Genomic DNA, 60,948 nt, shown 5'->3' with positions numbered 1-60,948 from the left:
CCTCCGGTTGCTCTGTTAGAATTCTTGAGAGTCATAGAAAAAGGAATAAAACATGTTTTGTAAAACTGCTCTAGGGTTAAAAGTTCTTTTATATAGTGAGAGTTCTAATGACCTAATTCTTATTCTTATTTTACTTTTTTTTTTTTTAAAAAAAATCAGGAAACAAGCTCTTACATGTGCTTGCGTGTGTGGTTTGGTATCTTGAGCGAGCCTAAATAAATAACTTATTACACAACCTCGTAGTCAGACTGTTACCCCCCTTTCCCTTATTATGTGAAAATGATTATTGAATTGTTATGTTTGGCCGTTGAAAATCCTATTGCAGATGCAATGTTCCGTTTGCTTATGGGATTTCCATAATCCTAACTGCCTTGCATGACAATGTGTAACTCTTAATTGGGAGCACTTGTGAACAACAATTGTTAATGGAAAGAGAGAAGCTTGCATGCTCATGAACACAATTCTGATATTAATTGGAGGCTAATACCATAGGTATAAAATTTTTATATATTTTTTATTAAAGACCGGGTCATGCAGACCAACTAGTGATCCACCAGTTTGACTATTGACCAATGACCCAATTCCATGAAATTGTCACTTTCATTTGACGTGACATCGTACCACAAACAACAATTTAAAATTGTTGGTTTCTTTTAGAAGTTATCGGGCATCTATTATTATTCTTTGCATGAAATAACTATTTCAAATAGATGTTTCATATGTGAAACTGACCTAGAATGTCACGTTTTTAAATTTTTAGTTTCACCCCGTCTTTGATCAAAATAGATAGATGTCATAATATGTTTTAAAATAAATCCATTTTAAAAATAATTTTATAAAAGAGAGCTAAAAGGATCAATACTTTATAAAGTTAACAACTATTAACATTACCAAAAATGCTATTTACACTAACCATGTGGGTGGATTTTTAAGTAATTCCAAATTTACTCTTCCCATGTAAACATAATTATGTTGTACATAGTTGGAGTGAAAAAAAAAATATACAATAAAATCATCACAAGTGTACAACGAAATTGTGTTTCCTTTGTATATATTTTTTCACCCCAAAATATACCCCTAAAACATAATTCCTTTGACTATATTGGAACAACCATACTTTATAACATTCGACTAAGAATGTGTTTGGCAAGCATTCCAACTAGTTTTTAACTTTTTCTACTAGTTGAAAAACTTATTTGATTATTTGGTAAATGAGTTTTTTAGTAGCTTATAGTGTTTTTTGAAACGCTACTTGAAGTAACATTTTTTTTTAAACAATAGCTTTTAACTTATAGTTTTTTTATATTTATTTTCTTTTTGTCCTTAAATATTTATTAAATTTTCTTTTTGTCATTAAATATTTATTAAATTTTCTTTTTAATCTTTTTTATTTAAGTTAAAATTTCATGTCCATTTATGCAATTTTATATTTCTTAGTTATTTCAATGAATAATCTTAACTACTAACTAACTATTCAACTGTCTGTAACTTTTGAGCTAACTTTACCAAAAATAACCTAAATAGGTTTTAAAATGTTACGAACTTCTTGAAAATTGAATACACCAAAATGGGGCAAAATGACATAAGCGGGTTCCTTTTACAAACAATTTATCGTAGGGGGTTTGTTTTGAAAGAATTTCCGGTGAAGGTCTGTTTTATAAAGGTGTTCTGCCACTTGGACTGGCGGAACCCTTGTTTGCGTAATTTCCCATGCATGCATGGTTCCGCCAGTGGTGCTAGTGTAAAGCAACCCAAAGGGTTCTGCCAATCGCACTGGCGAGATACCCCCATGCCATCCAGCCCATCCATCCATCATCGCCAGCCCATCCATGCATGCTTGGTTTCGCCAGTCAAACTGGTGAGATCACTTTAAGTTGGTTCCGCCAGTCGAGGTTGCAGGATGGCCTTGGTCCATTGGTTCTGCCAGTGATACTGACGAGATACAACCCGTGCAGTGCAACAGTAACATGCATGAGGGTAGGTTCAGTATAGGGGTTCATGCATGGCTTTGTACTTTTTGCTAGGGCTCAAGTATAGGGTTTGCAAAAATAATGAAGAAAAAATTGACCATGGTTGATATTTTCAGGGTTTCAGAACATGCTTTAATTTTTTTTGAACGTAATAAGGGAAGCCATCCTCTTCCCTTTGCGTTTAAATACGGCAGTTTGCACCTAGAATATCCACCAAATAAGCATTCTCTTCTTCTCTTCTGTTTGAGTTTTGTGAGTTAAAGTTAGAGTTTGTGGTGCTTGAAAATTTTTTTGCTAGTGGTGTTATTGAAAGCTTCAATCAGGTATGACTTAAATTTTCACATTATTATTATTAAAGTTTAGCTAGTAATTCTTTTAGTTAGTAATGATTTTAGTTAATAATGATTTAAGTTAGTAATTGTATTACTTAAATTTTCAATCAGGTAATATAATTAGAATTTATATTTAATTTTTTAAAATTATTTTAGTTAGTAATTATATTTAAAATAAAATATAAGTGAATTCAACAAAATATTAGATAGTATTAGGTAGATGTATTTAATTTTTCAAAGTATTTTATAGTGTAAAAATAATCTAATGTTATTTGTTATAGATAGTAGTAGGTAGATGTGTTAAAAAAAAGTAGATAATATTAGGTAGGTGTGTTTAATTTATCGTAGTTATGGCTAGTGTAAAAATAAATTAATTTTATTTGTTATAAAAAATTGTAGATATTATTATATAAGTGTGTTTATAAAATACTATATGTGTTTAATTTTTTATGCATATATCTAGTGTTAAAAAAATATTTGTGTTTAAATTTTCGTAATGTTATTTGTTATAAAAAAATTATAGATAGTATTAGGTAGGTGCGTTAAAAAAATATTTGTGTTTAAATTTTCGTAATTATTTCTAGTGTAAAAATAAATTAATTTTATTTGTTATAAAAAAATTATAGATAATATTAGGTTACATCCGTTTAAAAAATACTATCTATTTTTAATTTTTTGTACTTATTTCTAGTGTAAAAATAAATTGATGTCATTTATTGTAAAAAACAATTATAGATAGTATTAGGTAGGTGAGTTTAAAAAATATATGTGTATAATTTTTGGTAGTTATTTCTAATATAAAAATAATTCAATCTTATTTGTCATAAAAAAATTATAGATAGTATTAGGTTATGTGCATTTAAAAAATACTATGTGTTTTTAATTTTTTGTACTTATTTGAAGTGTGTAAAAATAAATTAATGTCATTTGTTATAAAAAAATTATCGATAGTATTAGGTAGGTGCGTTTAAAAAATATTATCTATGTTTAATCTTTCGTAATTATTTTTAGTGTAAAATTTGAATGAAATTTTTTGTCATGTTATAATTTTTTAGATTTTTTAATATTAATACTAATTTTAATTGAGATGTTGAAATTGCAATCTTAAGTGTATTTTGACAAGCCTTAGGACCAGGATTTGATATTAATCTTATCTTTATTTAAATATATTTGAATATGAATAAGTAGGAAGACTTTTTTCTTTAGAGGACAAGATTAATTTTTTAAACTAAACACATAATTTTTGTGGTGCAGTATTAATGGCTTCTTCTTCGTCATGTTCGTCAAATATTTCAATTAATTTTGGTCCCGTTGATGGTGACGTGATGTGGATACAAGATAAACATATTCCACAACATATTTAAAATGAGGAAGAAGATAGAAAACTACATATTAGAAGAGTTGTCCCCACATATCAAGGTCAAGAAGAAATACCAGAAGAGATTATTCCTGTATTTCGTCAATCTGGTTTTTACTGAATTATGAAGATGAGATATTTTAAAAATAAATGCAGCATTAATCACTGCCTTGATAGAAAGTTGGAGGCCGGAAACACATACTTTTTACATGAGATGCAGAGAGTGTATGATTACTCTTCAAGATGTCTCTGTTTTATTAGGTCTTCGTGTGGATGGGTTACCATTAATTGGTCCAACAAACCTTAGTTGGACTGATTTATGTGAAGAATTTCTAGGAGTCAGACCAGAAGAAGGTGAACTACGAGGCAGTATGATTAAATTAAGTTGGTTGGCTCACCATTTTCTAAATTTAAATAACCATGGCGGTAATTTAGAAGAAAGGTTTACTCGTGCATGGATCCTTCGATTCATTGGAGGTGTCTTATTTCTTGACAAGAGTAGTAACAAAGTTTTGGTAAGATACCTGCAATTTTTACGGGACTTTAGAGAGTGCAGCACGTATTTATAGGGATATGCTGTATTTGATTATTTATATAGAAAGATGTGCAACGCCACCAATTATAAAACTAAATCAATTGGAGGTATGTGCATCTTAATACAAATGTGGACATGGGAACGATGTACAACTCTGACTCCAAGAAGGACTCCTCCCATAATAGAAAACAAATCACTTGGACACAGGTTAGTTGTTTAAAAAATTAGATTTGATTTTAAAATAATTAATAATGTAAGTTATGTTAATTTATGATTTTTTTAGATGGCTGTGACAGGAAAATCAACATATTGGTAATGATGATTTGATACTTTTTCGTCGCAAACTAGATATTATGAAACGACATGAGGTAAGAACATTTAAATTTATTGGTTAAATAACAATTTGGCATTTCATATTTCATTGAAATTAATCAAAATTGGAATTATCTACAGTTTGTCTAGGAGCCTTACTCAACAAATCTTATGTCAGTGTTGCCTCCAATTTGTTTAGTTGGAAGTGTTTTGTGGTGCGCGGTGGTGCCACTAATTTGTTTCCAAGTCATTGAGTGGCACCAACTCGATAAAGTTTTGAGACAATTTGGCATGCAACAACCAATTCCAAGTTCTCCTCCGCAACCATTTAATATTCAAGGCATAACTTTGAAAGGAAAACATGATAAAAATTGGGGGCAACTGTTAGGCCCAATGATCAATCAATGGAACAATCAGGCTGATTTTAGGGTCGACGCTTATCCTCGACAAGAAGGTCTACTGATCTTTAACTCTGACTATATGGTGTGGTATAGGCGTAAAATAAAGATGTTTGTTGACCCTAAAAATACAAACATGGCGACACTGATATTTTTTATTTTTTCTGTCATATTTAACTTCAAATAATTTATAAAATTTGAGTTCATGAATTTGAACATGTAATAATTGCAGGTTGAAGTTGCAGAGACGTTACAGTACATGGTGTCGCCACAAGAGAGAAATACATGGACAGTTGATGATCTAGTGCCATATGTGGAAAAAAATAACAATTTTATCTGAAGAACAAGAGAGAATAATTAAACCTCTGTCACATGGTCCAGCAACAGAACATGAATTTCCAGCCCAACAGTTAAATATTCTCCAATCAAGTGTTGAAACTAAAGGCATAGCCAGACGAAGGGAGACTGTTGAAGCTGAACCATATTTGTACCCACAGATGGCAGAGCGTGGCCATGGAATGTATTACACATCACCAACATTTTCTTAGTATCCGACGCAGATGTATCAGTATCCATTCGAAGCTCATTAAAGTGATACTTCTGCAAGCGAACATTCATTAGGTGGTGTTACAGAGACATATGCGAATTTTTCATGGCCTACTACGACCCCTTCACAACAACATGATGTTCCAATTGAAACACCTAATGCCTCATTAGGTACTCAATGGAATGTACCCAGAGCAATACCTAATATGGATGAATTATTAGGTGTTGATTTGCGTCACCAATTTTCTCTTGAGGCTAACTAGCATGAAGAGGGGGGCCATCATGACAGAAGAAATCCTGATAGACAGGCACGAGGATGGGATCATCCATGCGGCACATCCTTATGTCATCACCGACATCAAGACAATTGATTTTCTTTTTAGTATTTAAATTTTTTTTGTATATTTTTAATTTAAATTTTAGACTTGTACTATCATTTATGTTATGAATATTAACCAATTGATCAAGCTTATGGCGTGCACAAAAATATAATAATAACTAATTTTAAAAAAATTGATCATTGATAGGTTCCATTTCATTCAAGTAGACACACAAAATACATAAATCAATTAATTTAACAACTTCCACATTCAGATTGCATTGGAAATCGACGTCTGTTGTGTCCTTCTCTTCCACATCAACTACATTTTTGTTGGTGCTCAGATGGTTCCAGCCAATCCATCTCATTCCTTATCCTTGTTGATTTTGGTCGACCTTTCGCACGAATTGTACTTGGATCAGGGATAAGTGTCCATGGCTCATCAGAAGGAGGAATAGCCGCTTCATTCCCAAGAGGCCACCATTGTGCGGAATAAGCTTTTAAGATGTGCTCATTTGTGTAAACAACATCTATATATTGGAAGTAATTCAAGCTCACGTAACCACAAGCAGCAATAATGTGTGAACATGGATAGTGAAGAGCAGAATACTTTCCGCATTGGCAATAATGGTTATTCAAGTTAACTGCCCACTTTTGTCCGCCACATTGCGTTCTAGGATTGAAGGTCTCCTCTACTTCAAACCTTGTCGAGTGGATATCATAGACGCGGACGATGTGCGAACAAGCTTGTTCTTGATTTTTTTGAAGTTCTTTAACAACCTTAGAACAATATACTTGTCCTTCATTTAATTATCTTTGGGCTTGGCGACCACGATCAACAAAGTATTTTCGACACCTACTATATGTTGATTTTACCAAAGCTGTTATCGGTAGGTTGCGGCAATCCTTCAATACCTTATTTACACATTCTGAGAGGTTGATTATCATGTGACCATATCTACGTCCTTCTTTATCATAAGTCATGCTCCATTTTTCCTTTGAAATGCGATCAATCCATGTAGATATGGTTGGACTCAACTGACGAAACTTTTCTAAATTTTGATCAAATGTATGTTTGCAAGGAGTGTAGGCTGCATCCGAAGGTTTTGTTAGCAACAACAATTTGAAGTATATATGATACATCAATTAACATCATATTATAACTTAAATCTTACCCAATTTTTTTAACATTTCTTTTTGTTTGGCATTGTTGAATTTGCGATTGAAATTGCTTGCTATGTGTCGGATGCAGTAAACATGATAAGTGTGGGGAGGTTGCCAACCAAGTTGTTCGTTAGCAACAACATACTTTATACTCGCGTGATGATCAGATATGAGACAAATACCATTTTTATTTGTTACATGTTCACGCAAATGTGCCAAAAACCATGACCACAATGTTAACGTTTCATTTTCGACTATGGCGAATGCTAGAGGAAGAACACTACCATTTTCATCTTGTGATGTGGCCATCAATAGGGTTCCACGGTATTTCCCGTATAAATGTGTGTCGTCAACTTGTATGATTGACTTACAATAATTAAAAACCTCTTTACATTGACCGAAAGTACAAAATACTCTATCAAACTGACGATGTTCACAACTCACCCTGTTGCCAACAATAAAATCGTCATGCAGTATTTGAAAATAGGATCTAGGAGAGTGATTTTGCATGTGTTTTAGCCACGGTGAAAGTTTCACATGACTCTTCTCAATCGCCATATTCAATTGCAATTGCTTTTTGTTTCGCCATCCATGCTTTTTTGTACGAAACCTCATAGGAAAATGCACTGTTTATCCTTTCTTGAATCAAAGAAACTTTTATTGATGAATCTTCTCTAATCATGCCTATTAATAAAATAAGAAAATTTAAATAACCAAAAAACGCAAAAGTAGGATAATATGTACATAAAACACATACCTACTACACAAGTGGCAATGAAATCTGAATCAAGCTTCTCATGATCTTGTGTCATACTCATATTCATACATGTGTGTGGTCCACCCCCATTGTGTCACTTTCCATGAATAAGTTTTTTTAGATAAAATTGCCCTTATATCAAATGGGCAAGGACACTTTGCGCTTTTATTTGGGTAAAAAAATGATATATTTGTGCGATTTGGTTTCAAGAACTTTAAAACTTTGATGCACCTTCATAACATATTGTTTGAGTGCATTTTTTAAAGCATCTTTACTATCAAAATCCATACCAACATATAATTCTTGCCTAACATTAAAAGTAGATGGCATCTTCAAACCACAAATGTCCTCCTCATCAGAATAACTCCAATTGATATTGTTATAATGGAAAGCATCATTCCAAAATGGATTTTGAATTCCATCTACACCAAATATGTAACAAAATAAAATTCATGTCAATTTCAGCAAAAAAATTATTTATCATTAAATACAAATGTTATAAAATGATTAATGTATTCAACTCTTTTTAAAATTTAATTAAATATATCTTCTCTTGGTTGAACAATTGTAACTGGTTGAACCATGTCGGCGACTTCATCATCTGTATCAGATATACCATCAACACTATCATCTTCATCTAAAGAGTCTTCAACGTATGAATTAAACACAAGATAATCATCATCATCATCTTTATCTTCATCCTCATGTAAATTGCTTACATTTCTTAGCGGTTCCGACTCATTATTAGATAAATTATTTCCACATGATCTAACAGAATTTGTAGAATGAAACGCAGAACCACCAACAATATCCTTTTCTATGTATAATTCTAAAACTGACATTTGTTCTTGTTGCCGAAAACTTGTTGGATCAAGTGGCCTCGGAATAATTAAGAAGAGGGGGGTTAAATTAATTATTAATGAGCCTTGACTAATTAAAAACTTATCCTTCCTAATGTTACTAGATTCAATTAGGCTTTTACTACAAAGTTAAGAAACTAAAGAACAGAAACAGAAACTTAACCAAAAGTAAAAGCGGCAATTAAAAGTACACAGCAGAAATTAAAGAGTGTAGGGAAGAAGAAGACAAACACAAGATTTATACTGGTTCGGCCACAAACCGTGCCTACATCCAGTCCCCAAGTGACCTACGATTTTTGAGATTTCTTTCAACTTTGTAAAATCCTTTACAAGCCAAAGATCCACAAGGGAAGTACCCTGTGACATCCTGGAATTTCTACCCGGAATTTTGTAAGTATTACATTTAAATAATTATCTATCTATATATATATATATATATATATATATATATATATATATATATATATATATATATATATATATATATATATTCTTGGTAGAAGTATGTACATTGGGGGAGAAATACGCGGGTTAGACTAATTAACGAAGAGTAACCCATAACTGGACGGTTATAGATTAATTCACAATTAATTAGTCTAAAAATTATCGCTTTGCGTGCAACTTATAATTAAACAAAACCAACCTCTGAAACGCGCTCAGGGTCTCATTCTGAGCGTTTTGATATATATATTACCTACCTTTGAAAATGGGCCCCGACGGGTGTAGAGAAATGCAAAGAACTGGAACCGGAGAGGCGACACGCAAACCGAGGCAAGATTTTAGCATCCAAAAAGGTACAATTTTTTCTTCTTTTATGGCTAAGTATGTGGTCAAATCAAAGGTAAAGGTGGGCCCTTTTTGCTCCAATTAAAAAAGGACATGTGGAATTGCTTTTGAAAAGAAAATGAAAAAAGAAAAGAAAAACCATTTTTTTTAAAAGCCAAATCTTCTCTCTCTTTCTCCTGAAACTTCCAGCAGCCCTCTCTTTCTTCCTCCACATTTCTTCTTTCATTTTCTTCACCACCATTGTTGTCTCTCTTCAAGCTCCAAATCCCCCTTCATTTCCACTCCAATTTGCAAGGTAAAGCTGTTTTTGGAGTCTAGGAGCCTACTTCTACCTCGTGGGACCTTCAATTTAAGGTAAGGGTGGACTTCTCCTCACTTGAAATTTGTGGCTGTTGGGTTCTTGGGAGCTATAATGGGTAGCTCTACTAGGTTATTGCTTTAGGGTGGTTGTTTGTGAAGGAAATTGTTGTAACTATGCTAAACTTGACATGTTTAATGTAAGCAAAACTGCCCATGTTGATTTAGGGTTCAATAATGATGTTTTGAGATATATGCTTAAAATGTAGATAGAAAACTGGTAGAGAGGATGGGGAGAGTTAGCTTAGAGTTAAATGTGAGAATGGTAGTGTTGTAGGTGGAAAAGTGTAAGATTTTGAGGTTTTAGAAAGTCAAATTTGGGGTTAGTGGAAATTTGAGTTTAAAGTGAGTTGATTCTAGTTTAGAATGTGAATTAGGACTTGAAGGAAAGCTTGGTCAGAGAAAATGAGGAAAATGAGTGGCAAATGTGAAAGAAAAGAGCCATTTATAGTGTAAATTGAGTGTTGAGAGGTCAAATTTTGAATAGGTGGAAATTTTACCTTAAAATTAGTTTGAGCAAGTCTAATTCAATGTTATAGACTTGATGAAGATGAGAGTTTACCCCAAAATAACCCAATTTTCATTTTCACCTTTCAAACCTTGAAAATTCACTAAATTTGGTGGGTTTTGGATACCTATGTTTTGCTTTACCTTGGTTTGAAGTTTGTTTTTGGCTTGAACATGACTTATACATGGTTTAGGATTTGTAGGATCCAATTTGAGTGGAATTAGATGCATTTAAGCTAGATTTTGAAAATTTGCAAAATTATGCAGAAAAGCTGTCCAATTATGCAGCAAATCTGCCAATTATGCAGAAAAAAACTGGTTGCGCAGTGCTAGTTTCTGCTGTCACGGGAAAGGTAGTACATCTCGTGTTCTAGACATTCTTTAGCAGATCCCAACGGTCAAAAACTTATATTTATGTATTAGGAACCCCCAGTTAAATTTTCAAGGCGATCCAATGGTTACCGAATCGGGGATAAGGACTTTACTAAGGTATATTGGTAGGAAAAACTCTGTGGAATTCGAATGAATCTTGTGTAAAGATTTCTGCCTCCACTCTGTTTTTTTAAGGTAGTTTCATGACAAATGGAATTGAATTGATTTGACATTATGAAAGCTTGGAGGGGTTGATGGGGACCCGGTGATGAGAGGAACGAGGAGAAGGGCTACGTACGTGTGCGTGAGCTAAATTTAAAGGTGGGCAACTGGGGATGGTGTACTTATGTCTGGGCTTGTAGAAATGGGATATTTGTTTTGCGCCATCGCCCGATCGCCACCTAGTACCACATATGACGGGTGCCCCATAACCCAATAAGCCATGTGTGAGAAAGCGTGGGAGAGTCAGTCTTCCAACTTTTATTCGTTGACCACAGAGTGGTACCTGAAGATATGTCGCGGGGGTCAAGAGACCTTGGGGACGTCAGGTGGGGTGCTATTGCCCAAAACCAAGCTAGGCCAATCCCGACCCAACTCGGGCATAGTCAGCTAGTGAGAACCTGTGACGTACCTAAGCAGGCGAGCTCTTGGCAGTCAACCAATAAAGGGACAAAAGTCCACGAAGTAGGGAGGCTTGTGTGGCAGCTGGCCAGCTATCTATCTTGTGTTTTATCTGAAAAATTCCCTCTGGTAATCGATTACCATTTGTGTGTAATCAATTACAGGGTTTAAAAATTGAAACTGAACGTTCAGTAGCTATTGGTAATCGATTACCATTTGTGTGTAATCGATTACACAATGTTATATGCTACTGGTAATCGATTACCATGTGTGTGTAATCGATTACACAATGTTATATGCTACAGGTAATCGATTACCATTTATGTGTAATCGATTACATAGTGTAACTTTTAAGTTCCAATGTGCAATGGCTATTGTAATTCGTTTTTGGACATTGGTAATCGATTACATACTTTGGTAATCAATTACCAGAGAGGAAATCTCTTGAAAAAGACATTTTGACTGTGCGTAGCCGTTATGAGACACATTGTATCGCTACCTGTGTAGTTAGATTTCTTGTGAAAGAGTCTACCCCCTTTTCTTTTATCTCTTGTAGATCACGATGGCAGCGCAGTTGATCCATGATCGTGTTGTGATGGAGTGCCTAGAGGGTGTTTGGGAGACCCTCGAAGGCAATGAGAGGTGCCGATTCTGTGGCACAGTTCGACTCACTGCTACTTCGCTAGTACATCCGGAGCAACCCGCACGCACACTTCATTAACCTGTGGAGTGGATACTACCTACGCCTACTCCATATCGACTAGTTGAGCCTGTTCAATTGATAGAGGTGTCATCCTCTGAAGAGGATCTTGAAGAGGACCCAGAGGAGTTACCTCCTGAACCTGCTATGGATGCCCCTGACTTATCAGAGGATGATGAGGACCCGCTCCCTGATGTTGATTCTCCAGAGGATATTATGTCAACATTTGAGGCAGACTCTACAGAGGAGAGTGGCCCTGGAGGGACAACGAATAGTGACGACCCTTCATCATAATAGACGGCTCCTTAGATTAAGCGTACATACTTTTTGTGGGTGGGTGTATCTAGTTCAGACTGCTAGGTTTACTCTTTTGATTTTTGGGTGGGTAGACCTCTTGTATAGAAATTTTGATGATTGTATATATTTTGTGGCTGTAGCCACCACAGTTATTACCTTTGCTCTGGATGTCACTGTGCTATTTTGCAAACTCCCATGTTTTGAACAGTTTTTGATGATGAAAACAATTATGTTTTATCTTGTTATTTGAAAAATAAATGTTAACGAACTTTATTTGAAAAAAGTTTACCGACTGCATCTTATTATTTCTCACTTGATGACCCTAAATGATGGCTGGTATTTTTTTTTCCTGAAAAAGAAAAAAAATGGTTTGGAGGTTATAAGTGATTAGAAAGAAATGAATCCGAATAGAGTTGTGAACTGGCCACTCAGGACTCTATAACGATAATTTTCCTTCTGAAATTAATTACCGTGAAATAAATAACAGTGCGAAAAAAAAGAGAAGAAAAAAAAATTCCATGGTTTCTGCTATTTAACCTATTACTATTAAACCAGTCATTATTTAGGGACACCACATACCCTCCCTTGTTCTCTTTGAATAACCAAGTGGATGTACCCTCCACTTGAACTGATCCACAAGAGATGTACCCTTTCTTGTTCTCAGTATAACAATCCCCAAGTAGATGTACCCTCTACTTGTACCACAAAGGATGTACCCTCCAATGTGTTGGGACAAAGAATTCTCAGGCGGTTAGTCCTTTGAATCTTTGTAAGGGGAAATAAAAGATATTTCAGGCGGTTAGTCCTTTGAAATCTTTTGCTTAAGGGAAAGGGAAGAATCAAAAGAATTCTCAGGCGGTTAGTCCTTCGTTTTTTTGGCAAAGGAAGAAGAGAATGAAAAAGATGAATAGCACAAGTTTTTTTTATCAAAGAACTTTTCTTGAAAGAGAAAGTATTGAACAAAAAATTTTAGAAAGATGAAGAGAAATGAATTAGAAAATTATGTTGAAAGTGTTGAAAGAGATGGAAGAAGATATTCAAAGATTGAATGAAGGATGTTGAAAGAAGATGTTATCAAGATAGATTATTCAAAGATGATTGATGATTAATTGAAACTCATGTCATGGTCACATATTTATAATCTCTTGATGACTCAAGTCAAAGCTTGTGACTCTTGGCAATTTCTTTAAAACTAGTCACTTAAAAAGTTGTGACATTTGAAAAAAAATCTTCAGAAACAAGTCACTTGAAGAATTATGACTTTTGGAAATGTATTTTTCGAAATCAGTCACTGGTAATCGATTACCATTAAGGTGTACTCGATTACACATCAACAAATGTAACTCTTCATTTTGAATTTTGAAAATTAAAACGTTTAAAAGCTCCGGTAATCGATTACAAGTATTGTGTAATCGATTACACAAGTTTAAAATGATTTAAAACTATTTAAACATAAGTTGTAACTCTTGAAATTTGAAATCTTAATGTTTTAAAACACTGGTAATCAATTACTATCTTTTGGTAATTGATTACTAGAGGAAAAACTCTTTGGTAATGATTTTGCGAAAACTTCTTGTGCTACTCAATGTTTTGAAAAACTTTTTTAGTACTTATCTTGATTGAGTCTTCTATTGATTCTTGAATCTTGATTCTTGAAACTTGATTCTTGAATCTTGAATCTTAATTCTTGAAACTTGATTCTTGAATCTTTGGAATTTGTTTAACTCTTGATTCTTTGGCATCATCAAAATAACCTTGGAAGACATTGCTTCCACAAAACTTTCGATCATAGTTTCAACATCTTCGTCATCACAAATTTGTAATGCAATATATTTTCCTGAAACTAAAAATCTGCAGCTTATACAAGAAATAATTTCATTATTTGCTAACCTTACCTTTTGTCCTATTTTTTTTCAAAGCATTATAACTCATTCCACGATTAATTTGAATTGTTTTTTTTTACCGCCTTCAAATATTATACCGTCATTTTCTTCATATACCCTTTCACTGAAATATAAGACTGCTATAACAGAATTCATCTTATACCAAAATATACCTACAAATTTTTTTTATAAATAATTAATCATACTAACAAAAATTCAACTCCGAAGCAATTTTAATAACTTCAAAATTAAATACTCTAAATCTAAAAAATAATACACTACAAATTATAAGTTAATTCTAAAAAAAATATAAATGATGTGAGGATTTAAAAAAAAATTACCACCTATATTAAAATGGGAGACATACCAAAATATAACAAATCTTCAATTAAATAATCTAAATCTAATAAATACTACATATTAAAAGTTCATTCTAAAAAAAATTATAAATAATGTCATCATTTTAAAATGAAAGATACCACCAATATTAAAATAAGAGACATATAAAATAATAATAATACTTCATCTTGGAGCAATTTTAATAACTTAAAAATTAAATATTCTAAATCTACAAAATACTACAATAGAAAACAATAATTTGTAAATCATATGAGGATTTAAAACTAACATATACAACCAATATTAAAATGTGAGACATACCGAAAATTAACAAAAGATTAATTGGTATCAATTTTAATCCCTTAAAAATTAAATAATCTAAATCTAAAAAAATACTTAATATTAAATCTTAATTCTAAAAAAATTTATAAATGATTCTTAGAAATTTAAAAATAAAGATAACACAAAACATACTTAAAAATAACAAAAGTGGAAGGTAGATAAGTCTTCAGAGAATATTTTACCCAACTCAAATATAGAAACACACAACTAAGTTGTATTTTCCTCTCTAACTTTCTCATATAAATATAATGGGTATTTCGCCACAGGGATTGGCGAAACCACATGAATCATGACTGCTCCGCCAGAGGGACTGGCGTAACCACATGCATGGGTATTCCGTCATCCATATTGGCGTAACCCATGTTGTGGCGTGGCATGCATGCTGGTGGCCATGTGTACATGGGGTGGAGTGCATGGGTTAATGATACATGCATGGGTATTTCTTGCCAGTGTTGTTGGCGTAACCCACATACATTTATTTCGCAAGTCATGTTGACGTAACCCTTTGGGGTATCTCACCAACAGTGATGGCAAAATAAGGATTACGCCAATAGAAATGGCGAAACCCTACAAAAAAACATATCCCTCTAAACATTCTTTCAAAACAAGCTCTCTAGAATAAATAATTTGTAAAAGAAACTCGTTTACGTCATTTTGTCCCAAAATGGGCCTAACATATTGCACTTCTGCGTTATGAAATAGACTGACCCATGTGGTTTACTTTCAACAGATCTGATTGCTCTTCAGAGTTCAAACCCTCTTTAATTGCATTTACACCTATGACCTACCCACCAAAAACACTGAAACGAGCAAACCAGAATGGGAACTGCCCTACCCTCTTTACTTTAATTCAGTCACAACAAGGGCAAAAAAAAAAAGAAAGAAAAAAAAGAATGAGCAAGTCTTCTGGTGCTGTTTTTCTCGCGCGCGCTCAGCGTGCGATGTTTTCGTTTCCTAGTTAGTAGCAGCGAGATTTTGAGGTTGTCGTGACCAAGTCCATGGAACTGAAATTCGTTCTCTTTCTACTCCCTTTGCTAGTTGTTGCTGCTCATGGACTCGCTTCCAATGCGGTGAGTGTAACAGTAACCATAATTTACTTTTTTTTATTTGTTAAAAAGTCAAATTGAAAAATAAGTTAATGTTTTCTTGCAATAAGCAAATGAAAGAATTTTTTTTTTTTCGCTGTGAACCTATTTGTCGGAAGCTTTGTCTTGCTTGCAGACACTGAACGAGACTTGTGGATACTTCGATGGTTCTCTCAATAGGGACCCTAAAGGTACGATTTTTATTTCTATGTTACTTAAGTAAATCTGCATAATCGATGTTTTAGAAATTATTATTGTTGTTCTTCTTACAGTCCCTCCGATCCAAAACCATTGATACTTGAGGTTTTGTAGAATGATTGTGAAAAATCATTGAATGCCTTTGATTTTTAGAAGAATATCACTACGTTTCACTAAGTTATCTCTTTCAGTTTCACTATTAATATTTTTTTTTCGTGTTACTTTTAGGGAAGATACCAAGAGACAAGTTAAAATTGAAAAAATAATTAGAAATGCTTTCTTCACTTTGAGAAGTTATAAACAATTTGAAACAAAGTAAAACTAGTGAATGGACAATTATTTTGAAATGAAGTGAGTGTTTCTGTTAATCAAGGTTTTAAAAAATGGTCCATGACCGCAATTTTGGTTGCGTCAAGGTTTTTGGTTGTGGCTGCATTTGTCCAGATTGCACTTTAAAACCTTGAAGTTAATTATGTGATAATGTGTCGATTGTTTTGATGAAAGGTAAAAAAGTTAAATGCAGTTACATTTTACTATAATTGGGACTATTTAAAAGTGTTGTTAGTCCTTTCGTTTCCTAATTACCTTAAATGATACAATTACTATTCATAGAAGTGTAGGAGTTTTAAGGTTGGCTTGGTGGTAAGAGGAGAAGTAAGAGAAGGGAGGGAGGGGAAAGTCGTGGGTTTTATTCGCCCTGCTAACAAAATACTAACAATTAACAACTAAAATTTGCTGATAAAAAAACCTCTTCATAGAAATCTGGTCAAATATGAAAGTTGATCTGCATTAGAGAGGATACATGAGCAATTTATGTAGTTGCTGGCCAGTATAAACCATAGGTTTAAATTGTGCACTATCATCTGCAATAGCGGCTTCCTGTCACGTCACACCCCCCAAGCTATGTCAACCATCGCATAGCAGATCGGAGTTGCTGTGGCCATGGCCATTTTTGAGGACAGTAGCAGTTGGAGCGGCCCCTTTTTTGAGAAGATGTTGGTTTTTGGTTTCCTGTGAGGCAGCGACGTTCCAGCGGGGTAGAGATGTTAAACAAATAAATATACAGTTGTCTGATGTTTTGTTCCACTCATAGTTACTAACTGAATAACAGACTGTAAATAATCTGTTATTAACAACCAAGTAAAACTCAGAAGCTAACTAATACACAAGCTAATTACTGTAGAAGCAACTAGTTATAACTAATTGGCAGGTTCTTTCTCCCGAGTGAGTTTGCATCTAGATGCATGTTGACACTGACATCGTATTATCCAAATGAATGATTTAAGAACTATTGTGCCATGATTCATAATGCATCTTAATATTTACGATTACATGTATGATGTATTCTATCTAAATTCTAGCACAAATCTGAATGTCTGATGATGCTTGAAGTCACATTTTGATAATGATTTCTATACTTTGTCTGAATAGACTTTGAATACTAATGCTTTATTATTCAAATATTATATTGTTTCCTCTCCTTGTGCAGTACCTTGCCCGATTGGTTGGGTTATGGACCCGAACAAAACCAAGTGCTTTCTCCATGTTGGGAGGCCCCAATCTTGGAATGACTCAGAGACCTGTTGTAGTAAGTATGGTGGACATTTAGTGTCATTGACATCGCTTCAGGAGCTACAATTTGCTCAAAGCCTATGTGGTGAATCTATAAATAGTTGCTGGATTGGTGGGCAAAGACTCAACTCTACAGCTGGTTATCAGTGGATGTGGTCTAACAATTCACCGTGGAACAACTCCATATTTTCTATGGTCAATGTTCCACCCCATTGTAATGGAACTGGACCGTCCTGTCATAGGAACAGTACAGACAATTTGTGTACAGTAGTGACTAATAATTCAAACTCTCTCATAACTGAGAGATGCGACAATCCTCATGCTTCTCTATGTATACTTGATATAGGTATGTTTTCCTTGTATATATCACTGTCAATTCTCACTTTACATTCATTAGAAAATTTGGTATTTGCATTTTCCATTTCTTTTTATTCTTCCCCAAAAGGTGTCTTGTTTTTGAGAAATTTGTTATATTATTGCTTATGCTATATTTTCCCCTCCTTTTCTTCTATCTTTATTAAATTTTTGAATCATCATTGCTGACCTAACTGTTTACTGTTTTCTTTTATCTCAGATACAAAACGGAACCAAATGCACCGTCGCAGAGAATACCTTATCATCCTCACAGTGGTGAGTACCTTGATACTCTCCACAACATTATCAGTGGTAGTTTGGCTTCTTGTATATAAGCGAGGCAAGAAAAGAAGGCGGTCTAGAAAACTATCTATTCCAGGAGCTTCTCTTCCATCATGGAAAGTCTTTACCAAAGAGGAATTAAGGTCAATTACAAAGAATTTCAGTGAAGGTAACCGTCTTGTTGGGGATGCCAAGACTGGTGGTACATACAGTGGGGTTTTATCAGATGGTTCAAAAGTCGCAGTTAAGAGATTAAAGAGGTCAAGCTTTCAGAGGAAAAAGGAGTTCTATTCTGAAATTAGCAGGGTTGCTCGGCTTCGTCATCCTAATCTGGTGGCTGTGATGGGATGCTGCTATGATCATGGTGACCGCTACATTGTTTATGAGTTTGTAGCTAATGGGCCCTTAGATAAATGGCTACATCATATACCAAGGGGAGGTCGCAACTTAGATTGGGCTATGAGGATGAAAATTGCAACTACGCTTGCTCAAGGAATTGCGTATGTTCAAATTATACTTTTTCTTTGCTAACTTTCCATGTGTTAATTTAGAATCATTTGCTTTCCTTGTCAAGATGCATATTTTCACTCAAATTAATGAAAAATTTCCTATGATACATTTTTTTTTTTTACTTTTGCTGCAACTGTGGCATCTAGGTCATTCAACTTTGGTATTCATATGAATTATTTTTAATTGGTACTGCATTGCCCATTTGAATTATTTATAAAATTGCAAATTTCAAATGGGAACACATTTAATTTAATACTTAGGTAGCATTTGGTAGCATTTGTTCCATTCTGTTCCCCTTGGTGTTCCACCCTTTTCAATGGAACCAGAGTGTTCCATTTTTCAACTGTGTCCTTTTTAGTTCTTTCTTTAAAAGTACCAATAATAGAATAAAACTTGTGTTATGTTTTGTCCCAGTGTAGCATGTCTAAATGCCACTGGTCTGGTCGATTATCAAATCCAATAAAGAACTAGTGTGTTTTGGATTTCCCTGCTGCTAAAATGCCCCATCCATCTGTTCTTGAATTTTAATTTTACATCAGAGCAATGATCCTCTTCATTCTGACATTTGTTTGGAAGATAGGGATCTCCATTTAACCAAGTAAATATTACGACGGAATAGTAGAGTTGAATTGATTAAAATATGCTATGCCAGTGCACTTGGTCCAAAACCACTCACGGAGGGTAGAACTTTGGAGTATGTATTTGGAATGGATCTGGATCCCCTAATGTTATTTCTGACATTAGATGATCATAGAGGGAGAGATAGAAAATTAATCATCATAGCCTCATAGGACCCAGCATTATTTATGTTGGACCCATTAATGTTGCATCTGTGATGGGATCCTGTTCCATTTAGACAAGTGGAAATAGTTAAGGTGATTTTAATTGCTAATGAAGTTTCAGTTTTGATTTTTGATCGTATGTGTTATCTACAGTTTCCAAGTCCAGCACCAGCACAGTAATTAAGTTGGGATTTTTTTCCAGATAAAAATGTTTTTAATATTGCATTCCCCGGGCCTTGTAAGATCATTTATCAAAGATGTCTTTTATTTAGCATCAATCTTCAAGGAATCTTTTTGATGGCTATATAAAGTTGCTTTTCTTCATTGTTTCTGTCCTATTTGTCCTGTGGAGTAGAGTCTCAGATGATTTGTTTTCTTATGATAACCCAAGTTCTATCAACTTGTGGACTTGTTTGTTTTACTTTTTTGATATGATTACCTTCATTATGTAAACTCTAGCATGGCCTTGTATGCTTTTTAGGACATCATGGAGAAATCTGATATCTAGATATACACTATTAATTAGCCAAATGAAATTATATAAAGGGTAGTTTAGGAGAAAGCCATTATCTTCCAATCCAAAAAGAAACAGTAAATGGAAGGGGATGGAGTAGAGAGGAGGAGATAAATGGAAACCTCTGTCCAGGGCAGCCATATGCATGTTTGTTGTTTCTCTTAATGATGACTATAATTTTCATTCCCTCAAACAAAAGTATTTCCCTTATGTTTGTTGTTAATGGATATATTGCTTAAAGTATACTCTTTTTCCTCATTTTAACAGGTTTCTGCACGACAAGGTTAAGCCACAAGTTGTGCATCGAGATATACGTGCTAGCAATGTTCTGCTGGATGAGGAGTTTGGAGCACAGCTTATGGGTGTTGGTCTGTCCAAGTTTGTGCCATATGAGGTAATGCACGAGAGGACTGTGATGGCAGGTGGAACTTATGGATATCTTGCCCCGGAGTTTGTGTACAGAAATGAGCTCACAACAAAGAGTGATGTGTATAGTTTTGGTGTGCTACTACTTGAAATTGTAAGTGGACGTAGACCTGCACAGGCAGTGGATTCTGTGGGTTGGCAGAGTATATTTGAATGGGCGACGCCTCTTGTGCAAGCTCATCGCTATCACGAACTCTTGGATCTTCATATAACTTCCTCCTCTATCATCCCAGAGGCTAGTACCATCCAAAAGGTTGTAGACCTTGTTTATTCTTGCACGCAGCATGTCCCGTCTATGCGCCCTAGAATGTCTCATGTTGTTCACCAGCTGCAACAGATTGCCCAGCCACCTGCAAAGTAAAGCTAATGAAGCAGTAGTCTTGACCTCAAGTTTTTGTATCTATAACTTCAAAGTGGAGGGGGGTTTTTTGTTTTAAATATTAACAGATATTTATGTATGTACTTTAACCTGCCCTTTTTTAGGGTCGAAACTAAATTAAGTGGGAATTAGAGTTAGCCCAGGCAAATTCTGCTAGACAATATTTGATGTCATACATGTAATGTAGGTGTAGTTGTAATATGGTACTATTGATGGAATTGTACCCCTTTTTTCATTCTTAGTAAAGTTGTAAAATGGACAACATTAAAAGGAAACTGAAGTGTGAAGGCATCATATGTTCTTTGATTATGTTTAGGTAAGCAGCTTAATTGTTTATTTAATGTTTTTTTATGAGTTTATGTCATAAATCATAAAACTTGTTGAATTAAGTTAAAAAGTTATTGAAACAAGTTACGACAAAAAGACTTCAATTATAAATTATTTTTATTAGTATTTTTCAAGTGCCTACTTTGTATGCAATGGAAGCAGCTTATAGACGGAAATGATGTAGATTAGGAAATGCAACCTCATGGTCAGTGTTTTATCATAAGTATGTCAAGCTCATTTGACCTAGTGTGCATAATAAGACAAGATATTGCTTGGAGCAACAAAGAAAGATTAAATGCATTTGTCTCTGTTAGGTAATTCACATTGCTTGTTGCTCAAATCCTCACCCGAATTTACTCCTTCAACGGTCATTTGATGCAATGGTCAACATTTTTATTATTTTTTAACGCACATGGTTTAATTTGGGTTAATGTAGAATATCCCGTCAAAACAAAAATTCTAATCCCACTGTTAACTCAGTTAATGGAGTGTAATTTTCACAAGATCTAGAGGGATTAGTGTTATTTACCATTTACCAACATGATTTTATATATCGCCCTAGAATTACTTGACCTTTCATGGAACTTCATTTAGGCAACTAAAGATAAACTTAGGAAACTATTCGTGTACTACACCAAAGAGCTTCTCGCCCTTGTATTACATGAACAAATAAAAAAAAAAAGAATACAGTAGAAATAATCATACAATACATACATAAAAAAATTTGAAACGTATTTATGTCAAGTCAAGATAGATACGTTCAAGCCACACATAACAATCAAGATGTACAAGTTTTTCTATAAAAACAGGAATACAAGGCCCACTTGAGCACTATGGAATACAAACTATCATTTTAACAAACTAACATTTGCTGATAAAAAAATGAAATACAAACTAATACTAAAATATTGCAGGTGGCAGCAACAACCACTTCTAGGGACTGTTAACCAAGTGAAACTAATATTTGTTTGATCTGAACTGCCCTGGAAGAGATATTGATTACTATCTACCATATTCCCTGCACCATGCGTCAAAACCCAGGCAAAGTCAGCATAATAAAAAACCTACAAAGTCCATGCTGGTGTCTAGAAACAATTCCAACATTGTCTTGCTTAAAAATTGATTTTGATTTAAATCAAGGTATCAAGTTTCCTCTAGTCACCTGAGTCACTTTTATATTGTCTTATGTATGAAATGAAAGTACACTAGCCCTTGAATGTAAAGCTGAATGTTCAGTGAACATTGTTCACATGCACCCAAGAAAGAATCAAATGCCAAGAACATGAAGAATGTAAGAGCTAACCCATTATGTAATGATGGGCGTCAAAAAACCAATTCATTGTCGTGTAGTTAGTAGATACTCACATTTATAAGAAACACAATCAGCAACGCTTAATAAAACAAGCAACTTGAAAAGCTGCAAAAAAAAATGTCTATAGGAATTTTATTTTTACATCAAATTCACAAACCTTAATCTATGGATTCTGTTGTTTGAGATTGTTGCTCCTCAAATAAAGATTTTATTCTCTGCAGTAAACAACATACCCTGGTATTTAGCCAAAAGAATAAAACCAACTCCAGAAACATACATCTAAATATTTTTTCTTCTCCTTTCCTCTCTTTTTATTGCATTTCTATCTCAGGGCAATTAAACTTCCTGTTTCTCCTGGCAAATAACAATACTATATCTCATGTTTACTTCCTGCCTTGACAGAGCTTCCAACTTCCTCCAGTTTCTGCATTGGTAGCAGCTCCCCAGAAGGATTAGAATCATGTTTTAATGACTTTGATGGAGACATCTAAAAGTCAAAGAAAACAATGATGGGTGAGAGAGAAAATGAGACAATAAGTAAGCAGCATGGACAATGAGAGTTCTAAGTTGAAAGCAATATAAAGATTTACTAGTTAATGACAAATTATTGGTCACCCATTCACCCAGAAGTCCAGAAGCAAAATTTAAAAAGATTTATTCCCAATGCATATGACAGCATGGTCAATGACTTACCATCAGATGATGTGGAACATCTTCTAATGTAGAGACCTGTCTTGACAAAATCTCATTTCTCATGTTCGATAGACGCATCATAACAGCCTGGAAAGTGTGGAAGCATTGCAAAGAGCAGTTCCACATAACCCATATTATCAACTTGATGTGGAAGAAGAAAATATCGAAAACAAATTTCTTATTGACAGTTTCGGTTTTTGTATGTGTGTGAGAAAGAGGGTGGTCAGACACAATTGATTACCTTCCTGAAATCATTTGGATTTGCAACACCCTGGATTTTAACATCATCACTGGGTGGCCTCCTAACTCCAACATTTTCAATTCTAAGAGAATAGACACCAAAAAGTGATTGCAATTATCCTATGAATAATAGACATAATCAATCAGGTACTAGAAATTGAAACCATATGACCATAAAACAATTGCTAGATCTTAGAAGGTTTAATAAAAAACAATAAATGAAACCAACCAAAACAGATAATGTCAAATGAATGGAAGAGTAAATAATGTATGGACAGATAGTCATTTAGTCACAAACTGTCATGGTAATAGTTATCTTAAAATTAAAAGTCATACTAAGGTTTCTGATTGGCTAACAATGTATTAACTTACAATAATAATATTGACCCGTGCATATATCATTAGTTTTCGTTTTTTACAATAATCAAGTGTTCTCACATGCTGTAAGATACTGGAGGATGCAGTTTTTCTTTGCTGGACTTGGCAAAAAAATCTAAATAAGGACTTTGACGTATTGTTTCATTACTGGTCCAGCAATATGAAGGAGGCATTTATGTGATTAGGGTGAGACTCTATATTATATGTTGGGTAACTGTGGGCCAAGCAAACTGTCAGAATTATGGTTTCCTAATTCAATTTAGATATTTTTTTCTAATTCAATTTAGATACTCTGTATTAGGGAACCATAGTCCCGCTAAATTTGGTCCACTGTGTAATTTCAACCATACAACCTATACTGATTAACATATAATACAATATTATTTTCGCCGAGTAAAAAAAAGTGTTCTCACATGCCCGTGAAAAAAAAAATATTCTCACACAAGTCGTCGCCCTGTTTAGACCACTATAAATTTAGACCATTAAATCATATTAAATATGATAACTGCTACAAGACAGTTAGTGTCCATTTGGTAGAGAGGAATAAATGAAATGAAAATAAATTGAGGTTAAAGTTTTAAATTAAAGGAGAACGTAAAAGTATAAGTCTCATTTTATTTTAATGTTCATTTAATTTATTTTCGGTTCTCTTTCATTGCAAACAAACAAACTCTTAATGAAATCTAAATACTGTATCATTTTACTTCATTGCAGTTGATTCCATCACTCTTTATGAATCCAAACTAGGTTTTTTTTACCATATTACACCCTCTCTCTCCAAAAAATGTCTAATATACACTAGTTTGGGAATTTTTTCCCAAACTACACCTGTTTCAAGCTTTTCACAGAAGTCGGGTTCTGGCACCCCGACTTCCCTTCTTCCTTTTTTTTATAAATAAGTTTATATATTATTAAAATTAAATATTATATTATATAAAATTATTTTTAATTGATTTTAAAATTATTTATTTATTAAATTAATTTATGTAATATTATTTTATAATTTTTTAAAGAGAAATATACATATAAAGAAAAATATAAAAATAGGATAAAATTAGAGTATAATTTTTTATTTATGTTATATGTAATTGTGTAGTTAAATTTATGTTTTGTTAATTTTTGTATGTTCTTGTAATTAAAAATAATAAAATTAGTTAGTAGTATTAAAATACAGTAAAAAAAACACCGCAAAAAAATATATGACAAATGAAAAAATACTCAAACTACAGTAACTGAAATGATACTCGACAATAATGAAACATATCAAAAATTACAATTACAACGCAAACATAACAAAACTAATGAGGATCTGAAATATGTTGTGCAGAATACATGTCTTCTTCTATTTAGATTACTGATTTGCTAAAAATAACCAAAATTTCTATTGTGCAGAATCGTTTCCAATAGTTGGATTGTGCTAACACCTTTAGCACGTCTTTATCATTTTTCAATTCTGTTATGTCATATTCAATCAAATTTTCAGAATACTTAGAATGACCTGGTTGTCGAAAGAACAATCGTCTAACCAATTGTGATTCGTGAATTCCATTAGGGGGAACCCCTATAGGTGCAACTTGCTTGATTAAATCTTTGAGTTTCTCCATGCCATATCCCGAAGGAATGCCAAATCTTATTGGATTAGTTCCAGTAAAGGAGTAACCCAAAAACTCACCTTGACGTGGTGTGGTATGTTCCACTTCCCGTTGTAATACATAATTGCATCATGAGTAGGAGTGATGGTTGATTGAAGTAGGTTGAGTATAGCATCCGGTGTTCTAATAATGGTACATAATAATTCTATAAAGATTGAAAAAAAGATTGAAAAAAAGATTGAAGCACGTTAACATTGTGTAAACATCATCATCATTTTTCAATTGTAAAGATTGAAAAAAATATTGTTGACCTGCATCTATGAATGGTTGTCGGTAGTAGATTTCATCCAGTAATTGATCGTTGGTTAGTTGAAGGGTGTTGTGCATTCTACGCTTGAGTGTATCAAAAGAACAGTTGTTAGGAACTCGCATTGGTGTTGGAATGAGACTTTGAAAATAAACACCAGTTTGGTTGTAACTGATTGATCCAAACATATGCAGTTTTTGTGTTGTTATTAACGAAGGTGGTGCCCTCATTAGTATTGCAAATTTGGCCATCGTAGTAAACACAAACATATGCAGTTAGGTGACACATTGTGGTAGGGATTGAGATAAAAATTTGAAATTGTTACGAATGTCTTTAGTTGTAGTGGTATTTATAGAATTTGGTTATAGTTGAGTGAGTCACTAGTTAACTGTGCATTTAGATGAACGGGTAAATGAACACTTAAGCATATTTACAAGGGTCCATAATGTGCAAATTGCTGAGTGAAAAAAACAACTGAGTGAAACAAAACTGAGTTGTCCACGTCATGTCAGTTTTACTGGTGCGACATTAATTTTTTTAGAGATGTGTGGAAATTGCCGAGTGTTGTCGATTTCAACTGTGATTTATCCCTGGTAATTGATGGAGCAGAAGTCCATTATAGTTATCAGAGTGAAAAAAATTGAGTTGTCCATGTCATGTCAGTTTTACTGGTGCGACATTTATTTTTTTAGAGACGTGTGTAAATTGTTGAGTGTTGTCAATTTTGACTATGATTTATCTCTGGTAATTGATGGAGTATAAGTCCATTATAATTATCAAAGTGAAAAAAAATTGAGTAGTCCATGTCATGTCAGTTTTACTGGTGCGACATTTATTTTTTTAGAGACGTGTGTAAATTGCTGAGTGTTGTCAATTTTGACTATGATTTATCTCTGGTAATTGATGGAGTATAAGTCCATTATAATTATCAGAGTGAAAAAAAATTGAGTAGTCCATGTCATGTCAGTTTTACTGGTGAGACATTTATTTTTTTAGAGACCCATGGACATTGCCGAGTGTTGTCAATTTCGACTATGATTTATCCCTGATAATTGATGCAGCAAAAGTCCATTATAATTTCAGAGTAAAAAAAAATTGATTTGTGAAAATTGCAGTGTGTCACGAATTTTTTTTTGTGGAGTTTTTGACGTTATTACCATGGAAAAAGTGTCCAAATCATAATTTTTTTGATTTTGTACTTGTATTTTGAGGTGTTATTCTATGGAACTGGTGCACGAAATAATTTTTTTTGGATTCTTTGACGTTCAAAATATAGAAAAAATGAGTCACAAATATCATTAATGTGTTCGACATAATTTGAAAAAAATGCAGAACATGGGTACTTAACCATAGTTACAAGGATCCAAATCATAGGTTTTTTTTGTTTTGTACTTGTAATTTGAGGTGTTATTCCATGGAACTGGTGCACGAAATAATTTTTTTTGGATTCTTTGACATTCAAACTATAGAAAAAATGAGTCACAAATATCATTAATGTGTTCGACATAATTTGAAAAAAATGGCAGAACATGGGCTCTTAAGCATAGTTGCAAGGGTCCAAATCATAGTTTTTTTTTATTTTGTACTTGTATTTTGAGGTGTTATTCCATGAAACTGGTGCACGAAATTATTTTTTTTTTTATTCTTTGACGTTCAAACTATAGAAAAAATGAGTCACAAATATCATTAATGTGTTTGACATAATTTTAAAGAAATGCAGAACATGGATACTTAAGCATAGTTGCAAGGGTCCAAATCATAGTTTTTTTTATTGTGTACTTGTATTTTGAGGTGTTAGTCCATGGAACTGGTGCACGAAATATTTTTTTTTTGGATTCTTTGACGTTCAAACTATAGAAAAAATGAGTCACAAATATCATTAATGTGTTCGACATAATTTTAAAAAAATGCAGAACATGGACTCTTAAGCATAGTTGCAAAGGTCCAAATCATAGTTTTTTTTATTTTGTAGTTGTATTTTGAGGTGTTAGTCCATGGAACTGGTGCACGAAATATTTTTTTTTGGATTCTTTAACGTTCAAACTATAGAAAAAATGAGTCACAAATATCATTAATGTGTTCGACATAATTTTAAAAAAATGCAGAACATGGACTCTTAGGCATAGTTGCAAGGGTCCAAATCATAGTTTTTTTTATTTTGTACTTGTATTTTGCGGTGTTAGTCCATGGAACTGGTGCACGAAATAATTTTTTTTTGGATTCTTTGACGTTCAAACTATAGAAAAAATGAATCACAAATATCATTCATGTGTTCGACATAATTTTAAAAAAATGCAAAACATGGACTCTTAAGCATAGTTGCAAGGGTCCAAATCATAGTTTTTTGATTTTGTACTTGTATTTTGAGGTGTTAGTCCATGGAACTGGTACACGAAATAATTTTTTTTTTATTCTTTGACGTTCAAACTATAGAAAAAATGAGTCACAAATATCATTAATGTGCTCGACATAATTTTGTAACTCTCACACCATTTCCACTCATATCCCATAAGCACCACCATGGCTCCACCTAAAGAAATTCCGACCCTCATTTACCACAATGCTCACATTCTAGACGATCCAGTTCAAGGATCGACGTACCAATGTACAACCCCAATATTTTTTTACGCCAGTCGTTCTATTACGTTTACACAATTCATTCGAAAATTTAACAATTGTCTCCCTACTCGAGCAACTGAACAAGTTGCTCAATTGTTATTTCGTGTCCCTATTTCACTTCATCTCGGTCAGACACGTTTTATTTCAGGTCAACTATTCGACAATGATGATCTTAGAGGCGCGATGGAAACAATTATCCAGAATCCACAACTGAATTTTGCCGAATTCTATGTTGTTACTGAGCTTATTCCTCAACCACAACCATCGTCTCTATAACCCTCATGTCCACAACTACAATTACCGCCTCCACAACAGTTACCGTACAACAACATAGACCTCAATAATCCAGTATCTTCATACAACAACCTTGAATCACAAGACCCCTTTGACATTTATACTTCATACACACAAATATTATCCGAGAACGATTCCTTTTTTCATGGCCAACAAACCTCCTTTGACCAACAAAACCATCCTTCATCCCCCTTTACCCCACCTTCACAGCTACCACAAACGCAAACATCAAACCGAGATGAACATCTCATTGCTAACGAAGATCCCATTATATGATTTCATCATGAAAACATGGATGATTTTACTGAGGATGAGAATCAACAGTTCTTTGATCACATCAATCACCAAAGCGATGACCAAAGTGATGATCAAATCGATGACGAGGGTGTTGGCAGACCAACGACACCTCCGTCACCTCCGTTGCAATATCAGCAACCTAGGTGTCCAGTAGACTTGAACTTTGACCACCTACCACACTACATTGATCGACACCATTTTATTCATTAGCAACACAATGTACAACCACCAGTCAGTATACTCGAGGTTGGCATGACCTTCGATGACAAAGCACAATGTATTCGAGCAATCAAAGAATATAACATCAGAAATCATTTTGATTGCAGAACAATTTACTCTGACTAGAGAAGGCTAAACTTCGTTTGCAAGTTACATGAAAATGGTTGTACATGGAGCTTGAGCGCATGCAATTCAAAGAGGCATAACAAATGGATTATCAAGAGTATTAGAGGTCATCACACTTGTCTTGTGCCGATGCTCAGAAAAGATCATCGCCAACTCAACAAACACGTCATAGCACAGATCATCCAACCAATTGTTAAGACAAACCCAACTGTCTCCATCAAGATGTTGATTGCAGAGATCAAAACGTTCATGAATTATACCCCATCCTACAAGAAGACATGGTTAGAAAAGCAAAAAGCATTGGAGATGATTCATGGAAACTGGGAAGAATCATATGCCAAACTGCCAAAACTTTTCGGAACTTTGCAATCTTGTGTACCTGGGACTGTGGTCGCTGCTCAAACAGAATCCTTGCATGAGGGGGGAGAAATAGTATCGGGCAAAAGATTGTTTAAATGTGTCTTTTGGTCATTTGATCCATGCATTAATGGTTTTGCATATTGCAAGCCCATAGTACAAGTAGATGGTACATGACTTTACAGAAAGTATACTGGCACACTGTTGATAGCTACCGCACAAGATGAAGTTAACCATATCTTTCCGATTGCCTATGCCATTGTAGAAGGGGAGACAACTTCAGCTTGGGGTTTTTTCTAAAGAATTTGAGAAGACATGTTACTCCGCAAATTAACATTTCTCTTATTTCAGACCGACACCCCTCAATTATAAGTGCCTACAATAACCCAAAGTAACTTATGGGTTGAGGACACATCCCATTTCTTTTGCCTGCGCCACATTGCACAAAACTTTCTTCGCGGTAACTCAAACTGCAAACATTTAAAGAAACCACTTATGTTGGCTGGTGAGAATCTATTTTATTTATTCGTTATAATTTTCTTTCAATCAAATTTTATAACATAATACATTGAGTAAATATTTACAGGGTACGCATACATGGAGAAGATGCACTGGCGACATCTTGGGGATATTCGTGCGAATAAGCCAAGTGCAGCTGAATGGCTTGATCAATTACCCAAATAAAAATGGGTACAATGCTTTGATGAGGGGAAACGTTGGGGACATATGACTACCAATTTGTCGGAGTTTGTTAATTCCATGTTCAAAAACACAAGACATTTGTCGGTGTCATCGTTGGTTGAGGAGACCTATTTCAAGACCGCACAACTCTTTGCTAATAGAGGTCGACAAACTCAGGCAATGATCAACTCCGGCTCACACTATTCTGAAGTCGTCTTCGATGTAATGAATAGTGGTCAACAAGAATCTAATACACACATTGCAAATGAATTCGATAGACACAATCACACTTTTATTATAATAGAGACTCAATCCCCACTTGAAACACCCAGACCACCTGGAAGGTTTAGAGTAACATTACAATTCCAAAAGTGTGATTGTGGTGAATATCAGGCTAAACATTTATCGTGTTCTCACGTCAAGGCTGCCTGTAAATCTGTCAATGTTGATCTCATGACCTATGTGCCGATGATATTCACTTTACAACACATTTTGCACATCTACGACAACTCCTTTGGTTTATTGTCACACGAATTAATGTGGCAAGAATATGAAGGAGATCAGTGGGGTCCTGATCCAAGGAGAAAGAGGACTGCAAAGGGTCGTTCCGTTTCAACTCGCATTCCTACTGAGATGGACGAAGACGAAAATGAACGAGTAAGTAGAAAAAAATGTGAACTTTGTCGGCAACATGATCATAGCAGAAATAATTGTCCTAATGTATCCTCATCTTAAGTTTTTCCTTAAACAAATGTCATTGTTTAAATATTTTATTGATGACGTAGTATAATGTTCTTATATAAATAAATTGTTAAAAGCTTTAGTTTTTTTATCATTTTTAATTAAATCTAATAACATAAACAAACTAATTATATTTAGTAAAATAGTTAAATTAAAAATTTTAAAATTCAGATTATTATACAAAATAAATATTTACTAAAATAAATATATTATTATACAAAATTCAAATTTTAAAACATATATTCACCCAAAAAATATCTTAAATAATTTAAATAATATAACAAAAATACTTAAATTTAATAATATCATTTTCTTAATAACAAAATTAAATTATAAAATAATATTACATAAATTAATTTAATAAATAAATAATTTTAAAATCAATTAAAAATAATTTTATATAATATAATATTTAATTTTAATAATATATAAACTTATTTATAAAAAAAAAAGGAAGAAGGGAAGTCGGGGTGCCAAATTCCAACTTCCGTGAAAAGCTTGAAACAGGTGTAGTTTGGGAAAAAAATTCTCAAACTAGTGTATATTAGGCATATTTTGGAGAGAGAGGGTGTAGTACGGTAAAAAAAACCCATCCAAACTACAACACATAAGAAAACTGCAAATACCGTCACCTTGTTCAATCACGACATCTGCTATAGAGTGCAACAAAACGTGCTTCTCCTTCTTCAGCACTCCAAAGCACGAAAATGGCACCGGCCTAGTAACCAGAGCTACACAACCACAAAATCACACATTAAGGTATGGTTTGGTTTTGTGGAATGGAATGGAAACAAAGAAAATTGAGAAGAAACATTTTGAATTAAGGTAATATAGTAAAAATGTGGGACCTAACACTAAATATTGAAAATCCTTTCTCCTTCCTCACCAATTTTCATCTCAACCAAACCAGGGTAAATGTAACATTAAATATAACAACAAATTAAAAAAAAAAAGAACAAATTAAAAAACAAAAATTCGAATTTTCGAGAGAGATTGCCTTGTAAACATCCTTCCTAAGTATAAACCTTCTTACAGGGAGATAAAGCAGCATTAGAATTCCAATGCCCCACGCCAATATCAGCAACACCAAGTAAAGCACCCACTGCATCGTTTGGCACTTCACCATCCTCTCTATTTCCACCTATTAGACATAAAATTAATTTAGTTAGTTAAAGTTATTTGAGTAAGTTAGTGTTGATTATTCAAGTTAGTTATTTTCTATCTTTGTATAAATACATCAACTTTATAATACCTTGATGAATGAATGAATCCTAAAATTACTTTTCATCTATCTTTCATTTCTTTCATTCCTAATACCACCACCTCCTCCTTCGTCCATTTTCTCTAAGTACACCCCCATCAACCTTTTTATATTTTTCTACTAGATTTACCCTTTTAAACCTTATCTTACATCCTCCATGTTTGCTAGTATTTAAAATCTTATTTTTATTGTTTTTTAAACCCTAATTTTAAATATCATCTTCACCCCCATCAAACTTTGTATTTTTACACAGTAAAAACTAGAGACACTAATAAGAAAACATACCTTAATTACAAAGAAAATATTTTGACGGTAGGTTTCACATTATTTTGTCCGTCAAAAGTTTTGTATACGTAAATTTCAGCCTCGCTGTTTTAGGTCTCAAGCGTTCCTCTCAACTCCAAGTCTACAATGTTGAAATAAGCATGTGCGCACATGTCAACAATTTCAGCGACTTGCTAAGTGCAACTCGTTAAGGTATGATTTATGACTACCAGAGATGGCTTTATGGGAATAATTTATACCTATTCTAGAAATGTAATTTTGGAACTGATATATAACTATTAAATAAATGCATTTCAGAATAGGTATATAATATTCCAATAAAGTCATTTATGGTACTATTTTATTTTGTTTGATCTCATCACAACATTATTTCTTTTCTAATTTTATTTTTAATATGTAAACATAAAATATCATATTAGTAAGATGTCTGAAGAGATGGAGGAGGGTTCCAAAGGGTTGTACAATTTAAGGAAAAAAGAGTATAATGGGTAATTAAAAACTAAAGGGAAGGAATAAGGGTGTACTTAGAGAAAATGGGAAATCTAAATAGCAATTTCCATAATTGTTTCACACTAATGGGCCTAACTGGTTTCTCAGCCCAAAGTAATAAAACCTCGTAAACCCTTTGTGGCTTAGAAGAGAACGAGAGAAAGAACAATGGGGGCGAAGAAGCAGAGCCAGGGAGTGAAAAATAAGGGTAATGGCGCCAACAATGATGTTTTCGCGTCATGCTCCTTCTCCAGCCTTGGACTTGATTCCAATTTATGTGAACAACTTCGTGGTATTTTTTTTTCTCTTTTTTTGTTATTTATTTTTGGTTGGTTTATTGAGAGTAATAAAAATTTAATTTTTATTTATTTTTTTGTTTACAGATAGGTTGGGGTTTGAAGTTCCAACGCTGGTGCAAGCTCAAGCAATTCCCGTTATTCTCTCGGGGCGGCATGCGTATCCTTTTTCTTTGTTTTTTTTTTAATTTTTAAATTTTAGAAATTTTATTTTGGTGTTTCACGGTACGAGTTTTTTTTTTTTGAAAAGCTTAATTGGGTTCTTTAATGAGAAATTTTTAGATTGGTGAATGCTGCAACGGGCACGGGGAAGACTGTTGCGTATTTGGCTCCGATTATTCATCACTTGCAGGGTTATGAAAATCGGATTCAGCGCTCTGATGGAACATTTGGTGCGTTTTGTTTTTATTTTGAACAAATATTTAGTTCCTTTATGTAATAACTTTTTCACAAAATGGGCTGTTTGATTATGTTCTCGTAACTTTTGTTATTTGAGAATGATAATTTTTATATGCTACTTATAGTCCATATTGTAGTGATGTTACTTTCGATATTGGGATGATTGATGAGATAATGGAAGTTGTTAATTAATAGTAATATTTTACATTTACTTCGGTATGTGTCGAGTTACTTTGGATTTGTTTTCGACCATTGGCTTCATGTTGCTTTCATAGAGGAAAGGGAACGTGAAAGTTTGAGTTTCAATGTCCCGAAACGAACAAGCTTGTGCTGTTAGGTATACTAAGTTGAGCCCTTTGACCTTGAAAGCATAGACAATGTACATACCCACCTGACATTTACTTACAAACAACAACAAAAGCCTTATTCATCTAGGTGAGGTCGGCTTTATGGATTGTATGACGTCACCAGGCACAGTTAAAAACCAAATTCTTAGCAATATTATTCATCATTATATTCCTTTTAACGATTTTCTCCATTGTCCTTCTTGGTCTCTCTATACCCCTTTTTTACCTGGCTAAAAACCATGATCCCAACCTTTGCTTAAATTCAACCTTTTCTTTCTCAAGAATGAGAATCTTGATTATATGTCAATTAGCAACTATCCTACAAGCTTAAACGTTTGTGTGAAGACATGCCAATTATTTTCTATAATAATATTGAGAATAATGCTTTGCCAAAACGATTGTCAAAGTTTTTTCATTAAGTTAACATATCAATGTCACTGTTTTATACTGTCAAAACATAATATTTTCTTCTTATGGCAAGTTCATCTCATATTAATCATAAATTTAATTGATTTATTGGCAATAGCGTTGGTTCTTGTACCGACGCGGGAGCTATGCTTGCAGGTTTATGAAATTCTTCAAAAGTTATTGCATCGGTTTCATTGGATTGTTCCAGGATACATCATGGGTGGTGAAAAGAGATCAAAAGAGAAATCAAGGCTGCGCAAAGGTTGAAATCATGTTTATTCATCACCTGTACCCTTTTCTGACTTTGATGTTTGTTTTCTAGTTGTTCTACAATAAAATCTTGAAAATGGTTGGAGTGAAATTATGGAATAAAAGAGAGATCTATATTATAGGATCGTTTTGGATGTTTAAAAGAAAATTAATCTATTACAGAAAAGCTATGTCATGATAACAAGCAGCTTTGGTGTTGTGCTTTCTTGTGTTTGAAGCCCAAAGTAGGACTTTTACAGTTTACTGCACCCAATCAAATTTATAACCTTTGTTGTTCCTATTTCAGGCATATCAATTCTTATAGCAACTCCTGGGCGCCTTTTAGATCACTTGAAGAACACAACAGCATTCTTGTACTCAAATTTACGCTGGATAATTTTTGATGAAGCTGACCGGTATTGTTTACACCTATTGCTTTGCTGTCATAGAAATTACCATATTTGCATAGTAAATATGGTACCTATTGCTCTGCTGACATAGAAATTACCATATTTGCATAGTAAATATGGTACTTGTTTTCTATGCTATATATTATCTCATGAATGAATTAGCATAACACATGTTTTATGCAGGATTTTGGAATTGGGATTTGGAAAAGATATAGAGGAAATACTAGATCTTTTAGGCTCAAGGAAAAAAGGGCATGGTGATCAAGAGAATACAGTTCTAACACACTCTAAAATTCAAAGACAGAATTTGCTTTTATCTGCCACCTTAAATGAGAAAGTGAACCACCTTGCTAAAATGAGTCTAGACAATCCAGTTATGATTGGTCTTGATGGTAAGAAAATGGAACCAATTTCAACAATTAAAAGGCTTGATTCTTCAGAATCTGATGAAGACAGTGAAGATAAATATTCCAGTAAAGTACCAACAGTTGGAGATTACAAAGTCCCCATACAGTTGATTCAGAGATACATGAAAGGTATGTGACAATTAGAAATTTCTTCAGTGAGCTTTCTAATTTAAAATCCTATTTGAAGATCTTGAATTCTTAATTGGATTACTATGCAGTGCCATGTGGTTCACGGCTTCCTGTACTTCTTTCAATTCTAAAGCATCTCTTTGAAAGAGAACCTTCACAAAAGGTTAGGCTTCACTTTAACCTTTGGTCCCTTTACTTGTCTAGCCCTAGATTCCTTGAATCTATTTCTTAGGTGGTATATAATATAATTAGTATATTTTGCAATTTGCGCTCTACACATTCCTCTTTATTGTTTTCAATGGTCAATGATTGTTTGTAAATAGGTGTATAATGGCATGACCTATGAATTGTGTGATGTTTCTGGTGTAATTTTGTAAGAAATATGCAGATAAAGAGTAAGGACAAAAATATGTCATGGATGTGGCAATATGTCATTAAGAAAATTTATTTGCCAAAAAACAAGATCCATATTATTTTGACTAAGGTACTGGTTCTTATATGTATAATTTATAATGAATGAATCTGCAATTGCATCTATCTTTCCCCTCACTTATGAAAGTTGTTACAAATTCAAAATATTTTGCTTTATTAATAAATCATTCATCTGATGATTCCACAGGTCGTTTTATTCTTTTCAACATGTGATGCAGTAGATTTTCACTATTCACTGTTAAGTGAATTTCAATTTTCATCCTATCCACAAACAGAAGGGGTCCGACAGGTGTTTCTTGGATGCAAAACTTTCCGGTTACATGGTAATATGCAACAAGAGGACCGGAGAACCAGTTTTCAGGCCTTTAAAACTGAGAAATCTGCTCTGCTTTTGTCCACTGATGTTTCTGCTAGAGGATTGGATTTTCCAAAGGTTAGGTGCATCATACAATATGATTCTCCTGGGGAAGCTACGGAATATGTTCATAGGTATTTGCTTGTTTGACTTCTTTTGGGTTTGATTTATTTGTTTGGGGGCAAGGGTTGGAGGATGGACAAGTTTGTTCCATTAATGATCTCTTCTTTTATATGTTCATATTGAAATTTAAATTAAATAAGCATGCTTTGACCTGTTTATATGGTCTGTATGACCTATAAATGTTTTGAGTTCATCAATTGTTTTAATAAATATGAGCAATAAAAGGGCAATGTAGTGCTACAAAGCTCCAGCCATGATGACTTCCAGAGACCATAATTATGAGTAACGTCACTAAAGAAGAGAATTGGCACATGTAAACATCAACATTTTCCTTCCAACAGCTAATAGATATATGTCTTAACATTCATACATAATTTAACCTGAAAATTACACATAAATGACCTATAAATAACTTGCTAGAAGATCATATGGTAAAATGTGATCAAAATACGAAGTTGAATTATATGATGCATTAATTTCAAAAATAAATTTGGAACTTTTCTCTAGTTAACCTCATTGTTTTCCTTGATGTGATTCTAAATCCTAGTTCATGATTTTATTTTAGGGTGTGTTTATGTTTTTTAAGGCCTCAGCCTCTCTTAAACATTAGAGGCAATAACAGTCTTATCTTCCTTTCTAATGGATAGTTAAATGATCCACATATCATAATTATCATTGTATTAAAATAAATTTACATGAGATTTAGCCTAGAAAGGGCCCATTATTGAAAATGTAAGTCCTGCTTGTAATTCTTTTAAGGATTTTCTTGCTTGTTTTATCCAATAGTTTTGTGATAAAACTTAAAGTTCTGTTTTAGAAGCCTAAAGTATAGGTATAGGTTTTGGTCATACTTCACTGAGTGTGATTTTAAGTTTTTAACCATGAGTGAGTGGAGCCTGTTTCACTAGATATCTTGTCTAGTAGATTCAGCAGCATCTTCCCAGTTCTTCCATATGATTAATTATAATCTTCCGATGTGATTTGAAATACTATCTTCTGATTTATCATGAATTCATGATGCAGAGTTGGTAGAACTGCTCGACTGGGTGAAAGAGGAGAGTCATTATTATTTCTGCAACCAGTTGAAATAGACTATTTACAGGACTTGGAGAAACATGGTGTCTCACTCACGGAGTATCCTGTCCTCAAAGTGTTGGATAGTTTTCCACTACAAAAGAACCACACAAAGAAGTCTGTTTTCTTAGAGTCACATCCCTGGGTCCTTTGTCTCCAGAAGGCACTTGAAGCCTTCATCATGTCCAAGGTGATTCTCATTGCTGATCTTATTGAATTTTTCACCATGCTTATTGTCTCTGTCTTATCTAATTGAATAATCATTGAGAAAACTTTTGTTTTAACTTTTTAATCCTATTTTGACTTGGAAAACATGTCATCAAAGTTTAACTATAGAATCATTACCATTGGATTTTTTAAAAGTTTGTAACTTTTAAAAGCAACAAAACATTTTGTTGGTTTTGTGCATCTACTAAGCCACAGAACATAGAACCGCTGACAATCAAAATAAAATGCCAGATAGATTTTACCTTGGTGCTATGTTTGACTTTGAAAGTATTTGAAGTGAGAGGAAAAGAGGGCTAGATAAGTGAAGGGGAGGGGGATTGTCTTCTGTCTGGATGCTAAAGTGAGGATAGAAAGGGAACTTTCTTACCCTTGCTAAATGAGAGTTACTTTCTGTGTTTATTTAAAATAACCTTAAATTCAAGGGTGGGGAAAAAGTTACAGCTTTGAGGGGGATTGTCTTCTGTCTGGATGCTAAAGTGAGGATAGAAAGGGAACTTTCTTACCCTTGCTAAATGAGAGTTACTTTCTGTGTTTATTTAAAATAACCTTAAATTCAAGGGTGGGGAAGAAGTTACAGCTTTGAGGGTACCCCTCCTATAGTTCCCCCATCTCGCACCCCCACTGTGCTGAGTAAATGAGAAGATGAAAAAGGTGATTTGGTCAAACAATAAGTAGACCAATGGAGGCTCTGGCAAGAAATTGGATCAAATGGAATATATTCCAATTAAAATGGTGAGGAAGACCTAGTAAAACATTAGGGCTAACCATCAATTTGTTTTAATGATTATATTGAAAATTGGTTTATGATAGTGTTTAATGCTTTCAATTGATCCTGGTAGCCAACTGCACTCACGACAAGGTTATTATTTGCCATAATGCTGATAAAATTTATAGGCAGTTTTAATTAAAAGGAACATTTAATGCATAATATGTAGAAAGCTTATTTAGATTTAATTATTTGAGTCCAGTTACATGCAACTTGTGCCCGTCATCATATCTCCGGGTTTTCTATATCTCCATAGTGAATAGTTAATTAACGAAAAGAAGGACTAATTAACCAACAAGTTTGAGGCTCAATTTGCATTGGTCGAAGTCTGAGACTTGGAGTTGGGAATGGTAATGTTGGAGGCTTGATCCTCCACTAGGCTGTTGATAACCCCTCCTTACTCAGGAGTTTGCAGCTCCAATGCATTCAAGAGGCAAATTAGGCCTATAAGTTTGTCATCTTAAAAATTGACTGTTAAAATTGAATATAAAAAACAACTCTTGATGGAAATCAAGGATCAACCCTCTCAAAAGTATAAGGTATTAAAGTTAGAGCTTATGAATGGTTTAATATCAATGTGGAAAGGAGATCTCTAATTTGCAATATTCCTTTTTCTTAATTGTATAAGTCAAGCATGCACTCAAACAAAGAATGTATAAGCATTCTGTACGTGAATATATTTTCCCCTTCCATCTATAAGGGATTCTTTGTTGCTTGTCTATTCATAAACCAATTTTTTTTGCCTGTCCTTTTCAGCCCGAAATGGATGAACATGCCAGGAAGGCATTTTGCTCTTGGGTTCGTGCGTACACAGCCCATCGCGGTGAGCTGAAAAGAATATTTATGATCAAGAAACTCCACTTGGGGCACGTAGCAAAAAGCTTTGCATTGAAACAACAACCCTCCTTAGTTGGGCAGTCATTCCAAAAGCAAAATAAGAAGAGAAAGAGATTTGAGAAGAAAAACGGGTTTACAAAAAAGAGAAAAGTTGCCAGTGTGACAGAATGCAGACCATGAAAGTGGATTTGATATAAAGTTTTGATAAAAACAAAATGATGGTGACGAATGATGACTATGGATGGATCCAAGGGAGACCAGAATCTTGATCATTGTATCAACAATAGGGTTACTAAGAGACGTGAGATGAGGTAGTGTCAATGCCTTCGGTTCTGTTCATTTTTGTAGACCAAATTTCTAACCTTAGGCTTCAAGCCAGATGCTTGCATGTATACTACTTTTATTTAATATTTTATAGTGATATTTATATAAACCTTTTTTATGGTGGTGGTGAAAGCCTGAAAGGGGGGAAGGGGATGTTAAAACTACTAGAAAAAAAATTCTCTTTTGAATGTACTAGTATAACTAATCCTCTAAAGCATTAGCATAGCATTCGCAATGAATTTGTTTAGATACAAGAATAGAAGTGCTTGCTTATAAGAGCTTTTGATAGCTTTTTTATTGGCAAAAATTCTGTGGTGAGGTTGTTTATTTTTAAAAAAAACCCTTTGAAATAAGTATTTTTAAAAAATATATATAAGATTTGTTTCTTAAAATAAGCAAAAAATCATTTATTTTATTAAAATAATTTCTGAAATGTATCCAAACAGGTCGTGCGCTTATGTTGCTTTGAAAGTCGAATTGTTAGCTAAGCCTAACAAGATCAATGCTATTCACACATCCCTTTCTACTTTTTGCATCCTCCACTTTTTGTTTTTATTCTCAAAATGCCTTCTTTTCTCACCTTTACACCCCTTACTTACCTTTTTTTTATACTGAAACTAGCTTTTGTAACGTAGTTATATGTTTTTAGAGAAATAATACGTATACAATAATTTATATAATATTATATTTTGTATCTCTATTTCTTCCATCCTATCATTTATTACATATTTTAAATTCAAATTTATTTTCCTTTTCTCTTTCTCTCTTTTAGTTGTATAATTTACTGTACAATTTGTTGTACAAGTATAATTTCCAATTTTTTAATATATTACTAACATTAGTTTCTGTAAAGGATAATTTTGTAAAAGAAACATGCCAAAAAAAGCCAGAGCAAATTTTCCCTTCAATCAATATTGCATTATATGTTACAAGGTTTAGATTGGCTTCTTTTTAATAGCTTGGGCCACAAGACTGTATGTGGAAATGTAAAAGACTAAATGGAGCTGTTCGGTCAATATCTTCTGCGAGTTGGATTCCTCATGCTTGGATTGTTTTAGTTCACTAAATTATTTGCACATTTAAATGGGAAATATTATGACCATTTATTGAGACAATGGTTAAAATCAGGAAATTTGTGACTGCTCTTGGTGCTCTAGGAACATCAGATGACTAAAAAATTGTATTATGGGATTTGGTTCCGAACAAAATGGTTTATCTCAGTAGAAATTTGGTTACTCACCCTCCATCTTTCACCATCAGCGGTTCATATACATAACTACTGACAAAATTCATTATTTTCACCGACTTGAAAAATAAAAAAGAATTACAAAATGTCACTTCTATTTGTGCTTCATTTTTTTCGATTCAATCTACTGACTTAATTATCACCACGGGTGATTAGGGGATCAATTCTAAAATTTTTGCTTATGGAATAACATCTATAAGAGAGGTCAATGCTTTATATTAATTTTAGTATTTTAGGGATTAATCTTGGACTTTTGGCATGATGATACTTTTGGCTCACGAAAAAAATATACCACTAGGAGTTCAATTCTCATATTCATGTGTATGAAGGAGCATATCTTAAAAGAAATCAACTTTTTAAAATAGTACAGTATCTCAAAAAATTAGTCTGTATTTTTCGGCTGAAAATATTCAAAATTCATTGAAAAGTATCAGTAGGGGTGTTTATGAAACATGTAGTCACTTTGGTTTGATAATCGATTATCTAATCAATTTTGATTTCAATTTAATTTAATTTAGATTGAATTTACTCTTAACTTTTCTAAAGAGTTTATTAATATTAAAATAAAGGTTTAAATATATTTTTTATTTCTGTAATCTAATATATTTTTTCATTTTTGTCCCTGTAAAGTGTTTTAAATAGTCTTTATTTCGTTGTTTAAAATATTTTTTACTGTTCAAAGTACTATCTAAAACACAAAAATAAAATAAACATATTTTATAAAGACTAAAAAAAATACAAGAATAAAAATATATTTAAAGCTAAAATAAACAAATCCATTATCAAACATAACACCACTTATATATAACTCACATAATTCAGAATATAAATTCAAATTGTAAGTTAAGGATAATCTTACAATCTCCCAAAGAAGAAATACATAACAAGATCATCCTGGATAAATTTATCTATAAGAAGTTAAATTAATTTATTTGCTTCAACTTTTGGAAAAGTTAGATGAGAGGATTTCTATAAAAGTTAAGTATATAAGTAGATTTTAGCTTATAAGACAAGCTTAATTCATTTTATTATTTTCTTTTCTTTTTCTATCTATGTTTATAGAAAAGTTTATATCAAGATGGCCTACATAGAAAATTCATAGTGAATCATCTTGAATATTTAATAAAGTCAAATTCCATTTAGATTGGATTGATTTCCCACTTGCTAACTAAAACCCAATCCAATGGAGAGAAAAAAAAATAGTTTCTTCGGTTTTCATTTTTATTGTGGTTTTATGAATTGAATTATGCTATCATTATAATTAGAGTGGATTAGTTGATGAACACATCTAAATAACGTGGGACTACAAACAATTCTCTTTTCTAGTGTATTTATAATATATAAAATTTAAAACTATATTTATCGTTGATAGACCCCAAATTGATCATGATTGGACCAACAATTATAAAAATTGCTTTCACTGCATGGTTCAATATTCAGTTGTTTTAAAAAATATTATTGATCTAAAAGTCATAATTTAGGGGTTATTTGATGACATTTTACGTGATTAAGAGACAAAATTTGTAGACTAAATTGGTAACAATTTATATTTAAAGGGCTAAATTCATGTAAAGAATAATAGACGAAAATGATTTGTATTCTTAAAGAACTGCATTAATGCCAACATATTTTTCAAGCACCAAAGAGGATGGACTCAATTCATCTGCTTCACTTGTTTTGCAGCAAAGTAGACAAAGGTTTCATGCCTGAGCTAGTCTGCAATTTGCATAGCAATCACAAAACCAATGTGTAGTAGGTTCGACTAATTGTGAGTAATTTGTACTAGGCAATACTACAATAAGTTCAAACGTTGTCACCTTAGTATAAAAAAAATGAATGTGTGATGTAGATTTAACTCAAAGGATTTTTTGGCCTTACCTTGTTTGCATTCTTTTATATTTCCTAAATTGTAACAACAAATGCCAATGCCATGCTTCTTGTTTCTTGGACATGCCGTGCAAGGAAACGATATTGGTGCTGCTAGGTCTACCATCCCTTCAACCCTACGAAAGAAGGACTAAAACTAGAAACATAGGGAAGTGAATCTAAGCAACCATGTTGCTGAAGAACTTGTCCTTCAAAACTCATGATTTAACCTTCATGAGCTCTAGATTGCTGACAATGTATAGTACTATCTTTATTAGCTCCACCGAATTAATTGTTTCTCCATGGAACATGGTTTTGTAGGGCCAACAATTGAACAGGTTCATGTGACAATTATACAACACTTGGATTCTTCAACTTGACCCCATTAATATTGCATTTTCTAGTTTGGAATTGGAAACAAACCTCATGTTCATATTTGTTAAAAAAAAATTGTGCCGGCACATTGGGTGTAGCAATTAAATACTTCAAATTGGGGTGTCGAAACAATATATATTATTGAATTATTTGGAACATGCTTATTTTGTTAATACATATATAATGTATTTGAAGAAGGGTTAGGTTATAATATGATTTGTCCCAACCGGGTCTAATATTCTTAGTGTAAAAAGAAGAAAAAAAATTGTAGGTTGAAGTTTTTCTTTTGATTTTCTTACAACTCATTTATCAAAACTAAAAATAATATTTAGTTTCTAAACAAACTAAATGATAAGAAATGACCATTGAGTATATAGATCAAATGATACAGGATTATCCTAACTTTGTTTATACCCAAAAAAATGATAAGAGATGCAAATGTTGGGATGCATTTGAAATAGTAGTTTTGATTTTCCTTAATATCATATGCAATTCAAAGATGTACAATAAATTATTAAATTACTAACATTGATAATTGTTATCATTTTACCTGTTAAAATGCATTCCGTATTTTAGGAGAGACAAATCATACCAGTGTAAAAGCCATGGCTGAGTATTTCCAAACATTCGGGTAAGAGTAATGTTATTCTCACTTAAAAATTTCATAACACTTTTAACAATAAGGAGAAAAAAGAGAAATATGAAATACGATGAGAATGTAACGGAGACAGATAAAAAAAAATGTGGAATAGTGTAATGGGAATTTCTAATGAGAAATGTTATTGTTGGGATAAATAGATTGATCACAATCTCTGTTGGCACACCAAGACTCTTGAAGGAACCTCTCTTCTTTTTTTTGTCCAGAATTCTATTCCTTTTTTGTCTTGATTCTTTGTTTTTGGTCATTTTTTGTCATCATTCAATAATTTTAGGCCCATTAAGACGGCCCACATTAGGTCCTCTATGTCGGAGGGGATCCCTTTCCTCTATTTCTAACCCACTTTCTCTCTGAATGGGACGTTGCCTTCTCATACTTGACTCTGGTTTTAGTTTATTTTGGAAGCACAGATGTCTCATAATTAAGACCTACTATTGTTTATGTCCCTTAAAAGCATCAAAACTTCTTTATCTTGATTGTGATTGCAGAGACTTGCTAAGTAATTATTTCTTCATTTTACACTAATGATATCCTTCAACAATCAAATTTTAGATAATATGTTTAAAAATTTTAATTATCTATCAAAGTTGTGTCAGACTTTGTTAGTACCAATCATATCTTAAAAGCACTAACAAAAAATCAAAAGAAGAAATCATTTTATTGAAAAATATATCTTTATTGTGATTTTTTACACATACTTAAAGCTATGTTTGGTGGACGTGATTTGGAAACAACGGGCGAAGATCGAGTTATGTTCAATGGTTTGGTTGACGTGATTTAAGAGAAAGATAAGTTGGATGTAGTGGGTCCCACAACAAAAAAATTTATCCTCATTGAAGGGTGCATCATGTGAATGGTGCATCATGTGAGTAATTCAGAGGAAGTACTTTTATGTATGTGTCCTCATTGGATCAACATGTTGATGTTTCATCCATTTTTACATTGGATATATAAGTCTTTTTAAAACTATTAAATTCCCTCTTCTCATTTTCACTATATTTCTGATAAATCAAACAACTCAACATTTTATTTTATTTGTATTTTGTATTTTATATTATATATTTATTTTTTTAAAATTATTTCTCTTCTATTCTTATATATTATGTTTTTCTGTTTCACAATCAAGCACAACATCAATGTAATTTCTAATATTTTTTTTCATTTCATTTTATTTATCATTTGAACTAATAGGCGTATCTTAAGGAAATACACTTATATCAATTTTCAAGATAAAATAATATCGTCTAACTAAAACACTCTTATTTTATAATTAATTATTTACACACTTTATAATTGCAACTATAATATATTTCTTAGGATATTATGAAAAAAGTAATTAATATTTTTTTTATATTATGAAGTTATAAATAATTTTAAACATTTTTTTTAAAATGACAAATAAAATGAGATAGACAAAAATTAAAACTTCATATTATTATTTACTTATCCAATATTATCTCAAGGGCATTAACTAGTAAGATGCATGGAGGAGTACAAACTTTTACAGAAGTAAATTCCGATCATGACCAATTTGACATTTGGCATGCACGAGCAATCATTGATTATTCTCTTCCACTTAAATATATGATCAATTACGACCAAAACATCAAATACCTGTCTAGCTTTTTTATTGTAGTAATTTACAAGCACAAAAAATATATATCCTCTAATAATTACCCGCCTCAGGAATACAGAAAGAGGACTATAATCAGAACATACTCTGCCACATTTTCCTGATTTGACCCTTAACCAAATTTAAATATATAACTAATTATCCATGATGGTTCTCATAATTGTTAATGATTTAGCATGTTTTCCACAGGAAGATGCAAGGTTTTAAATAAACATGCATAGGGATGCTAATTAACAGTATTGTGTGGCTTTTGTTGGACGTTTTTCTTTGTTAAGCTCACCTTTTGTTGGACACTATAATGGCAGGAAGCTATTAACCCGAAAGTAGGTACCAAAAATATAAACATTTACCTTTCTAAAATGAATAAATGGAATAAAGTTCGTTATACATAGAAAGTGTTAGTTATTGTTGTCAATGGGAATGTTATACAAAGTAAGCTAGATGTATCTATTAATAAGCATATTTCATTATCACTAGGTTATTGGCCACCTCTTTTCTTCTAATACTAAAGCCTATATGCAACATTTGAACGTGAAGTGATTAATGGGGAGAATACGAACTTAAAAACAACAAAAGAGGGAGTACACATGACAATTGTATTATTGAAGTTTGATACCACAGTACTTTATCACCAAATTAGTCAACGTCATGATATATATTAGGTACATATCATGTGAAAAATTAGGAATCTCGGCTGAAATTAGTGAAATGAATATTTGGTTTCATTATTTTAATTATTAAATAATAATAATAATAATAATAATAATAATAGTTTTTCATGAATTAATTGATTAAATCTAGCTAACAACGAGAATTTGTTTTATAATGTATAGTTTACCCCTTTATAAGAAGTAAATTAAATTAGTTTACCACTTGTATGCCTGTTAATTATTGCTAACCCAAAATTTATTTACGACTGAGTGTATGGGTACCAATACAGGATTGTTCCAGTTTAACCAATAAAAAAAGTATTATTTCTTTAAAAGAAAGATATATAGTTGCTGAAATTGATTTGTTTACAACTCTCCATTGCTTGTATATTCAAGTTTTCTGAAATCCTGTAAAAAAAAAAAAAAAATTCTGAAAGACACATGAATGCAAACCAAACTATCAAGTGTTATGTTTAAAGTGATATATTAGCCCTATAGAGCTCTACCAACGAGGTTAATAATCAGCCTATTTTTATTATAGACATATACGGATAAAGTATTTACATAACTTAATAATTTGAAAGTAAAATTAGTTAAAATTGATTTAGAATTAATAAATAAATATTCACAAACCATTTTCATAAATTTAATTAAATGCTGCAAAACGTTTCGCTGAGTTAATTTTAGATGCTAGTGGTAAGTTGTACAGTTGAGCTTCAATATAGAGGGGGTGGGGACCAATAATACTTGATGATATGTAAAATGATGGGTAAAGTTCTGCTCAAAACTGATACATGATTATTGTTTCCTTTAGGATATTTCCTATGGTTTGTGACAGTAAATAAAATCATACTATTATTGTAGCTATTGGCAGCTACTGCAATGGCATTCATTGGTTGGTATTGTAGTACTAATAGCATGTATTTTCAGTACTTCACCAAATAAAAAATAAAAAGCAATATGTTTTCGGTGGCTTGTGAATCTTGCTGTAATGATAATAATGCAGGTTTGAGTCTGACAATTATTACACCTTAATTGGATATATTTCTATTTATAAAAATATTGTTTTTGCTCATATTTTTGCAATCACCATCTGATCATTACCTATATACCTCAATACTAATTTAAAACTCTGATTACTCGTGTGAAGCCACAGATATTATTTCCACCAGAATAGAAGTTATTGATCCCGTTTAAAGTTTAAACTCTTTTGCTATCTCTCTGTAGGTATATGATAATTAGAAGGAGATTCCAAATTTGACATGCAATTTTCCTTCTTGAGTCAAATGTATGTTTAGAGATAAGAAGTAATGAAAAATAAAATAGGGTACGGTAAAAAAAAAGTAGAAAAAAGATAGAAAGATATTTATAATTATAAGTTCTTTGGATCCAGAAATAGAATATAGAAGTAAAAGGTAAAATAAAGTCAGTTCTCTAGTAAAGACTTTGATATATATTGATCCAAAATTATGGTCGTGTTTAAATTTTCGCTTTGTTCACGTTAAATGCCAATCAGAGTGAGATTACAGATCATCGATTAGCCTTTAACGTAACTTAGAAAGTGAGTGAGATTGATATGAAACAAATTAACACTTTATTTCTTTTTAGTTAAATCCCCATCCATTAATTGCTTTCCATAAAAAGTACAATCTTCTAAATGAGAAGATGGAGTCTTGTCCATTTCTCTTTGCCTGCAAGTTGCTTATTTCTAAAACGACTGAAAACAAGCAAAGCATAGTAATAGGAAGGTTTGTAGTACAAATTAAAGAAGAAAATATTATATGACTAGTTTAATCAATAATTTAGAAATTCATATGGTAAATAATATGTAATTATATTAAATATTTAAAAGAAAAATTTTGTTTTCTTATATATATGTTTTATCCAACTTGGATGATTTATATAAAGAAAAACCTTATCATTTTTATAAAAATATTAAATAAATATATTTAATGTTTTAAAAATATAAAAAATGAATAAACACCATATAAAAAATAAAACAATTAGTAAAAGGACATAATTAACAAGAATATTTAAATTCATTCTAAATATATAAAATAAGAAATGGTGGCGTAATTAATGATGTTATACAGCAAGACGCCAGTGATAGCTAGGCTTGGAATATAATTCAAACTTCAAACTTCAAAGTATTCCATAGAATGGAGGTGTTTAAATTAAAAACTCACCAATCATCACAACCCCATGCGAAGTCAATAATAGCATGACATTTGTTTATTGCAGTGTGGAGCTATGGAAAGCTGCAACATGCTTCTTCTGTAGCTTGTCGGTGATAACAACTAATCAAAATTGCGAGCCCTAACTTCTGTCCTTTATTTTTTTTAATAAAAATATTAGAAAATAATTTTTTATTTCCTTTTAACCTTGTTTTATTTTAAATGAAACCAGGTGTGTGTTGTGTAGGTGGCTGTTGAGAATTTGAAAAAAAGGGTTGCGTGGGGTGTGCGTCTAATGCACGAGACATAAACAGAAGACATATTATTCATATTACGGCCTTCTAAGGCTTTAATATTTATTAAATAGGGACACTTGCAAGGGAAGGTTCCCTCCAGTAGTTACTTGTGCCATGATTCTCGCTTCTTGCTTCCTTGTGAGGGCTACATGGATGATTTTGTACTCCAAATTCACTGTACAATTTTGGGAACTTAGATTATTACTATATTTGTGGCATAGTTTATTTTCTTAAAAAAACATATATTGGTTTTTCTAAATTGGCATTGTGTCAGGCTAGAGGCTACATTCGTCTTGTTCGGCTAGGAAGATGTATTATTATTTTTTATTACTGTTACTATAATAGAGGTTAAAGTTCTCATTATTAATTGGTCTATTTCACTGGTATAGCTAGCAAACAGTTAGGAATCAATTCGGCAATTGGTAACTTGTTGGTTTTTGCATGAAAAGTGCCCATGTCTAAAGAGATGGTTAATAATACGATTGTTGTTACCCAATTGGTACATCCATACAGGAATATTGTTTTGGACATTGGTGTAGTTGAAGTTGACATTAGCTAATTAACTAGCTAAGTTTGTTTTCTATAGTCCAAAGAAAAAATAAAGATTTCACCCGTTGTCAAGTTTAGATGTTGTTCATTTCAACCAGTGAACTTGATGGTGGACTTTATCGTATATACACCAATATAACAAAATGTTTTTAATGTAAAAAATTTACAACCATTTTTAGAAAATTGATATAATATGTGAGACAATAACATTTTTATAATATTGAGACAAATATTTTACATTAGTTATCTTAAAACTGATCTAGAAAATATCTTGTGTGGGTTATACTAGATGTTTAGAATGTATTTTCTAAAAAATAATTCTTTACTAACCGATCTAGAATGTGGATATTCTTGTAACTTTGTTTTTGTCTACATTTGGTTTAATAGTAACACCAACTTCTTCCTTATGAAAGTTACCTCGATCTTCTTGTCTCTTTTTTTTCATATTCTTCTTATCGTAAATGCGTATAACACCCTTCCTAATGTTTTAATTATTAAAAAATTTATCGATCAATTCAATTATTGAAATGAAATTTCTAATTTATGGTTGAAATAAAACATTTATTTTTTTTAATGAACCTGGCATTAAAAACTCTTTTCAAATGATATATATGTGAAATAAAAGCATTAGTCAACTTTAAAACATCATATATATCATACAAAAATCTATTAAACGATGTCATCACATATGATATAAATCAAAAGATGTAACAGTATATATGTATAGTCCATATAGGTGTAAAAGTATGAGTCTTTTAAAAGATGGTAATAGAAAACTGAATGCATACAAAATATCTTACATAGGCTACTTGATAAACCAAATTTTCATTGTGTTTTAGAGAGTTTTTGTGCTAAATTTTTACATTTCTAAAATAATTTCATCGACAAAACTCATGATTTTGTGTAAGTTTGTGTAAGACAGATGTTCAAGAGACTTCATAAGAAAAATAATTAAAAAAAACACACATTGTGAAGCAAATATGCCTTTATTTAGAAGATCACAGTCGTGGTGGTCTTAGCACAGCTTGCTAGTCACTACATTTGTGGTAAAATCACCACAACCAAGGTAAAAGTGATCATTTTTTATTAATAGCATCAAACTATCAAGCATAGTCGTCGTCATCATGACCATAATCATGCTAATCCTAGGGCAAGATTGGATTCAAAAGACTAGATTTGAATGGATGTGAGGACCACAACCATGGTCATATCAACATTGTCGTAGTGAGCTTCACTATCAGTGGAGTTTTTAGGTCACTATAAATAAAAAAATAGACTTTTCTTTATATTTATCTTTGATTCTATTTTCAAAATTGAGGATTTTGGGTGAGAAATGAACATTGTGAAAAAAATTTAGTTACAAAAGGATGTAGGTCACTAACAATTAAACTTAATAAAGGGTTTTATTGTGGTTAGATTTGAGGGAAAAGAGGTACATGTCAAGTCATAATCTTAGATTGTTTTCATAATAATTCTTCTTGCAAAAAACTTTTTACTTTGACCTTCATTCTTAAAGGAAAAATTGAACACAATTTTCTATCATTTTTTAAAAAAAATTATAATGGTTTAGTTTATTACGAAATTAGTTATCTGTCACTCAAGATTCAGATGCTAACATTAATCTATTAATTCTCTAAGTCCAAAGTTGCTAAACCCACAGGGGGTACCTACATGGTTTTTTAGGGTGTATTTGATCTTTCTTTTACGTGGACAGACGCACATTCCAATGCGTATTTTGTTAGAAGTTCTAATTTGTTACTTTTGATTTTATGTCTATTTGGGGGCTTTCCAACGGAAAGAAAAAAAAAAAAAGCATTCATACTTAAAAGTATCATAACTTTTTTGTTTGGACTCAAATGTCCTCAAACTTTGGGGATAAATTCCTATATCATTATAGTACTTAACTATTTCATTAAATCATGTTTTAACTCACTTATCTTAGCATTTTTAATCGTATTTAGGGGTTGAACAGAAGCCTCAATTTTTCATAATTCAACATGTTCAAGGGTTTGTAGTTTTAATTGAATTTGCTTTAGTTGTATGGAGTAAGGCCCGGTTAGGGTTCCATCGGTTAAGTTGGTTACAAAATACGTATATTTTTCATAAGCACAAGCAAGCATAACATGGATGAACAATAAGAAAATAAAGGTAGGGCTCTCATAAAGGACTTATGAGCCACCCTCACTGTGATCCCTTACTATATACACAAACCCACTTTCTAACACCAATACATTACATCAAGCTTCATTACCCCAAATGCAACACATCTTTTGTGTGTGTGTGTGTGTGTGTCTCCCTAACTTCCCCTCTTGCTTTTAATGTATTGGTTAGGTTTGGACATCGGTGAAAAATTGAAGTCATAAACTTCCAAAGAACCACCCTTAATTCAAAAATCTTGATTATGCATTTTCACTTTTGAAACTCTTGTACAGAAGCACGTATATATACGAGAAAAAAGGGGGGGTGGTCCATTCAACTGCTTTATAATAGACGGGTAGGGTGTCACATTGCAAAACCCTTCTCACAAAAAAAGCACGTCCACACAAATTACTTCCCTAAGATTTATCACATCCAAATCTAGTCTTCATCTTCAAGTTGTTGGAGCGAGGGAATGGAAGTTGATTGATTGAACCCCACCTTTCTAATGGTGCCTACTGAAATTGGACCCACCAAGAGAAAACATTGTGTCTATTCTTTCCTAAGTGGATAATACAAAGCACTTAGTCTTCACTTGAAGATATGGTTGAATCACCTGGATGGTGACCTTAGTGGCTCCATCAATAAACTTCAAACATCAACTCTATTTTTCTCTGTTTATGACGCAGACGTATATAATTAAAAAACAATGGCAGTTCTTATTAAAAAATAAGTTTACTTTACTTAGACATTTAATTACTATATATTAACATTTTTTTTTTTACCTTTTTCTCTCTTCTATATTTTTTTATAAAAAAATTGATGATATATATTTAGCAGGGATTGAGGGGAAAAGGGTATGTATGCGTTGAATAAGAAAAAATCTTAACTAATATTCTTAACATATAGGCTAAAAAATTAAAAGACAAAAGTTTTTATGAAAAAATGTTACCAATATACTCTAATAATGATTTTCAATTCAATTAATTTCATCATGTTTTTAACTAAAATATTTATATTTATTAGTTGCTTAACTAATATCTTTAGAACACTTATTTATATACTGTAAAAAAAACACTAATTTATATGACCCTAAAAGAAATTATATAATGTTATTCTTGAAAATAGCAAGTTGTTTGATTTGTTTTTTGAAAATTTGATATATATATATATATATTCAAATCTGTCAACTTTGTAATAAAGTAATCCTTCCATCATGAAATCAACTAAATGATCATAAAGTTGAGAAGTTTAATAACTAAGTGGACGCAAAAGGTTTAATTAGTCACGGAGTTGAATATTACTGTAAATGGACTAAATTGTACGTATAGACGCAAACTTTCAAGACAAAATAAACACAAATTGTTATTTTTGGAGAGGAAATTGTATATATTTACTAATTCTAATAAATCAATACACTCACTAAAAGTATCTCTAACTTTTCCCATTACTCCTTTATGTTTACTAATTCTAATAAATCAATACACTCACTAAAAGTATCTCAAACTTTTCCCATTACTCCTTTAATTATACTGACTTTTGGAATTTCTGCATCCATTTCCATCACAAATTAAGTTCCTAGCACCAATTCGCTAATTGAATTTCATTGTTTCAAGCAACTATGATTTTCGGACTAATAATATTCCAGGCTGGTGCTTGGGGCAACCAGCAAGAATCACTATGTGTTGTCACCCTAAGAATCTGAGTAAGAATACAAAAATCGTAAGGAGTTGTGATCCCCACCAATTGGCTCTTAATTTCTCTCTCATGGTAGATGCTAAATCAGCAGTGTAGGGACACTTAAAAAAACTTGTGTTCAACGGGGGACTTTGTGGGTGGATCCATCAAGGAAAAATATGCATGCATGTCATGCGATTGTCTACAGAAATAATAGCATCCCATGCATAAATTTTTCATTGAAGTTACAAAAAAGACCTTGAGGAGCAAACTTGTTTAGTGGGAATTAATGATCCCATGATTAGCTTAATCAAAGGCATGAACCTTAACTAATAAATGATTGATTTGAATGATACTAAAACAGATATTTTTAAGTAAGATTTCAAATTCAAATTTTATAAATAATAAAAAAAATGATTAGAGAAAAAATCCAACTAAAAACAATCAGTCAAGTTCTCCCACATAAATTAATCATCAATAAAATTGATAATTACTTTCTACTAATAACATGGTAATAAAAAAAATGATTCAACCTTAATTAATTATATTAAAGAGCAATTAATTATATTATATCCAAGTTTAGACAATATTTTACTGATTAAAGAACAATTAATTATATTATATCCAACCCAAGCACTTTAATTAACTTTGTTATCAATATTGATAATGATCTTTGTAGGCACTATGGGCACAAGCATGTGCATATATACCTGACATGCATGGATCATTCCATTGGCGTGTCGAGTGGCAAAGGCAACGGGATTGGAATCATTCTGTTTGCTTCCATTCATAGATTCTGAAAGGTTTGATGAAAGCATTAATTTAGTAACATATATATGTAACATTGATAGCTAAGCCTTAAATTTCAAGCTATAATTAAGAGTGCAATATATGTGTATATGCATTTGTCTTCTAATTTGTCACAATTCACGCGTATTGATGTTAGCATATCTTGGGGTTGATTTTAGTAATGGCAGACAACCTTTTTCTTTTAATTAAGCTGGATGAATAAGCAAAATATTGTTCCCCAAATTGGCAAAATTGCTAGCCTAAGATGTAGCTTTTGCTCAATTTGGTTGCAGGATTACACGATTATGCGTTTAGTTGAGTCATGTCTTGTTTACTTGTTTTCTTGGTTTTCAACTATGGCTTCTACTAATTCCTTCTTGCTTTTATTGCTTTGTGTTTATATTCCATGTGTCGATTATTTATGAGTTCTTATGTCGCGTAATTTTTCTGTTGTTGTATATTGACTATTGAGAATCCTTTATCAGCATTAGACTTTATATTTTTTTAACATAACATTTGCGGCTTGAAAGGAAAGAAGAGAAAAAACAAAACTATAATAGCTAATAAACCACTAGACAAACTAATTAAGATATAAGCTACTATCTTAAAAAAAAAATGGTATAGGCTATTAGGTGATTTACAAAATTAAAGCATCAAATAACATTTTTTTACCTATAACTCACAAATAATTTGATTCATAGAATTGTGTCATTTAATAACTAAATAATATTTTTAAAACTAATTACTGTACAGTGCAATTTATTTATTAAAATAATATAATTTACTATACACAAGCTAGTATATATTCATCTATAGAGTGATTAATCAAATAATTATAGATGAAATTTATTAAAACTATGTCATTGTTTCATTTATCATAATCAAGTTAATTTAAACAAAACAAAATATTTTTATTTTATAACTTATTTGATTAATTTATTTTTAAATAATATTATATTAGCAATCGTTTGTAAACTTTGTTTGTTAGGTCATTTTGAATATGTTTCTATTATTCAATTAACTTTTAACGCAAATTTTACTACTTTTAGTTATTTTATTGAGAATTTTTATATTTCATTTAATAAAAAAACTTATTCATTTTTAGAAATAAAAAAAAATATATCCCACGTTATTAAAAGAAAGATTCATATTTAAATAAATAAATATCTCTCATATATTAATTATTTTAAATATTTAAAATCCTAAAAATTTCTATGTATTTTACATTTTATATTTCTTTTGCTAATATAATTAGTATAAATAAATTTCAAATGTAATAATGAGACATAAAAAAATAACAAAATACTTAAACTTAATTAGATAGTTTAGACTCACTTTATGGTTTTTTTTTTATAAGCAAAATATATCATATGTAGGAATGACATTGGATAGGATAGGCACGGATAGGGGCTACCTACTACTACCTGCCTATTGGAGAAAGTCTGTATCCTTTATCCATTCATTACCTGTTAGGTATGCGTTTGAAAAATATTCACGGATTTTTTTATACCCATGGATACTTCAAATTTAAAAAAATAAATATTTAAAAAAAATAATTTTCAACATCAAATAAAATTAGTGAATTAAAAGCCAAGAAAAAAAAACATTAATACAACAAAATTAAACATGAAATGAGTATCTCTTAAGCATAAATCCAAATTACTAATAAAATTATAATATCTCACGGTCAAAAAATACATTATATATATATATATATATATATATATATATATATATATATATATATGGGTGAGCGTGAGCATAAGGGTAAAACAAAATCAAAATTAGATTTATGAAATTGTGGTTCTTTCCTTTGATAATTTGACAGGTAGCAGGTATCTTAAAAAATACTAATTACCAGAAGTACCATACCTATAACAAATTTTATCCGCAAATATCTAGGAGTATATATTTTTTTGTCATGCATAATTATATAATTGCCAGAAGTACCAAGGTTACAATAGTCCATGTTGACATAGAATATTTAGACTCACTTTATGGTAATATATAATATTTATATAAAGTATTAGCTTTAATCATTAATCTTTTTATCATGATACTTCAGTCTTATATGAATCTGTTCGCCTAATTTTATTTATGAACGTTTAGTCATACATTGTAACTTTTCTTTCGTTAAAATTAAATCTCTCATATCAAATTTCATCTAAAAATATACTAGTAATTGAAAAATGACAGGAGATTAATTTTTATATATTGGCTAAGAAAAGTATATGAGATATTTTAAATAAAAAACATAAATATATGTCATGACATTAGTTTTAAATTTTTATATATTGACTAGGAAGTGTGGATTGTGGTTACTTTTTAGTTTTATTTTTTATTTAAATATTTTATAAGATTTTTTTACTTAATTTAAAATGAATGAATTCCTTTTTTGTTTTTTATCTCCCAGAATATCCTTCTTTAGTGACACAATCTTGTTTGACGGATTGCCCAGACACTACTATAGATATATTTCTTAGTGAAAATACGAACTTTTGTTTACATGCAATATTTTGAGAAACTAGCTATAGCTCCCATTTATTAAACTCAATCCTCGTTGGTAAACTAATGAATTTCTTAATATGAAAAAAAATCAAGAAATGTACAGATAAAATTGGTAAAAGCTAATAAAAATTAATGAAAAAATAAATAAGAGAATTTAAAAATTAAAGTTATCATGTAACAATTTTAGTGAAAGAACCTTAATATTATTTATATACATTATATCTTTGCCTTTATCAATAATATTCTCATATCTTTTGAGTGCTCTATATAATAATTAGACTGGATTTTTACAATTTGTCCTTCAACCAGCAAGTAATATATAAATTCAACTGAATTCGGTCCCAAGAGAATATATGGTGAAATCTATAATCTATTAATTACGAATGGAATGTGATTATTTGCTTGTCTTTCATAAACTAGATCGAATATTCACGCTCGTGGTAAGTGTGCGAATTATAATCTCAAATTCTCAATACTCATAAGTCAAAATTGCGCGGTCAAATATTATTATGCAAAAATTGACTACCGCCTGATCAATGTCATAAAAATATCCATTAAAGAAATATAAAAAAAATCTAATTAAAAATTTTATAATATAAAAACTATTTATTTCTCAATTTAAATAATAAAAATATTTAAAAAAAATACACTTAATGATATTTAATTAATATTGTTCTTAAAATAATAAGGGTCCGTCTTGCTCACCAATGTCCATGAGAACACTGATTAATAAATTAGAGGAAATTTTCTATTAAAAATTATATACCAAATAATAATTAGCAATGTTATTATTATTGTTGTTGAAAATTTAGTTGGATAGGTGGGGGGTTAGTGTCGTTACCAATTTCCAAGATTAATCAGTGGCATTGCATAGTTCTGAATTAAGGAATGTATTCTTTCATATTAAACTTTTACATATTTTTTTACGAATTTAATTTGAATACATTTTTCTTGTAAATTTTTTTATAATATTAACCAATTAAAAGCTATTTTAAATAACTTTAGTTTTAGTTGGGTTTGAAGTTCAATGCGTATTGTGATATGCTTTGACCAAAATATTGGATCAACTCAAAATTACAAGTGTTGGCTGAAGTTAGCACTCAAGTACAAGAGTTCTAATATGCATTTGTGAATGACATATTACATCTCGGTTTGAAGCAAATTTACCTTCTTACTATGCCAAGATAAATTATCATTGCCCTCGGGATGCTTGGTAATGGAAAATATTAAGCTGTTTAAAACTCCTATGAATACAACTAGGAGTGAAAATAAGTTGGATTGGATCAAATCCTACTTAAATTTGATTTAGTTTGTTTTATATTTTTATAGATTAAGTCTGAACTTATTATTTATCATGAGTCTATTTTTAAGCTTTGACTTAGCTTTTGTATAAGTTGGTTAGGCCAATTAATCCATTTAAAGGTTTGTTTCATATTAAAAAGTGTAAAAAAGTATTATCTTTTAAGCAAAACCAAATATTTTTATTAAAAATAATAAGACAATTTTAAACAACAAGATATGGGAAAACATTGTGGGTGACATATTACTAAAGTCTTTTAAGTCTCACCAAAAGAAAAGAATGTATATTTTTGCTACACATTTATATTTATACGAATTAAGATATTTCAAACACTAATTAAAATTGTCAAACTACTAAAATAATTTTATAATTTAAATATAATAATTATACTATATATCATATTAATAATAATATCTTTAATATAAAATATTATTGCTAAACAGGTCGGTTCATCAGATTTAATAGGTTTTTCTTAAAGTTCATGGTCTCTCCTATTTAACTAAATATGATTTTTAAAAAAACTCAAGCTTGGCCTTTTTGCTAAATGACCTGGGCCGGGTCAGGCCTTAAACGGGCTAAGGCTTAGGCCCCAACGAGCGGCTTGGCCTACTTTTACTCCTAAATACAACCAAAGCAAGTAAGAATTTATTACATATATATTGTCACTTTAGTGAAATCTTTTTGCACGTCACACTTCTCGGCATGCATATTTGCAATAGTTCGTATTTGTCATAAAGTATAAATTTGAAGCTTCTAATAGGGTGGTTAATGCCCTCAGTAGTTGTCATTCCTTGTTAAGATGCGAATCCAAGTCCTTGGCTTTGATTCTTTCCCTAAATTGTTTATTGTTGACCCTTTATTTGTTGCAATGTTGTTGAAGATACAAAATGATGAACGCACAATTTTTGTTTTACAAGATGGTTTTCTTTTTTGCGGCCTTCAACTCTACATCCCATAGAGTAGTTTGCATCTGAAAATCATCCAAGAACTACACAATGAAGGTCACGCTAGTCCTTATCGCACCTTGCACCTTGTTGTTGACTCTTACTATTGGCCCACTTTGCCCAAAGATGTCAATAGATTCATCAACCAATGTCATGTTTTCTAGTTGTCCAAGGGTACACTCACCAATGCTAGGTTACACTTACCCCTGCCAACACCCACTTAGCCTTGGGCATGTATTAGCATGGACTTTGTTAAGTCAAAAGACATTTATGTCTTAAAAATGAATCAGTACTCCTAATTATTTTGATTAGATGCAAATAAATACGAATGGTAAAAGTTGTGTCTAATATGCTTTCAGATCATGATATGTATCTTTGCAACTGTATTTTCAGACGATGCATCCATAAGACGATTTAGCATAATATTTAAGACCTTTATTTATTACTTTGTATCTAAGATTCTTTCATGCAGAAAACATTCTCCTAGGATTTGTTAAAGTTCTATGAAGAATAAATGGAGTCCATAGTCTAGAAGCGTTGATCCTCATCAAAAGGCGTGCTTTGCTAGTGTAGACTTGCTATGATGAAAGAAATGATTTTTCCTACTAAAGTACAAGATACACTAGCCTATCAACATGGACTTTGCATGAAGAAAGGACATGCATTAAGTGTAAGCATTAAATGCTCCAATTGACTCAAGACTTCAAACGAAGAACATAGTGAAAAATCCAACCGTTATGAGACAATAAATACTTAAACATGGAGGTTATAAATAAAAGAAGCTTTGAAGAAATAAGATATGAATCATCATGCACGAACATATTCTTCCATTCTTTCTTGTAAAGCTTTCTCTAAATCTTTGTATAAATACTAAGCTCTCAAAACACCTTGTAAACCTTGAGAGAAAAGATTAAAAGTGTTGAGTGATATATCCGTCTATAAGACGATCACATATTAGTCATTGTGCAAACTTTCAACAAATCTTGTTGATTTGTTTAGAGTCAATGATGGCTTGATAGGACAAATCTTTCATGTGTAAGAGCTAGAAGTGACAGTGAAAAATTCTAGTAACTTTGATAAGTTAGTGGAAACGACGGGTTGCCAAGAACTGGACGTAGTCTCGGGATAAAGACAAACTAATTTTTTGTGTGCCTCCCTTTATTGTTTTAACTGACAAAGGGTTTGGATTTGTTTTCAGATCTTATATCTTATTTTGATCTATCAAGAAACTGTTTTTCTCATCATCTGATAAAGTCTTTATCAAAACCTTATTTATATGTTTTTAGGTTTATCTACATTAGATATTACACGTATTTTTAGTCTTAGAAAAAAGTTTTAAATTTCTAAAAACACAATTTAGCCTCAGTTTGTGTTATTTGCTTCTACAGACTTTGTATTGAGCCTCCCACATACTCACTAAAAACACAATTCAACCCCATTTTGTGTTATTTGCTTCTACATATTTCGTATTGGGCCTCCCACATACTCAGCATAGACATAATTCCATTTTTGTTGTGGTGGATTGCTTTTGCAAAATGACATACTTTATACCCTGCAATCATACCACAAATGTTGTTAATGTTGCCCAACTTTTCTTTCATGAGATTTATCGTTTGCACAATATCCCCACATCCATTATCTTTAATCGTGACATACGTTTCCTCAGTCAATTTTGGAGAAGTTTGTGGCATTCGGTTAATACCAGCCTCAACTTTAGCAGTCCTTACCATCCAAAAACTAACAATCAGACTGAAATGGTTAATCATTCCCTTGGTAACTTCTGCGGAGTTTGGTTGGTGATCATTTGTAATCTTGGGATGTTAAATTGTGTCAAGTTGAATTTGCTCACAACCATGTTGTTAATCACAATATCGGGCAAAGTCTTTTCCATGTTATTTATAGCATGATTCCTCGTGGCCCCCTTGACTTGCTAACTGTCCCTAGTCAAGTGTGTTCCTATACCATCGCTTAGGAGTTCATCTCCCAACTTCATCAGGTGCACGAACAGACTGATGCTCTATTGACAACTTCCACTAAAAAATACAAGTTACAACCTGACTGGAAGTGTCAATTTGTGGACTTTGTTGTTGGAGATTTTGTCTATGCTATCTTGACTAACGATCATTCTCTTGTCCATGAATATAACAAGCTTGTTGCTCGCAAAATTGGGCCTCCGGAGATTATTGAGAAGATCAACCAAAATGCTTATCATTTGCAATTTTCAAGTCACATTCATGTTTTCAATGTTAAGCACCTCATTCCTTATTTTGGTGATGTTTTTTTTTTTTT

The 60,948-nt window shown here is 32.1% G+C and overlaps 2 protein-coding genes and 2 long non-coding RNA genes across 5 annotated transcripts; 2 read left to right on the top strand and 2 right to left on the bottom strand.

Annotated features, from left to right (window-relative positions):
- The first annotated feature begins 15,495 nt into the window (after positions 1 to 15,495).
- Positions 15,496 to 21,165, top strand: LOC114368004 (C-type lectin receptor-like tyrosine-protein kinase At1g52310). 2 transcript variants are annotated; one of them, XM_028325314.1, is made up of 5 exons: positions 15,496 to 15,824; positions 15,976 to 16,030; positions 17,527 to 17,955; positions 18,184 to 18,745; positions 20,319 to 21,165. In XM_028325314.1, the coding sequence occupies exons 1-5, from the start codon at positions 15,753 to 15,755 to the stop codon at positions 20,836 to 20,838; spliced, it is 1,638 nt and encodes a 545-aa protein (XP_028181115.1). In that variant the 5' UTR covers positions 15,496 to 15,752; the 3' UTR covers positions 20,839 to 21,165. The 2 variants fall into 2 exon arrangements, with proteins under 2 accessions (XP_028181115.1, XP_028181116.1); XM_028325315.1 differs by having other exon boundaries at positions 15,497 to 15,824; positions 15,959 to 16,030.
- A 733-nt stretch (positions 21,166 to 21,898) lies between these two features.
- LOC114425545 lies at positions 21,899 to 23,602 on the bottom strand. Its single transcript, XR_003669245.1, has 4 exons — positions 23,430 to 23,602; positions 23,189 to 23,275; positions 22,653 to 22,982; positions 21,899 to 22,201 (listed from the first exon to the last, which is right to left on the bottom strand). It is a non-coding gene; the product is annotated as an uncharacterized LOC114425545 (long non-coding RNA).
- Positions 23,603 to 33,227: 9,625 nt separating this feature from the next.
- On the top strand, positions 33,228 to 39,980 carry LOC114368994 (DEAD-box ATP-dependent RNA helicase 17-like). Its single transcript, XM_028326297.1, has 10 exons — positions 33,228 to 33,366; positions 33,458 to 33,530; positions 33,653 to 33,762; positions 34,643 to 34,786; positions 35,081 to 35,189; positions 35,367 to 35,719; positions 35,809 to 35,882; positions 36,339 to 36,640; positions 37,653 to 37,893; positions 39,454 to 39,980. Exons 1-10 carry the CDS (start codon positions 33,243 to 33,245, stop codon positions 39,712 to 39,714), a joined length of 1,791 nt encoding a protein of 596 aa, XP_028182098.1. The 5' UTR covers positions 33,228 to 33,242; the 3' UTR covers positions 39,715 to 39,980.
- A 2,700-nt stretch (positions 39,981 to 42,680) lies between these two features.
- LOC114425814 lies at positions 42,681 to 43,333 on the bottom strand. Its single transcript, XR_003669296.1, has 2 exons — positions 42,983 to 43,333; positions 42,681 to 42,820 (listed from the first exon to the last, which is right to left on the bottom strand). It is a non-coding gene; the product is annotated as an uncharacterized LOC114425814 (long non-coding RNA).
- Between the last annotated feature and the right edge of the window lie 17,615 nt (positions 43,334 to 60,948).

Source organism: Glycine soja, chromosome 9 (genome assembly GCF_004193775.1).
Source record: "Glycine soja cultivar W05 chromosome 9, ASM419377v2, whole genome shotgun sequence".
Classification (NCBI taxonomy): Eukaryota; Viridiplantae; Streptophyta; class Magnoliopsida; order Fabales; family Fabaceae; genus Glycine; species Glycine soja.
The sequence above is the reverse complement of the archived record's forward strand: the minus strand, read 5'-3'. Positions and strand labels throughout refer to the sequence as shown.

What these genes read in the sequence shown, in the direction of transcription:
- LOC114368994 (XM_028326297.1), top strand. Translation starts at nt 33,243, where the DNA reads ATGGGGGCGAAGAAGCAGAGCCAGGGAGTGAAAAATAAGGGTAATGGC. An exon ending in ATTTTTGATGAAGCTGACCG is followed by an intron (nt 35,190 to 35,366) that starts GTATTGTTTACA and finishes TGTTTTATGCAG; the next exon opens with GATTTTGGAATTGGGATTTG. An exon ending in AAAGAGAACCTTCACAAAAG is followed by an intron (nt 35,883 to 36,338) that starts GTTAGGCTTCAC and finishes ATGATTCCACAG; the next exon opens with GTCGTTTTATTCTTTTCAAC.
- LOC114368004 (XM_028325314.1), top strand. Translation starts at nt 15,753, where the DNA reads ATGGAACTGAAATTCGTTCTCTTTCTACTCCCTTTGCTAGTTGTTGCT. An exon ending in TCTCAATAGGGACCCTAAAG is followed by an intron (nt 16,031 to 17,526) that starts GTACGATTTTTA and finishes CTCCTTGTGCAG; the next exon opens with TACCTTGCCCGATTGGTTGG. An exon ending in ACGCTTGCTCAAGGAATTGC is followed by an intron (nt 18,746 to 20,318) that starts GTATGTTCAAAT and finishes TCATTTTAACAG; the next exon opens with GTTTCTGCACGACAAGGTTA.